Source organism: Cryptomeria japonica, chromosome 8 (assembly GCF_030272615.1).
Source record: "Cryptomeria japonica chromosome 8, Sugi_1.0, whole genome shotgun sequence".
Taxonomy (NCBI): Eukaryota; Viridiplantae; Streptophyta; class Pinopsida; order Cupressales; family Cupressaceae; genus Cryptomeria; species Cryptomeria japonica.
The window spans coordinates 106,422,546-106,475,675 of NC_081412.1; the positions used below are offsets into that span (position 1 = coordinate 106,422,546).

The window sequence follows — 53,130 nt, forward strand, 5'->3', positions numbered from 1 at the left end:
TGGGAAGGGGAAGGTCCTTCCCAAGGGCTCATGAAGATCATTTCATGGAATGTTAGGGGCTTAAATGCCCCTAACAAGCAGAGGTTAGTCAAACGTTGTCTATCCTCTTTTAACCCTGAATTAGTCATGCTTCAAGAGACTAAATTGGGAGATGTAGACTTAGCTTCCTTTGGAAATCGTTTAGGCTTTAGGCAGATTTCAGGAACCCTAGGCATTGGGGCCTTCGGAGGTCTAGCTATCATCCGGGATCCTCGAAGTATCCTGTTTTCTCCCCTGGTATCTAATCTTAACTAGATGAGTGGGAGAGTAACTTGTCTCAAGAACAATTTAGACTTTATCATTATAAATGTGTATGGGCCGATCCTTAATGATGACAAAAAAAGAGTCTGGGAGGAAATTGAGAATTTCACGAACTCCCTCAGTCAGGTATGTTTAATAGGAGGGGATTTAAATGCAATTTTGCATCATCATGAGAAGTAGGGAGGCTTAGGCATTAATGTTAAGGCCTCTCTATATTTCACTGATTGGATCCTAGGATTGGTATGTTAGAGATCAATATGGTCAAAGATGCCTTCACTTGGAATAACCATGGGCTAGGATTTAGCAACATTGCAGAGAAACTGGACAGGTTCTTTGTTTTGGGAAGTCTTATCAACTTTCCCTTCACCCTGGAAGTCTCAATTTTACCTTTTTTAGGATTATACCACATCCCCATTTCACTAGATTTTCAAGGGGAATATAGCCCTAAGAGATGTCCTTTTAAGTTCAAAAATATGTGGCTTAAAGATGATCATATCTCAGAGCTCCTAAAAGAATGGTGGAATGGGGCCATGATCTCTGGTTCTGGGATTTTTAAGGTTGTTAACAAACTTAAGATTATTAAGCAGAATCTCATTCAATGGAATGGGAAGTGCTTCGGCAATATCTTCGATAACAAAGCTCAGGTGGAAGCTGAGCTGGCTGAAGTTAATGAGCAAGTGATTAGATTTGGGATGGATGAGTCTTTGTTTCTCAAAGAGAAGAAACTTATGGCGGACCATGAATCTATTCTTGCCAAAGAAGAAGTCTTCTAGAAACAAAAATCTAGAGAGTCCTGGTTGGAGGCGAGCGATAGGAAAATCAATTTTTGCACAATAGTGTAAGGATGAGAAGAGTAAGAAACCATATCTCGAGAATTAAGGTTAGTAATGGCTTTGAGGTGGTTAATCCTATTACCATTGCGAAAGAGGCTGTTGATTTCTTTTCCCTTATCCTAACCTCGGATTAGAGCCTTCACAACTCAGACCAAGACATGTTTATCAAGAGTATCCCTAGGCTTTTGAACAAGGAACATTCTGATGTTCTTAATGCCAAATTTCTCTAGCAGAAGTTGAAGCTTCTCTTAGGCAAATGAACCTAGATAAATCCACTGGGCTGGATGGCTTTCCTACTAGCTTCTTCCAAGCATGTTGGCCCTTTCTCAGTGAGGAAGTTACAACAACTTTGGAAGGGATGAGAAACTCAGGCAACATCCTCAAGGAAATCAACAACACCTTTCTGGCCCTTATCCCTAAAAATGACAAACCGAAGTGTTTTGATGAATTCCGACCTATAGCCCTTTGCAATACTATTTATAAAATTTTCACCAAAACTTTAGCTAATAGGTTTTAGAAACTCCTCCCCTTGTTGATCAATGAGGAACAAACAGGCTTTGTCCCTGGGAGATCCATTTATGATGGGGTCATTATAGCTCAGGAAGCTATCCACTCAGTCCAAAAAAATGGGAACCTTAGTATGCTCCTAAAATTAGATATCAGAAAAGCTTATGATAAGGTGAACTGGAGATTTCTATGTAGATGCTTAGAAGCCTTTGGCTTTCCAACTTCATGGATCAATTTGATTTTTGAATGTATATCTACGCCTAAATTCTCTATTTTGGTCAATGGTACCCCGGAGGGTTTTTTTAGCTCTTCTAGGGGATTGAGGCAGGGTGATCCCCTCTCCCCTTTTCTCTTTATTATTATGGTTGAAGCATTGGGTAGATTGATCTCCAGAGCTAGGGAGGCTAGTTTGTTGTCGGGGATTAGAATTACTAGTAACCTAGATCCTATAACGCATCAGAAATTTGTTGATGATACTATGCTCTATGGATGTAGAAATCTTAGTGAGGCCCAGGCTTTCAAGCTTATCTTGGATTCTTACTCTAAGGCCTCTGGTTAGGAAATCAATCCGGCTAAGTCTGTAGTCTTCTTTTTTAATACTCAAGCTAGTGTTCAAACTAGCATATGTGGTATATTGAATTTTAATCTAGGCAACCTCCCTTGTAAATATCTTGGACTGTCCTTGGATAAGGGTTCAGGGTCTTCTAATTTATGGTCTGGGTTAGTAGACAAGATCAAAAGTAGGATAGGAACCTAGAAAGGAAGATGGCTATCCTCTGCGGGCAGAGCTACATTGGTTAAATCGGTTCTAGCAGCCATTCTGATTTATCAGTTATCATATTTTAGCATACCTCAGTCTATTAAGGAAGCGTTAAATAGACATCTTAGATCCTTCTTTTGGCAAGGGACGAAAGCTAAGAAACGTATCTCCATGTTGGCCTGGGACAAGATCTATAGGCCCAAGTGTGCAGGGGGTATGGGGCTTAAGGATATTAAAGTTCAAAGCGGGGCGTTAGGAGCTAAATTAGTATGGAAAATGTTTAAATCTACTCATCTAAAATGGGCCCAAATCCTCTTTCACAAGTATCTTCAAGGTAGAGACCATTTGAGCCTCTTTAGAGATCCCTCTCCGCTGAGAGGCTCCCGTATTTGGAACTTTATGATGGATTGTAGGAATATCATCTCGGACAAACTGACTTGGAATCTGGGTAAGGGTGATAAAGCCCTCTTTTGGTCAGACACTTGGGGGGGTTTTCTAATCCTTCAACATCAGGATAATTTGGAGTCTTCCATAGCAATGCTTATATCAACTTGGGGTAGGTATGTTAACAACTACATTTCACCCTTAGAGGGTGACTTAGCTATGGGCTGGTCTTGGAGATCCCTCAATTAGGTTAATATCCCGGCTAAGGAAAAAAATTTGTTCCACGATATTCTAGAGAAAAGGATGGTCACTTTCAATTTAGGGCTTGATTCTTTGATTTGGGATGGTTCAAAATCGGGGGAATACTCCTCCAAAGATGGTTATAATGCTCTCCTTAAGAAGCAGCTTTCTTCGACCACCTCGGTCCCTATAGCCTTGTGCTGGGACAAGATGTGTCTGCCCAAGGCTGGGGTCTTCTCTTGGCTGGCCCTCCAGGGCAAGATTCTCACAACATATAAGTTTAAAAAGATGGGCTACGAAGGTACAAGTAGATGCCCTTTGTGTGAAGGAGCGGATGAAGATACGAATCACATCCTCCTCAATTGCAACTATGCATCTAAATGTTGGCTATGGTTGTGCAATAAATTAGGATGGTCCTCTGCCCTACCTCACTCCATCTTAGGAATGTTTCAAACTTGGCCAATCCTTTTTAAGAACTCCCTTTATGGAGGGTCGTGGATCTTAGCTCCTTCGCTAGTTATCTAGGAACTTTGGAAGGAACACAATAGGAGGCTCTTTAAGGATAAGAAGATGAATTGGTCCCTCTTAGTAATCAAAATAGAAGCTTCAATAGTAGAGCTTTTAAATAGAAGAATCTCTAAATTCCCCAACACTCTCTCTGAGATGACCTATTGGGACGCAAAGATGAGAGGGAGATGGTTTGGCTTGAAGATCCCTCCCTTTGTTGGTATTGGTAGTTCCAAAAATCAAGAATTGAGGAATGCTTGTCAGTGGATAGCCCCTAAAAGGGGCCGGTTTAAGTTAAACTTTGATGGAGCATCTTGTGGTAATCCAGGAACTGCAGGTATTGGGTGTTGTTTGCATGACGAAGAAAGAAAGGAATTGACTAGAGCAACTAAACCCATAGGGCTTACATCTAACAATAGGGCTCAAATTTTAGCCCTCATTGAAGGTCTTCTTCTATGCCAAAACAAAGGCATCCACAAATTGGCTATTGAAGGAGAGTCAGCCATAATCATTAATGGCCTTAGAAAAGGCTCCCTTACTGATTGGAAGTTTAATGCTCTCTTGGCCAGAGCTCTTTGTCTCCTAAATGTTTTTGATAAATTATCTTTCAACCATATCTATCGAGAAGTTTATTCTAGAGGGGATGCACTGGCTAATGCAGGAGCCGATGGCCAGTCTATAAGTTAATTATGGAACCCTTTCTCCAATTATTGCCTCGTGCCTTATAAGATTTTATGACTGGTAGTATGCAATTGTATATAGGAATATGGATATGTATATAGACATGAATTCATATATATCATTACAACTGAAATATATATGCATGGATATATAGGTATTAATATTTATATAGACATTGTATATTAAAAGGAATAAAATATTATGAGTCCCTTTAGAGTCCACCTTATCTTCTTTTCTAGCCTTTTAGTCACATTATAGACTATTTTATCTTAAGCTTTAGCCCTATTTTAGTGGGAGTTGCTTTCCTTTTTTGGATGTCCTTTGTCAGCAACTCCCCCTCGATTAGTACCAATGTGACGGTACTCTAGTAATGATGATGTGACACTCCTTCTGTGATTGAAGGCATAATTATCTTTTGCTTGTATGCTTTAAGGCGACGGTAATTATTACTTAGATCATTGGGATCGCTCCATTTGCATCCTAACTGTCCGATACCGATCATCTACCTGTATTCTGCATTCCTCTACGACAAGATGAGTTGTTTTTCATGAAGCATTAAAGCTCCTGCTATATTTAGTTCATTTGGTTGGGGTCCCAACTTATCTTCCATTTAGCTCTGATGGATACCCCGCTAAGACTTCTAGGGCTCAAATGACAGATGGCCTTTGTAGGGGAAATCAAAGAGGAGAGATTGAAGGGCATTCTGGTTCATCTAAATCCCCTGGTTATCGGAGCTGTTATGAAAACCTTGGGGAGGGATTATATTTTAAATGAGGATTGGACTAGACCTAATCTAGACATCGCAATGATGTTCTTAGCAATAGCTATGTATCTTGAGAAAGACATAAATGTAGTGATGAAACTCTACAAAAAGGTCTTCAGGAAGGAAATGTTGGGTGAATTAGAGAGGGTGGTGGTCAACATTGATGAAATTTGAGAGCGAGACAAATCATCACAAGCAATTCAAAATACTAATCTAGCTCAATCACGAAAACTAAAATGCAATGATCTATCCTAAACACACTCAATAAAGACATGAAAATGAAACATTCAAAACTAAAGATTATGCAAACCAAATGTAGATCTGAATGCTTCCTTCATGCGGCTCCATTGTCCTTCTTTCTTCTCCAAATAGCTTTGTTGTGGGTCTCACCTACTAGTGCATGATCATGATATGAAAGCAAGTAGACAAGATGATTGCTCAAGAATACTCGAAGCGTGATTGATTCGACAAAGTAATTCAAAACAAGCGATTATTCTCATTAGCCAAGATTGAAGAAATTCATCCAATTTATAGACAAATTAGAGAGATGATCAATTTAGCATGATTCAATTCAAATGGAAATTGCAAATCAATTATGTCAACTATGACAAATTATGCACTTTGTTAATCCGAATCATGATTGAGTCAATTATCTTTCATCAAGACCTTTCATCAATGGAAGAAATGTTAGCAAACAGGCATCCAAAATTGCTATTCCTCCATCCAAACCTCTCAAATTTGTTCCTCCACCACCTTCTTCATCCATTTTGGGCCCTTATGTCCCAAAATCCATAGCTATTCCTCCATCCAAATCTCACAATCTGAGATCCATTTTTCCTCCATCGGTCCATCACCCCTCAAGGTGTGTGCCAATGTTGATCTTGCCTTCATTTCCATCCACTGAAGCCCAATTCTTCCAATACCCTACCTATTATCCAATGCATATTTTCCATCCTTCCATCCCTTTGATCCCATCCTTTGCATAAATCCTTGCCTTATTTTCATCTCATTTTCCATGTCCTTATCCTACCAACGTCTTTGAGCATCCTTTTAAAGGTCATGGTCCATTTTTTTCAAGGTTACTATCCAAACAAAAAGATGCTTGAGTCCTTCTTCCATCCTCTATCATGTGTCTATCTTCTATGGAAAATGTCAAAAAAAAAAAAAGTGAAAAAAAAGAGAAAAAAAGACAAAAGAAAAAAAAAGTAAAGAAAAATAATTCGTCCACTGGTGAAAACCTGGCAAACAGGCACCTTGGGCAAGTACCGTGATAAAAACCTGGCAAACAAGCGTCATGCGTAATTTATGAACTTCTTGCACACCACACTTGGGGGCAGGTTTTATCCTATCATATCCGTTTGTCCTTCATTGTTCCATTATCCTATCGAACCCCTGTCATTACCCTCCATTATCCTATTATCCCTCATGTCCATTTTCCCTTTCCATCTTTGATCTTTACAAGGCCGAGGATCTTCATGAGCATCATGCATCTTGTTTGTAGCTTTTAGTCTATCATAGCTTTTGGTCATTTATCCATTTGCTTATTACAACCTTTCATCCATATTCCCTAGCTTATTGCAACTTTCTGCCACTATCCCGTATCCTATCCCGACCTTCAATCCATGTCCCTTATCCATTCTTGGTCTTGCTCATCCTATCCATATCTTATCACTATCCATACACTCTTTTTCATTTCTTGATCTTGATCTGACATAAGGACACAAAATTTAAACATGGTTTCAAAAACCTCTTGACATGTCCCTCATGCCATGTCATTGCTTTACATTGTCATATCCAGTCTCTTGTCCCATCACGCCATAGCCCTTGAAAATTGCATCCATATTGTCTCCATAATAAAAGGCCTTTGTCTTCCCTCTATCCACCAACATTTTAGCAAGCCTATTTATTCACCTGTCATATTCCTTGCCTTTCTAGACACTGGGGCCAAAAACAAAAAAAAGTTGAAAAAGTCCTGAGCAAATCTCTAAAAAAAATTGAATAATGTCTTGAAAAAATCCAAAAAAATCCAACACTATCCTGGAATACTCAAAGCGTGATTGATTCGACAAAGTGACATAGGAGAAATGTTAATGCGATGCAAAAACCCTAAAATAAGGCAATGCGCAAATGTTAAAGTATGACTCCGCAAGCGTTGACCATTTTTAGGTGTCTACATTTTTCCCCTCTTTGAGACAATGCGATTTTAAGCTTTGTTTCAAAGAACAATGATGAAAATGCCCCAGACACTAATAATGACATATGCATGCCCCCTCGAGGAATTGGCCGGAAAAATGTGTTATGACTTATGTTATTTTCCATGTATGGATGACTTATGCACTATTTATGTACCATTGTGGAACATGTATGGATGTATTTTTTTTAATGTGTTTTCGATGCATTTATAATAGGAAATGGATAAAATACTTGATATGATGTTTTATTTAATGCAAATGTACTAACCAAATGGATGCAGGATGCAGCATATGTTTTTGGAGATCGAAGCACTAGACCGAACTGACTATCCGAACTGACAGAAGAAATGTTAGGAAGAAGAAATGAAACAGAGGACAGTTAGAGATGAAGAAAAACTTGCTTTCAGTAATGCACTTTGTAGGTGAGAACCTTTATTTTAATGTAGCAAAATGGATGCGTAGCATCATGGCATTGAAGGCCAGAGCTGAAATGCAACCCTTTTTGCAAAAGACAGACACATCACAGACAAACAACAATCACAACCAAAAAGAAAAGGACCATGATCCATCCCGATCACTCTAAATCACTTACTGACATCATCGAGCAACATAGGAACATGATCGAAGCCAAAGATAAATCAGTAAAAAGATAAGATGCACAAATTCCAACAAATCAAACAAACATCTTGATCTTCATTGTCAAAAGTTGAAAGTGTTGATAGGACGATCATGCTGTCTGGTTTCAGGACATGCGGTACCCCGTCTAAGATAGGACACGGTCTGGTTTCAAGTATACCACACCCTGTATAAGACCCATGATAGTAGAGACAAGGACAAATGATATTGATGGTAACGTTCGATTGATATGACAATTGTGATCAGTTTGAATGTCTGGTTTGATTGAAAAAGTTCATCTGTTTATGCATGATTTCATTAAAGCACAGTGTGTGATTCCGAGTCATTGGATGTATACTCGGTGATCTGTCTTATGCACAAAGGGGATATTGTTTGTTATGCTTGACTTTTTAGGGATTTTTTTAGGACATTATTTGATTTTTTTATGATTATTTCAGGACATTATTTGATTTTTTAGAGATTTTTTTCAAGACATTTTTCAATTTTTTTTGAATTATTTCAAGACATTTTTCAATTTTTTTGAATTATTTCAAGACATTTTTCAATTTTTTTGAATTATTTCAAGACATTTTTCAATTTTTTTGAATTATTTCAAGACATTTTTCAATTTTTTTCTGAATTATTTCAGGACATTTTTCAATTTTTTATGATTTTGCCCCCAGTGTCTAGCAAGGCAAGGAATATGACAGGTGAATAAATAGGCTTTCTGAAATGTTGGTGGATAGAGGGAAGACAAAGGCCTTTTATCATGGAGACAATACGGATGCAATTTCCAAGGGCTATTGCGTGATGGGACAAGAGACTGGATATGACAATGGAAAGCAGGAACATGGCATGAGGGACATGTCAAGAGGTTTTTGAAACTATGTTTAAATTTTGCGTCCTTATGTCAGATCAAGATCAAGGAATGAAACAGAGTGTATGGATAGTGATAAGAGATGGATAGGATAAGCAAGACCAAGAGTGGATAAGGGACATGGACTGAAGGTCGGGGTAGGCTAAGGGATAGTGGCAGAAAGTTGCAATAAGTTAGGGAATATGGATGAAAGGGTATAATAAGCAAATGGATAAATGACCAAAAGCTATGATGGACTAAAAGATGAAAACAAGATGCATGATGCTCATGAAGATCCTCAGCCTTGTCAAGATCAAAGGTGGAAAGGGAAAATGGACATGAGGGATAATAGGATAATGGAAGGTAATGACAGGGGTTCGATAGGATAATGGAACAATGAAGGACAAAAGGATATGATAGGATAAAACCTGCCCCCAAGTGTGGTGTGCAAGAAGTTCATAAATTACACATGACGCCTGTTTGCCAGGTTTTTATCACGGTACTTGCCCAAGGTGCCTGTTTGCCAGGTTTTCACTAGTGGACGAATTATTTTTCTTTACTTTTTTTTTCTTTTGTCTTTTTTTCTCTTTTTTTTCACTTTTTTTTTTTTTTGACATTTTCCATAGAAGATAGACACATGATAGAGGATGGAAGAAGGACTTAAGCATCTTTTTGTTTAGATAGTAACCTTGAAAAAAATGGACCATGACCTTTAAAAGGATGCTCAAAGACGTTGGTAGGATAAGGACATGGAAAATGAGATGAAACTAAGGCAAGGATTTATGCAAAGGATGGGATCAAAGGGATGGAAGGATGGAAAATATGCATTGGATAATAGGTAGGGTATTGGAAGAATTGGGCTTCAGTGGATGGAAATGAAGACAAGATCAACATTGGCACACACCTTGAGGGGTGATGGACCGATGGAGGAAAAATGGATCTCAGATTGTGAGATTTGGATGGAGGAATAGCTATGGATTTTGGGACATAAGGGCCCAAAATGGATGAAGAAGGTGGTGGAGGAACAAATTTGAGAGGTTTGGATGGAGGAATAGCAATTTTGGATGCCAAGTTGATTGTTTCTTTAGGCTTTTGTGCTTCAAGAAGCTGCTTAGGGATCCACATGGTTTTTGATTTTTCATGCTTTTGTGGTTCCTTGGAGTGAATTGCTTGCACAAGGGATTTAGGAACCCATATACATTTTGACTTTGCTTTATTTTGCTCAGTGGGCCTTTGTGGCCTTTTGGATATATTTTTTTCTTTATAGATCATATTGTTCTTTGTTTTGACATGTCGATTATATTGGACATGTTGATCCTTGAATACATGTGGACTTTTAGACTTATGAATTTTATACTTGGCATCCAAATTGCTTGGAGGGGGAAAGGAATGCATGATGGATATGAATGAAATGGAGTTCTTTTGGTTTGATGAAATTTGCTCAAGGATGTGTGCCTTTGCTGACCTTGCATAGAGGACAAAGGGATATAAGGACCTAAGATGGATGGAAGGTATGATGGGGAAGGGATATGTTTTGATTTTGATGGAGGGATACCAACGTCTTGAGAGTGAGTTGTGTAGACATGACCCTGAAGATCTTCTTTGATATGGAGGGATTCTTGCTTATGAAGGTCTACTCCTTTGCCTTTATGAATATCTTGACTTGTAGGATACTCTTTTCTTTGGGAAGAAGACACGAGTCCATTATGAGGTGGATATGATATGAGAGAAATAATGAGATCTTGAAGTGGATCAGATTGCACCAAAGTGGAAGAACCCATTATGCATGTCGAGGGTTCATGAACATCTTGCACTGACACGTTAGAATCATGAAGAGGATTAGGATCATGTGGGGGACTAGGATTGTGTAGTGGACATGGTTCAATGACAGGCTCTTCAAGATATGGAATGGGAGGAATAATGGGATCATCAAAAGAAATACGATCTTGGAGTGTATATGGAGCATTAAGACAAGGAGATGGAGGAACAAAAGGATCTTGTGGAGGATTTAAAGGAATAATTTGATCTTGACAAGGAGGAAGATCATTGGAATCCTCTTTAAAGGTGCTTTTCTCTTGACTTTCAATGGGATCATCATAAAGGATGGAAAGGATATCTTGATCTTTCTCAGGAAGTGGAATGTCAATGGGATTTGAAAGGACAATGTGTTCATGAAATGGAAGGGGATCGTTTGGGATTGGATGAACTGGGATATCTTGATCTTTCTCAGAGAATGGAGTGTCAATAGGACTTTGGATAGGATGGACAAGAATAGGGGAATCATCATGAGTGTCTGGGAAGATGAGATCTTGGTCAACAATTGGATGGGATGATAAGGTTTCAAGATCTTGATCTTGATCTTCTTTAGGACTCATTTCTTCATGCTCTAATTTATCCTCTTGACATGGGGTGGGACTTTGGATATGCATGGAGGATTCTGACAAGGAATCAATGTTTTGGCATGAAGGAAATGCACTTTGAACATTTGTGATGGATTCTGGCAAGGAATCAATGCTTGAACATGAGGAAGAGGGACTTTGAATGGGGTCCTCTAAAACAGGTAATGGCAATAAAGTGCATGGTTGCATTGGGTCTTGTATTTCTGAAACATGACAAGGATGTGCATCATGAATTGGATTATCTTGGCAATCAATTATGGATAGCCCTTGGCTAATTGCATCCTTGGGTGTATTATTTGATGAGGACAATATGGAAGGTTCTTGTGAAACTTCTAGAGGTGTAGGGATAGATGCCACTAGAGAGTCAATTTGCTTGTGGGGGGATGAGGCATTGCTAGACATAAGTGTATTATCTTGATCTTCTTCAAAGAACTCACTTGGTAGATTCCTTAAGAGCTTTGCAATAAAGCCACCTTTCTTTCTAGGTTTTGACATGATTGGATCTGGAATTTGAACTTGTTTTTGGTTTGATGTCATGTTTTGATATTGGACTTGGTTCAATTGTTCTGACATGTTTGAAACTTGGCTTGGTGTGTGCTGCAACCTTTGTTTTTGAATGTTTGGTTGTGGTTGTTGACATTGATATGTTGATTGAACTTGTTGATATTCCACCATTGGTTGAACTATTTGTGGACATTGTATAGTTGGTTGGACATATTATTGAAATTGGACCATTGGTTGTATTGGTTGTATATGTTGAACAATTGGTTGAACCATTGGTTGTATTGGTTGAAAATCTAATTGATAGTAAACACCTTCTTGTTCTTGTTGTGGAGGCACATAATGTTGAAATTGATGTTGTCTCCTTTCTTGAGATTGTTTCATCATCTCTATTTGGGAGAGGAGAGCTGGTATGTTTGATCGTTCAAGAAGAGATCTTACATCAATTGGCTCAATCTTTGGATTTCAACCTGGAAATTTTTGAAACATTTTGGACATTTGTGATCTATTCTTCTCAATGTTTTTCACTCTTTGTTCCAATAGCTCCTCTTCTTGAGCTAGTTTCTCCTCTAGTTTTTGTATTTGGAGACTTGTTTCATCATAAAAAGTTTGATCGATATTGCCTTGTTGTTGGGATGGATATAACTGTGTTTGCATTGTCGGTTGATATGTCAAACTTTGTTGCATCATTGGTGCTTGGAACCTTGTTTCAATAGACATGTCACTATGCAAATGCAATATTTTTGGAATTTTTTTAAGGATGATGTATGATATGCAACTAAATGCAAACTAAATAGATGAAAATGCAACCTATGGCAAGAATGCAATCTATGTTTTTTGTTGTTTTTTGAGATTTTGACCAACTTTTGAAATGCAAATCTAAAAAGAGACCCTTAGGAAATTGAAATGATGTCTAGACCTCAAAGGATAAAAGGACCAAGTGACAAAAGGACAAAATGACAATGTCTCCCCTATATGCTTGGATACTAAGCTAGGTTTGAACAAATGACATTGATGACAAAAAGAGAAAAGGTTTGATAAGGTCTAGACCTCCTAACAATGACTTAGGGTTTATCAAAGATTTGGATTACTCAAGTATGACAAAACCTAGTTTTGACACTATATGCTAAGGGACAATTACTATGCAAATGACCCTAATATGATATGATAATGACCTAAACTTAATGAAGAGACCCAGGGTATGCAAATATGAATGTATGACAATGGTATTACTCTAATGCAAGAGGACACATGCAAATGGATGACTCTTATTTATATGCAAAGGAGTATGACCTAGATGAAACTTAACCTTGATAGTCAACAATGACTTTGCAACATGCAAACCTAAGATGAACCTAAATCTGAGTGACATGAATGTTGAGACAAGATTTTGAACAATGTTTGACAACCATGTTTGAAGATGTGTTTTGAACCTTGTTGAATGAAATGTTCCTGTGTTTAACCTTGTTTTGAATCAATTTGTCTTGTTTTTGAAATGAGATGCAATTCAACTTTTGACAAGTAAAGAAGACAAGATATTTCAACTTAGACTCAAGACAATCATGCTCATTCACACAGTTCTTATGGTAGGCAAGGACATTAGGTACTTGAGAGGTAGACTCGTTATGGGATTCAAGGAGAATACATAGATGCTTGACCCCATGGGCTCCCCTCCATGGCACTCACTTCTCAGGGCAGCCAAGCATCAGTCCCCATGGAAATCTCCCCATGGCGAACTTAGTATCTCTTCCAAGTATCCGCACTTGTCCTTCTCAAGCAACTAGAAGGATTTTTGGCCTCTAAAAACAAGGTGTTTAGTCAGGATTTCTGTTAAGTGTTACTCCTTGATGTCACGCAAGCTTGATTGAGACATTAAGCCCACCAAGATACCAAACAAATGTAGTCGCGCAAGCACGATTTAGACCAAGAGGCCCTACTTAGATGTTGATATGAGAAAGAGTTCAAGGGTCATCACTTCCCAAGTAACTGCAATTCCCACGTAACCCTTCCTTCAAAGCTTTTGCTCATCAGGTATTTGTTTATAGTGAGTTAGAATGCCAAGGTATTCTAGTCGTACTCACTTTGGGTCGTTCCCTTCTCACGATTATCACTTGCTTGCAAAAGCAAATGGTCGGGAAGGCAGGCCCTCTAAAGGTGACACACAATCAAAGACATGAGCATGCTATCAAAGATCTGGATTTTTTATCACCCTAAGAAGGATGAGAGCATACTCTCCTACTCCAATGTCAAACTCAACAATCAAATCAAACATAGATTCATTCCATCCTATTTAAAAATCACTAGGTGCCTAAAAATTAATTGCAAACACAAAGTTTAGTTGTAGTCCAAGGCAACCTGCAAAACCCAAGTCAGAAGTTTGATATGCTTAGTCTTTGACTATCGAATCTGCATAACACATGTTAGTAGTTTCATTTTTTATCTTTTCCATGCGTATGCCAAGGTTCTACATAGAGAATCAGTACCAAAAACCAAAAAGCAGGAAACAAAATGCAAAATAAACAATTTTCAAGTAAAACACTGCTTTCTTTTTACCTCTGTTTCTGGACTTTACACAGGCGCAGAACTCATGACACAGGCACAAAATGTCTTTAACATAGGCGCAAGTTGCTTGACATAGGCGCAGGTTATCTCACACAGGCGCATAAGTCCCCAGAAAGCCCTGCATTACCCTATTTTTGGGTTTTTGGCCTGCAAATCAACTCAAAAAGCACTCAAGACATGATTAGAGGGTTAGTTCACGTCGGGTTCACCAATTAATGTAGCTAGGAAATTGAGGATCATCAAAGCATATCAATATTAGTAATAGCTCAATCACGAAAACTAAAATGCAATGATCTATCCTAAACACACTCAATAAAGACATGAAAATGAAACATTCAAAACTAAAGACTATGCAAACCAAATGTAGATCCAAATGCTTCCTTCATGCGGCTCCATTGTCCTTCTTTCTTCTCCAAATAGCTTTGTTGTGGGTCTCATCTACTAGTGCATGATCATGAAATGAAAGCAAGTAGACAAGATGATTGCTCAAGAATACTCGAAGCGTGATTGATTCGACAAAGTAATTCAAAACAAGCGATTATTCTCATTAGCCAAGATTGAAGAAATTCATCCAATTTATAGACAAATTGGAGAGATGATCAAATTAGCATGATTCAATTCAAATGGAAATTGCAAATCAATTATGTCAATTATGACAAATTATGCACTTTCTATGCAAAATTGATTGATTGATAATTTATGACAAATTATGACAAACTTCTATGTCAAAAATTGATTGATTGTCAATTATGACAAATTATGACAAATTGACATGTCATTCCCATGAAATTAGGAGAGAAATAGGAGGAAATTGAAATTAAGAATTTAGAAAATTAGAAAATTAGAAAAAGGGGAATTAAGAAATTAGGAATTAAGAAATTGATGAAAATTAGAAAATTAGGTAAATCAATTAATAATTTGTCATTTATTAATTAATTCACAAAAAGAGGAATAATTAGCCAATTAAATGAACATTTAATTGTGACAAGAAGACTTAGGATAAATAAGTAAATTATTTAACCTAGAGAGAGAAATGACAAACAAGGTTAAATGATTAAATCATGAAACCTTAGAAGATGAATTAGGTCTTGATGAAAGATAATTGACTCGATCATGATTCCGATTAACAAAGGACCAATGTGATAAATGATTTGATTGATAAATGCGCCAATTGACGAGGAACAATGACAAATTGATCTAAATTGACATAATTGAGACAGACAACGTTCGATGGCGAATTAATCGCAAAATGACAAAAATGACAAGAGGACAAGTATCGATGACAAAATAGATTGCAAGACGACAGGATTGAAAATGACCACGATCAATGACAAATTGATCGCAAAATGACAAGATCGAACATGACAACGATCGATGACAAATCGATCGCAAAACAACAAGATTGAAAATGATAAGGATTGATGACAAAACGACAAGATTGATAAGAGGACAAAACCCTAATTAGGATTGACGATGGCCAAAGTGATGACAAATGAGCACGCACATTGATGCGATAGGATAAGATCGATCAAAATCATGATTGGAGAGTGTTGTCGACAAGACCAAATTTGAGAGTGAGACAAATGAAGAATGTAGAAGAATGACTGGATGCTCGCAAATGATAAAAACCAAGTGCGTGACATAGGAGAAATGTTAATGCGACGCAAAAACCCTAAAATAAGGCAATGCGCAAATGTTAAAGTATGACTCCGCAAGCGTTGACCATTTTTAGGTGTCTACAGAGATTATAGCTCCAAAGCCTCGGGATTATGATATCCTTATTAGGATGAATAATTCGATGCCACGATACCCCATTCTGGCTATAGAGGATCTTCAGGCTTTTGAAGCTTATAGCCCAATCATGAGCAGGAATTTTGTCTTCCTTTTATGACTCTTGCAAGTTAAAAAGCCTCCATGCGACAAATGGTTTATTAATTATCTCGAAGCTGAGAATATTACAGTGATCTCGGACGAGGTGCCAATTCCTCCCTCTCCTACCTCCCCCTCTTTAGTAAATCCAGAGAGCTCAGGAACCATGGACCCTCAAGGGCGGGGAAGGAAAGGATGAGGCTTCTACCGCAGAGGGGCCTTTTTACATTTCTGGTTCCTTTTTGTCTACCAGAGTAGCAGGCAAGGATATGTTGGATTGAAAGTTGGGTGTTTGTCTCGGGTTTACCCTTTTGTCACCTTTTTGACTCTCAAGGGGTTTTAGTCTAACTTTCATCTTATTTCAGACTTATATTTTAAAGACTTATGGAAGGTTAGTCAATATATGCTCTAGCTTTAGTTATGATTTTCTCTCTTTAGCTTGTTGATTTCTTCTTCTGGGTTTAGCTGATTATGTTTGTCATCTCAGCCTCCTGAAGTTCTTTTTGATAAAGCACTACTCTCTTAATATATATATATATATATATATATATGTTATATATATATATATATATGTTATATATATATATATATATGTATAGGTATATATATATACACACATATATATACATATATATATATATGTATATATATATATACCTATATATATATATATATATATATATATATATGTATATATATATATGTATGTATGTATGTATATATATGTATATATATATATATATATATATATATATATATATATATATAGTTATCTTCTTGTATACGAACTTCTATTGGCAATATTTTATTCTTAAGCATAGATGCTATTTCTTCTAAATGGAAGGTTTACAGTATTGGGGAGGATGACCGCCTCTGGCTTCACTTAGAGTTCTGTGAAGTATGGAAGGTTTCTCTCTTCTCTGTCTTCTTTACTGCTTTTTACATTTCTAGTTCCTTTTTGTCTACCAGAGTAGCAGGGAAGGATATGTTGGATTGAAAGTTGGGTGTTTGTCTCGGGTTTACCCTTTTGTCACCTTTTTGACTCTCAAGGGGTTTTAGTCTAACTTTCGTCTTATTTTAGACTTATATTTTAAAGACTTATTCTTTTTGATAAAGTACTGCTCTCTTAATTGTATGCTCACATTTATTTTGCTCTCTTAATTTATGGTTAAATTGGCTCCAGTAGTGTATATATATATATATATATATATATATATATATATATATATATATATATATATATATATATATATATATATATATATATATATATATATATATATATATATAGTTATCTTCTTGTATACGAACTTCTATTGGCAATATTTTATTCTTAAGCATATATGCTATTTCTTCTAAATGGAAGGTTTACAATATTGGGGAGGATGACCGCCTCTGGTTTCACTTAGAGTTCTGTGAAGTATGGAAGGTTTCTCTCTTCTCTTTGTCTTCTTTCTTGCTTTTGGTGCTTGTCTCTGTTTTGTGGGAGGCCGTCATTTTGAAATCTCTCTTTAGCATTTTAAATTAGGTATCTCTGTAAGGAGTGAGGTGATTTTTAGATCCTTTTGACAAAAGAGTATTCTCATCATGAAGCTCTTTTAGCTCTTGGCTAGATATGATAAAGCTTTGTTCTAGATGCTTTTATTCTCTTAATTTTATGCTTATACACACACACACACATATATATTTATATACACACACACACACACACACACACACACACACACACACACACACACACACACATATATATATATGGTCATCTTCTTGTATTCACACTTCTATTGACAGGATTTTTTCATAAGCAAAGATGTTTTTGTCTTTTGAAAGGAAGGTTTTTCGAATTGAGAAGGATGACCACTCCTGGTTTCACTTTTTTGAATAAGATCTGTGAAGGTTGGAAGGATCCTCTCGGTTTATTCCTTTTAGTGTTTTAAATTGGTGGACTATCTAGAAATAATTGTCTGACCAGTATTCTTAAAAGGTTTTGTCTCTGATTTTCATATCCATCAGTATCTCTACTAGGAGTGAGGTGAATTTTTGATCCTCCTGGCGACAGATTATGATAAAAATGTAGGCAATATATTGGATTTGAAGTTAGTTCTTTCAATTCTAAAGCTATTGACCTTTGGCGATTGTTCTGGTATAGGCTGGGCATTATGGATGGGGGTTTATTTATTGGCTAACATTTTTTGTAGTGATCTGTTGTATGGCAGGGATGAGGGTTTCTTGCAGGCATTGTCTCAACAAGATTAAGGGTTCGATACCCTCTGAGGGAAGTTGACATTAAAATAATCAAATAAGAAGTTATGTTTCAAGTTGTTGTCAATTTTTTATAAAATGTAATAATTGTAAACATTCTAACGTCGATCTTGGCTATAAGGTGTGATAAGGTTCTTATGCAGAATAGTGGAATGGTTTGATCCAAATCTGGCAAGATAAGAATTCAGGTTAGAGTTGTGTTTGGTCATCATTATCGAGGACATCATTATCAGTGAAGGGCTGAATCGCAACGCAAAGGAAATTTTGGACAATCTTTAAGAATTCTTTCAAATAGATTAACCTAGATGTGAATGATCTAGGGATTCATGTATCTTGTTCTTTATTATTAGCTTTCTGTAGCATTAGTTTTCTGATCCATTAATGGATCTGGGTTAGCCCAAAGGTTTTCTTCCCTCCATTCTTTCCTATCGGTACCCACACTAAATGGAGTTGTAATTATCATTTCTAATTAATAAAATCTCTCTGGCTTCGGCCTTTTACTGATCAAAAAATAAATAAATAAAATTATATATAAAATTTAATGTTAGCAGTGAAAAATTAAGATTTGGAATCTATTAAAGCTTTTTTGATTGAGGTGGTGATTCAAGATACTTCTCACTTAAGTTAGAAATTATTTGTCATGTTTCTTAAGCTATTTAAGGTAAGTCACAAAATTTACATTTTTGCAAAATTTATGAACCATACATCTCTTATTAGAAGATAATTTTTCCAAATAAAGTTCTAAATAGATATGAAAATTTGAAATCTAAATTAACAAAATATTGAATATCATAAAAGCTAAATTTTTTTACATTCTTGCAAAATTTATGAACCATACATCTCTTATTAGAAGATAATTTTTCCAAATAAAGTTCTAAATAGATATGAAAATTCAAAATCTAAATTAACAAAATATTGAATATCATAAAAGCTAAAAAATTGTGTTTTAAGGAGCATGATGATGCCAAATATTCTCCTAATTTTTTTAAGACTATTTCACATAACTATTGAAAATCCAAAAAGAACTATAAAATTTAATATCCCCCTTAAAATATTAAAAAGGTCTTGTAATTAAAATGTAAAACACATAATGTTGTAGCTTCACACTATTTAAATTTTTTGCATCTTATTGTAAATTATTTGAATTTTCAATAGGTATTTAATTGGCACAATGTTATATGTGTTTATTTGTTTCCCATTTTTATTTACTTCACTACTTTTAGTAGCCTACAAACTTTTTCAATTTAGTGATTTCCTTTACTAGACTACAAAATATATTGTGGCTCTCATTCTTTCATATGTCTTATGAGGATTTTTATATTACAATTATAAACCACAAATTAATGAATCTAATTTATTCTTCTTTAGATAACTTCAATTGAGATGCATAAAAAATTGTGACCAACACATAGCATACACTGTAACAATTCTTAAATCTTAAATTAGTCTGTTACATATGAATCCACTTAGAAATTTCTAATGGTAGACCCAAATTTATTTTAGCACCTTCCATAATACCACTAGACCAAAATAAATACAAAATTTTCATGGGCACTTAGATGTGCCCCTATGGTTATTTATATCTGTGTAAGACAAACATTCATCATTATTACAATAATACTCACTTGGAGCACAATTGTACACCTTAAAGTTTAGGTGACCTTTCTTGCACCTCGCATTTATCACAACTTGTTAAACACCAATAATTTCACACATCAAGTTTTCACACTCCATGAAGTTACATCTTTCTCAAAATATCAGAAAGTTCTTCTTATCAACCTTGGGGATCACAGTCTCTAGTCCTATTCCATTTTTAGGAAGGGGAAATTTATATTTCACATTTTGCAAGCAATACTACATTGGTTGGTTTGAAAGAAAAGAAATAAAAGGAAAAAACTTACCATTTTCAATTAGGTCAAAAAGTTCACGCCCTTGTCTATGCTTACATATTTTGCACACATCTACCAAGGTAGTTGCAACTGCAACATTTGACGAATTTCCTACCCTTTATCCTTTAACAAATTGCATACCCTATCACAAAGTTCCCATTTTGGCACAAGTAGGGAAGCTACAGGGAAAGGTTGTGAAGTTTGGATTTACACCTACCCATTGCATTTGCTTGAAAGTTCTTGAAACCTTTTCAACAAATCCATTTTATGTATATGTTACAATCATTACATTTGATATGGTCAGATTTCTTTGAGGCATTTGGTGATATTTTCAAGTCTAGAAAGATTTAAAAACAAAAAACATCTTCATATTATTACTTTTCCAGACCAAAATGAATTGATTTAATGAAATATCATCTAGTTAAATTTGAAATATACATAATCACAAATAATTTTTTTAGATTGCTTATTTCCATATTATTTAATCCCAAAATATGAACTATCATTTGTTTTAGTCTAAGTTAATTTATGCAATTTACTTAACTTGCTAGAGGATAGGAATTTTCCATCCGAACTAATTGGCAGGCACAGGTGGACTGCTTGGCAAGGTTAAAGTGAATAAAAAGTGCTAGCCAAGGTTTATCTGCATTAACACCAAAAATCACAATAAAGAAAAACATTATGCTAGAATAACATTATACATAAAGGGAAAGGGTATTCCTCGACCATAATAATTGGTAGGCGCAAGTGGGGTGTGTTGCCATGCCGGCCCATTGCCATGTGATAGTCAGAAAGAAGCAAAAAAAATGCCTTTATCACTGATCTACATCAGAGCGGAGACAATATCTTGGCTCCCCACAACCAACATTACATTGAATTCTATCCGGACTATAGAAGCCTTTAGCCGGAAAATTTGGTGGTCCTGATTTTATGTAGGAGATGCCATTAAAATATTTTTAGGTCAGAGTTAGAATTCTCTTTGTACAATACAGGGCATTGTTTGTGTTGGAAAAATGGGCAATCTTGATTTTACCTCTGGGATGATTGGTTTTGCTATTCAAATGGCGGTCAACCAAATTATTGACATTGTTGGTCGTAGGAAGGAGTTGGATTTCTCAAACATCTGCTCCATCAAATTCATTCCATTAATACGGAAATGCAGAAACACAGAAAGGCTTTAAACGTTGGCAGAGTAGATGCTCCACCTAACCCTCTTTTGTTGTCTGCTATTTGCTGGTTAATCGAATTGGATGACCTTCTTCAGAAGGATCTGATTTGGTCCAACATTGCACTGTACCATCTTTATAGCACTTCTTTATCGCTACGCAATGAGCAGAAAGATTAGTCGATTCATTTCAAATTCGGAAAAACATGTAGCTTCCACTCCTTCCATTGCCTTCCTCCAGCTTCACGAAGATGTGGCAAATCGGGAAGCACTTGAGCAGATCAGACAGACAATCGATTCTTTGAAGTGAAGAACTTGTGCACATCTGGAAACCCCTTGCCATCCACTTCTTCACCAGACTTCTGATTCAGAGTTGCACAAAGTTGTCTCGTTTCAGACTGGGCTTAACGAGCAAATGTTATATTGAAGTGGAAATGTGCGGTAAAGGATTGGGCATGAGAGATTTAAAAGTGAATTCAAACTTAACCGTAACCGTAGCAGCGACATTCACCGCGGAGGGTCGTCAGAGAGTCAGAGGAACACAACGGAAAACAGAACGGGAACGGAAAGGTTTAGAGGGCCCACATCGACACTGTAAGCGTCAACGCTTCGAGTGTGTTGGTTAAGCCGAGCCTGTCTCTATCTCTTTCCCTATCCCTTTATATCTCTCTATATTGTCCTTTGTCTATATCTCTCCCTCTCTCCCTCCATCCCTCCCTCTCACCCCATATTCTATCTCCTTGAATCTATCTCTCTCCCTCTATTCTCCCTCTTCTTTCAGTCTGTTTACCTATGTATCTCCTTCCATTCTGTTAGCGCCCAAAATCATGGCGGGAAGCGTGGATAAGTTGACCGCGATTTGGACGATAGTTATGGCAGTCATAAACGGAGTAAATCGTGGCGCCTCAGATCACAAATACAGCAAGGGAGATCAGGTGCCATTATATGCCAACAAAGTCGGCCCCTTCAATAATCCCACGTAACCTCCCTTTCCTCAATTGAACAGTCATTCACTTGTGTATTGGCATTTGAATGAATTTATCTTGGATTGCATGTTTTTGTAATTGAAATTGCTGAGAATTTCAGCAGTTTTTTAAAATTGTAGAGTAGGGTTAGAAAAAAATTTAAATTCTAGTAATAAATTTGGGGATAAATTTGCCGTCTAACTGTATATTTTATCTTCTTCTTTTTAAGGATTTATTAGTTATATTTATCTTTACAATTTGAAAAGAGTATAATTTGATAATTGTAAGAGATTTCAAGAGATCATTTTGTAGACATCTATAATGTTTTAACTAAAAACGGTAGAAATAAGCATGTGAAGAATGATATCTCTCAACATTGTTCTTTAATCTTTAATATTTTTTAAACACATTTCATTCTTTGTTACCACTGTAATTGCGCCTCTTAATATAATTAAAATAAACAGATTAAATCTAAAATATTTGATGAATTTCTGCCCCAAATGATTATGTCGTGCGGTGTATTGAACCTTGCTGTAAGAGATTCAGTGATTTGTGTGTCTCAATGCCAAGAACAGAAGAAAGTGCCACACTGTGATTTGAAATTATAGATTTTGTTTCCTTTAATAGCATTCCCTGTGTCTAAAATACAACTTTTTTTATTTGGTCTGCAGTGAAGCATATCAATATTTTGATTTGCCATTCTGTGCTCCAGGTTTGGACCATTTCTGCACACTTCATCTTGCTTAGTGTTGTAGTTTGTTAACAGCTCTGTATATGACTTGGCGTGTCTATTTACAATTTGTATGTTATAGATAAAGTCAAGGAGAAGAGACAAGACCTTGGAGAGATGCTGAACGGTGATAAGATGGTGGAAGCTCTGTACAAGTTGGAATTTCGGGTAAACAAAGATTCTCAACTCCTTTGCAGGAAGAAACTCACAAAAGAGGATTCGGAAAGGTTTAGGGAACCTATCAAAAATGATTATTATTTTCAGATGTACTATGATGATCTGCCCATCTGGGGCTTTATTGGAAATTTTCAAAAAGGAAACGAGGCACGTCCAAATGGCACTACATATTTACTGTATACGCATACAGGCTTTGACATTTTCTACAACAATGACCGTGTTATAGAAATAAATGTTCGCACAGATCCAAGATTCACAGTTGACATTACTGAGGACATGGAAATTGAAGTTGATTTCAAGTACTCAGTTAATTGGATGGAGATTCATATTCCTTTTGAACGGCGAATGGATAAATATATAAAGTCATCATTTTTGCCCCAGCATATCGAAATCCACTCGTTCTCTATTACCACTTCTTGTGTAACAGTTCTTCTTCTGACTGGGATTCTTGCTTCTATTTACATATGTGTTCTCAAGAACGACTTTGTCAAGTAAGAAAGCATAATTTGATTAGGAATTTGATTGTGCAATGTGCAGATAATCTCATGCCACGATTCAATGAAATTGATTTGAGTGTAACATTCGCTTGGTTAGAAACTAATCCTAAAGTGAGTTTTTGAATTGTCTGTCAATCTATTCTTTTTCTGCTATGAAGGTATTCTCATGATGTGGAGTCTACTGACGACCAAAGCGAAACAGGATGGAAGTACATTCATGGAGATGTCTTCAGATATCCTCGACACAGGTCTCTGTTTTGTGCTGTTCTTGGAACTGGGACTCAGCTTTTTGCTCTGTGAGTATTCCAGGGCTTTTGCCGAAAATAATAAATTCACAGTCTTCTTGCGTTATATGATTTGTGTTTCTTAATGTGCTGATTGCAGTGTCATCTTCGTCTTCATGCTCGCACTAGTGGGTGCTTTTTATCCCTACAGCAGGGGAACTCTTCACACAGCCCTTTTGGTTATATATGCCCTTACATCTGGCATTGCAGGCTACACCTCTGCTTCTTTTTATACTCAACTTGGGGGATCAAACTGGGTATGTTTTTTCTTTTTTCTTCATTTTTTAAGTATAAGTTTGCACCAGCCCAATAAATTGGACATCATATAATAAAACTTGTTTTTTAAAATCTATTTCAGGTAAAAAATCAGTTGTTGACGGGCTGCCTATTTTGTGGGCCTCTGTTTTTAACCTTTTGCTTCCTAAATACTGTCGCAATGGCTTACAAAGCAAGTGTTGCACTACCCTTTGACACAATCATAATCCTCCTTCTCATCTGGACAATTGTTGCATTCCCCTTGTTTGTGTTGGGTGGTATTGTTGGAAAAAACAGCAAGACTGAGTTTGAAGCTCCTTGCCGCACCACAAAATGCCCTAGAAAGATTCCTCCTTTGCCATTTTACAGAGGGACTATCCCTCAAATGGCCATGGCAGGATTTTTGCCGTTTGGTGTAATCTACTTTGAGGTTTACTATATAATGGCAAGTGTATGGGGTCACAAAAGCTACACAATATACAGCGTCCTCTTCATTATTTTCATCATCCTTATCATCGTGACAGCCTTAGTTATCATTGCATTCACCTACTTACAGCTAGCAGTTGAGGATCATGAATGGTGGTGTAGGTATGTGGGTGCTTCTCTCTTCAGTTCAATTTGTTTTCCATTCTATAACTGGTTGCTTTGTGATGCGGTTGTCTTTTGATTGAGGTTTAGTTGTTCTAGAGCTGTTATATTTGCATCCCATAAATTAAAATGTAAAAGATCAAATACATACTACAAATTTACATCAGTCATACTCTAGGAAAACCTTCCGGAGAAAACAATCCAGCTTCCAGAAGCACCCAAACTCAATGTATTATTCAGTAATGAAACATTACAGTACACATACAAAGTCCCTATAAATACTTCTAAAATATTAAGCTCCTTTAATACACTCTTCATGTGTCCAATCATATAATCACACATTTCATGTCATGCTTCAAATATGCACTCAACAAGAGAGCTCAATACTATGATATCCAAGTCAAAAAATCAACTAGCCAACAAACCGAACAGCGCAACCACTAAACATGTGCATGCTTTGATATATTCAAGCTCACAAAAAACAATAGAGTGGTAAAGGTAAAACCATGAGTGCACAAAACTATCGACTCCAATATTTATCTTAAGGTAATAAGTTTTTCTAATATTAAATTTTTTTCCAATATGCCATTCACACATAAAATATCTAACCAATGTCGCCTACAACTTTACAAGTGGACCCAAATAAATATTTAATGTGGATAAATGCATCGCTTAAAAGTACACAAGCAAATATTTATTTTAAACAATTATCTTTCTTTTGCAAAGTTTACAACATTTTTCGAACAATTAGATGCACTAACTTTGGTAGAAAGATTGGAAATGATTTTCAAATATTCCTCCAAAGAATTATAAGCCTCACAAAGGTTATTCATCACATTTACCAATGTTTCAAAAGCTCAATGGTAGGTGGAATTTTCAATCCACTACTACTCAATAGTAGCATAGGTTTACCTTTTTGGAATGAAGCTTGTATAGTTTTCTTGGCGTCTCCTTTAATAGAGTCTCTTTATTAGATCTCATTTTGTCCAACAAGATATTTAATCCCTACAATTTTTTTGTAGACATCTAGAAACTCTTGAGAATCATTTTTTCTTTTACCCTTAAGTTCAAGATGTCTAGAACTAGATTCATGATTTCTTCAAGCCTTTTTGACCTAAGGTTTTTCCCTAACATGTGATTATTATAGGTTACTTGACTAAAATGTCAACTAAATTTACTCAAGTCTAGCTTGCTTGTAGAGTGGAGATTTTGTTTAGTATATGACAAAATAGAAATGTTGCTTGTTTTCAAAAACTTATGTAGATGATTATTTTTCTATATATTCTAAAGCCATGATATGTTCTAATGTTTACTTCAAATTTAGGTGCAAGCAAATAAAGTTGATATAGAGATTACCCACTTGCAAACTCTTATCAAGCATTAGGTAAATGCCTTGTATGTTGTTGCAAATGTGTCAACCTCTCCCAAGAGGTCCTCCTCCTAAGGGCACATACGTTGGTGTAGCCATAGTGTTTGTTCTAGGCACCACTCTCATTGCTCTCCTAAACATAAAGGAAGTGGTAGGTTTACTTAGATACATATCCAAACTATATTACTTTTCAACCTCATAGAAGCACTTCTAGGTGGCTAGACAGTGGAAAGTACTCTTGGTCGTCTTTAGTTATCCTTTTTGTATTGTTACTACTAATAAAAAATAGATAAACAAAGAGGATGATGGTATCATTACAAGTTGGGAGCTAAATCCTCGATGACACCGACCTCCCAAATGGTTGGAATAATCCTCTAATATAGACCCATCTCCTCCCACTCAAATTGCACTAGTTGCATAGTGATTTGATTACTTTATGTATTTTCTATAAGATTTCTCACATGGAATTTTTTAATGTGATTTGATTCCACCCATTTTTTTAAACTAATGCATTCATTATATTTTTATAAATTAATATAGATGTACACTATTCATTAAAAAATATTAAAGAGCTATAATAGTTTAATTTTCATTGAGTTACATATAATGCTACAACCAAATGGTTTATATAGATTAAGAAGATATACACATCATTTTCTTATGCCACAACACTTATTGGACATGAATTATGTAGGTCTTGCATATCCCAAAATATTGAAGAACTACAATAATTTTATTTTATTGGTTTTACAATTCAACATTTCACTCTATTCACCATAATATGAAGTTGAAGTGAGATTTTTGAGGCCTATGCCTAACACATACATCCTTAATGACAAGTTGTACCTACTTAATTAAATAGGGTTTTAAGTATATATTCCCTTAGGCTTCAACTTTCAACCTTATTATAGAGAATAAGAGTAAATTGGACTTTGCCACATTGTGTACACCCAAAAAGCTATGGTAAATGAATGATTATTCTAAATATAGTATAAAAGAGACATGTCTCCTTAATTTTGCGTTGCATTTCATCTCTTTGTTTTTACTAATTCAATCGTTACAATAAATATTAGTATATGTAAATTGTATTTATGTTAGTTGATTCTCTAACTTCGTTATTTTCTTCATACATGCAAAGGGTCAAGTATCACATGTTTACATTATAAGTAATTATTACATGATTCAAGTCATATAGTTACTTATTTCCACCAATACATAATTTAAATTAGAAGCTAATTGTTGGAAAGAAACTAGACCCTAGGAAGTTAGGATCTTGCATCTAAAGGGCTCTAGATTCAATCAAAAGTGTACTACTTTCATTCCATTAAGAGTCAATAAGCACTTTGAGGAAATGGGTTACTTGAAATCTATCAATGACAATTAGTGTTTGTGTTATGTTCCCAAATGAGATGAATTGTATCCACAACAATGTTGTAAACCCTAGGAAAACAAAACTCATACCTATCCAAAGGAACAAAATCAAGGTCTGAAAAGTTGAAAGAATAAAATCAAATTATGAAAGCAAAGAACATTGAATAATCGTTCAAAGAAACCATGTTCTATAAAATTATAGTCAATCTTATAATTAAAATCAAACACCTTATCCAAGTCCTAAAATCTAAAATTATTGAAACTGGTATGACTCCAATATCTAAAAACTGGAAAATCTAAGTTCAATTGTATATGTATTTTAATCTAGTAATCAAGAAAGACTATAGCCATAACACTACTAGAATTTGAATGTTCATAGTACAATTCAAATTATAGATCCTTTCCAAGAATGCATGGATACAAACTTCACCCAAATATCCAAGGCAGTGTTGAATGCTACCTTTGGCCAAAATAATTGTTGAATTTGGCCTTATCTTTCATCTAAACATTGAGGCCTAAAACCTATTTACAATTAGGCATCCCATAATGGGTTGTCCACTCCATGTGTAAGATAAATACTCTTAAGTTACATACTAGATTCTTACTAAGCATCTTAGATACATTGGATCTACACATGTAACAATCTACTACTTGAGCACCAAATTTGTATCACATATACCTTAAAGGTTGATGTGGAGGCTATGAATGCCTCAACACCCTTGCATAAGGAGGATGGAACCTAGTGAAATTTTTGGACACTTATTATTGAGCTATAGATTTATAAGGATGTGGAAGGAAGTCTCTTTTATTTAGTGTCAAGCATAAAAAAAATAAAGACTCATTTTTTACATTTATTTCTATACCATATGCTCTAAGGAAAATGATATCTAGTAATAAGGAAAAACAAAATATGAAATCCTTAATTTATAGTGTTGTAGATACTATATTTTTTAATAAATACAATAATAATTTGCTTATAAAGATATAACTAGCTTTTTTATAATTTTGTTCCGAAAAAGTTTATGGTGTTAAAACAACATATTTATTTTTACTTTATGAATTTGTATAATATTTAAGAGCATTTAATATCTTCTTTTATAATGGTGGAATTAGTATAGGTTGAAGATTGAAAATAAGTAGGAAAAAAATTGGGGGTCTAATATAATACAACCATTATATAATGAAAAATACATGTCATATAATCGCACACATTTCCTTTCCTTCTTGGTTTCATTTACCTCTAAATTTTACCTCCAATATTTTTCTTATTGATACAAATAAATAATAGATTATAGATTACTTTTTAAATTAAATGATTAAAATATAATTTAAACTAATTGAAATAAACGGAAAAAACAAATCATTAACTCTAAAAAACTTCAATTTTTTTTATTTTTATTTTTTGAAAAAGGTGGCAATCCCACTTAATATATTTTATTTTATAAAGCTGATTCAAAGAGCTCCCAGAGAAAAGAACTAGTAAGAAAAACTCCGATCTTTGCTCTACAATACATAGAAAGGTCGTGAGATTTAAATCTCAAATATACCAAAAAATACAATATCTTATAGTGTCCAGAATACCGAGTGCCATAAAACATCCCCCAGTATCGAATGCTTTCTAGAATATATTGAACAAGATGCAGTCTGAACCAAAACATCACGAGAGTTGTACACATTTCCATAGCAGTCCACAATTTGTCTCACTTATACATTTATCCAACTTACAATCTAGCATGCTTCTCAAATCGACATCCCTTCACAATATACAGATACAGCAAAACCATAGGACCCTGCACTTATAATACCACACATACCAATTTATATCATTATGAAAAAGACCACGACATAGCTATATGTAATATTATCATGTACCCATGTATCCTCCAAAATTTTCCTCTTAAGAATAAGATAAGAATCGAAATCACAATTCAAACCCATCATATTAAGTTCCTCCTTGGAACTTCCCATATTTGCCAAATGAACTGCAACCAGGTTCCCTTCTCTATATACATGTGAAATGGTGAAGTTTGTAAATGTATCAATTAGTGTCCATGCTTGTTCAAGTAAATATCTTATCTGCCAATTATCAATATTTCTCTTTATGCAAGTGTTGATAATAATAGTTGAATAGCGTTCAATGTGAATATAAGAGATGTTCAATTTTTTTACTAGCAGAATACCTTCAAGTAAAGCATATGCCTCTGCAAAGTTGTTAGTACCCGGTGGAATAAAAGCAGATTTCAAAGCAAAAACACATCCTGTGTGATCTCTTATGCATACTCCTATCCCTGCATCACCCGGGTTCCCTTTAGAGGAGCCATCAAAATTTAATTTGAAATGCATTAAATCCGAATGACACCATTTCACTTCATTTCTATCAATTTTACTAGTTCTCACTCTCGGAAGACAAGGTGATACAGGAATAGAGATGCCCTTCCAGCAATTAATAACTTGACCATCCCAAGAAGTAAATTCTCTATTTGAATTGAACTAATTTGAAACATAAGCATTAACCAGCTCTGATACCGATTTTTCAATATAATTGAAAACATTAGAAAGAGGAGATATTTGCCTTCTAAAAATATGCTTATTTTTTTCTCACCAAAGTGACCATACTACTATGGATGAGATCACTTTCCAAATACATGCAAAAAGAGAGGATGAGTATAAGACTGGCCATGACTGGAACAAATCTCATACATTATTTGGAAGAGGGGTGCTAAAGGAAAGCTTATCAAGCACAAACATCTAACAATAGTGAGCAAAATCACATTGAAGGAGGAGATGATCTAACATTTCACTGTGTTCACCACAAAGTACACAAGCAAATGGATGTGCAATATTCAATTTAACAAGTCTCTCACTGGTGAGTATTCTCTTATGTAGAGCAAGCCAATCAAACATCCTTGCTTTGGGAAGAACATTGTTGTTCCAATAGAAATTATAGGCTCTTTGTGAATAGGATTGAACATACATTTGATGAATTGCCTTATACCCTTCCTTTGTAAATGTTATTGCAATTTCCAATTTAATGAACAAGTTATATGCAAGATGGTGTATTTCAGATTTAGGTATTATGACTATGACAATAATATTGTTGTCTTTCTTTTGCTGCAGGTATGGAGGATGAACATGTATCAATTTCAATGTCATCCCCTTTCTTTTGAATGATGCATATATTGTAAGGTAGTCACAATCAAGTGGCACCTTGATCGGACATGTCTTTTAGACATGTCCGACCAAGATGTCACTTGGTCGTGACTCTTCCATATGGCAACCAATCCATTCGGTGTCTATGATAACTAATTTGTGCCATTGTAAACACACCTGATAATGAATCAGTATCAAAGCAAACAAGCCCGATAACTAATTTGGGTCAATTCTAATATAACCCGATTATATATCAATAATGTTTTGGACATGTATTAATTGCAATTCGATAATGAAGAGGTTCGATATATAAATCATTCATATGAAATATATATCTGCATTACCGTCTTTCTTCATTTGATATTGTGTATGGTGAAAATGGATAACAATAATAACAAAATTAAAAGGCTAAATGAATTCAACCACCAAACCCTAGCCTAACAACAACAAAAATCCACCATAACATATGAAGATTACCTAAGACAATGCAAATCAAATGAAATCACAAAGATTATACCATTACATGTCCAATAGAGTTTTGATCTCCATTCTTCCTATCTCCATTGATCTTGCTTGATATATTTGCTCTCAGATTTTATGTGCACAAGAGCTCAACAAAGAATGGAATGTGGTTGCAAGTAGGATTGTAGTATAGTCAAATGATAAAAAATAGTTCATTAACTCATTAGGGTTTGATAATGAAAGAAGCATCTCCTTAAATAGAAGACACTATATGAAATGGAGGGATAAGATTGAGAGGTGTAAAAAGAGGTTGGCTAGGATTAGAGGGTAGGTAGAAGAAATAATAAAATAATGAAAGAGGTAGGTAGTGTAGGAATTAAGAGATGAATGACATGTGTCATGTGTAGAAAAAGGCTAATGAATTAATTAAATAAATAAAGATTTATTTAATTAATAGAAGAAATGAGATCAATTAAATAAATAAGATATTTATTTAATTTAGGAAAATGATAATTTAAATAAATAAATGTATTTATTCAAATAAGAAATAAGGCTAGAAGAGGATAAATGAATTAATTAAATAAATAAATATTTATTTAATTAATAGAAGAATTAGGCTTAAATAATTAAATAAATAAAATATTTATTTAATTAGACATGACAATTTTGGGTGTCTACATTTTGCCCCTCTTTGAGACAATGTGGCTTATCGCGTTGTTTCAAAGAAGATAAGATGAACTGATACAGAGTTGCCCCAAGATGGGAATGATATGCCCCCTCGAGAGATTGGATGAAAATGTCTGAAAAGATCGTAGACAATCTCTCGATAAGAAAGACGGGATAGAATGGACTGACCGGATAAAGTGACAGAGTCACGAGATAAAGAAGACTGACTCGGGAAACGAGGGCTAAGGCGAGGGTAGGCTATAAGATAGACCACGGGCAAAAGACATCCTCATTGTCATCCACACATCCACGAGAGCAGAGTGCAGAGCGAAAATAGAGCAGTAGCAGTCAACAGCGATGGCCTTGGTTCATAGATTCGACCACGTTCGCCGATTCCAGAGGCTAGCAGAGGCAGGAGAGTCGGTAAGTACCACAAAACCTCCTTGTACTTCGATGCATTTATTGTTATCATTAATGCATGCCAAGTAGAGTAATAAATTCGCGTTTATGTCAGGAAAGCACGTTTATGTCATGAAAGCACGTTTGTGTCCAAAAATGTGAATTTGTGTCTTCTAGGTCAAATCAGCAGTTCTGTGATGAACATACACTATCGATTGGATAAGCTGCTGAGAGGATACACTCAAGTAGGTCCTCTAGGGAAGACTAGAATAGATCAAGGCACTTTATGATGAACAGTGAGTACCAAGATAGAGTACTTTGTGATGAACAGGGAGTACTAAAATATGAGCAGCACTCTGTGATGAACAATGAGTGCAAATGTGAGCAACACTTTGTGATGAACAGTGAGTGTCACACACATAGTACTTTGTGATGAACAGGGAGTACTACTAGGATAAATAGCAACACTTTGTGATGAACAGTGAGTGTCACGAGGATAGATAGCAACACTTTGTGATGAACAGTGAGTGTCACTAGGATAGATAGCCAGATGCACTTAGATAAAAAAGTAGCATTTTGTGATGAACATTGAATGCCACGATGACTGACATGATTGATTTGCTTGACTGCAAGAGTATTTGCCTATGCTGGAGTCACGGGAGAGATTCCCGTCGACTAAGAGGTTGCGACCTGAGTTGATAGCTGAGGACCGAGCTGTGATTGAGGCTATGGGATTGAGACATATTCTGTATGTGCCTGAGTTTCGGGCAAACATGGGACTGCTGACTGCACTGGTAGAGAGGTGGCACTCCGAGACATGTACTTTTGATTTGCCGATGGGGGAGATGACAGTCATCTTGGAGGATGTATACAGGATTCTGCGGATACCGATTGATGGGAAGTTGATTTCGTACGATCGAGATGGAGATAGGGATGCCCTTAGATGAATGTCCTAGGATCTAGGACTAGAGATGAGGGTGGGACATGTGGCATGGGACATCATGACATGGACAGGATTAGCACTACCAACAGTGTTGGCAGGAGTTATCAGTGGGTTCCTGTGTATCAGTTTTGTACCATTTTGTATGATGATGTAGACACCTTTGGGTGATTGTAGCCATATGATTTTGACATCATTGTACCATGACACATTATATATATATATGAGATGATTCATCTTTGCGGCAGCTATATGCATGCATACCTATGTGATGTATGTTTCTATGTGATGCTTATGATATGGATGCAAATATGTATATGATGCAATGCAATATATGTTTTTGTGCTTTTATGTTTTATATGTGTATGCATGATGCAAATGTGAATGTATGTAATGCAGATGAATATGATAATGCAAATGTAAATTGTGCTAACAGGTGTTGTGTGCAGGATGTGATGCAGTTGTGATATTTATATGTATGTATGAAATGCTTATATGTGGTAATGCAAGTGCAACTACATGAAATGCAAATGTTTTTGGTGTGTCATTATACTCAATCATGTGATAGCAGGCTACGCGAACTCAAGAAGGACGATGGAAGTCAATCAAGAAAGGGGGATGAAAGACAGAAGATATAAAAGTGAAAGAGCTTCTTGTGCGTTATCATCATTGAGCTTTATTATGGCAAGTAGGTTATGACAATCGAGGCATATGTTCGACCCAGAAAGTCATTGTACCTGTTTGCATGGAGATAAGACAGTCACAAACAAGTTCACACTAGACTCACAGTGTCCTCATATCCTTGGACAAGTCATAGCATTACTAAAAGACAATCCACAGACAGCAAATACAAATAGGTGACGATACCCCATCCTCGCCTTCCTAGTCAAAGACATCCTGGAGATAGAATCTCTAGTTAGAGACATCCAGAAAAAGCTAAAAGACATGTCACCTAAAGATAAAATCAAAAGAAAACCAAGACTCGACACCAACATCCACTGTAGTCCTCAAGTTTAGTGTCTCTTGTCACTTGTATAAGTCTTATTTGATTGTGGTCACAATGTTTACTTTCACAAAAATGATAGATAGCACCGAACCATATGTTGTTCGAGTCTGTTGAAAGATTTGATTTGTTGAAGCTCATTGTTGCTGCTGTCTCATCTGAAACTGACTGAATCCATGAAGCTGATACTTTATTGCGGAGAAGATGAAACTTTATTGCGGACTGGCGATGCAGATGTTGTTTTATTGCGGATTGTGCGCGGATAGACTGAAGGAAGTTGGAAGAAACTATACTCCTTGAAACATGTGATGTTCTTAGTTCCACACCCATCACTAGACATAGGATTTGCCATAGCCACAGATAGGATCTGATTTATTATGGATGGAAAGGGAGGTTTATTATGAATGGCTAACCAATCTTGGGTAGATCAATAACAAGCCATGATGGGAATGGGTAAGTTTATTATGAATGAATTGGTCGTGAGTGTGTGCAAAGTGAAAGGATGAAAGTGAATCCTGAAGGAGGGAGGAGCAATGTCTCTACGCATGGCGCTGGTGACCCAGTTTTCACCATGGTACTTGCCCAGGGCGCCACCGAAGTGGTTTTCACCGTTGGACGAAATTATTTCTCTTTACCTTTTTCAATTTTTCAATGTTTTTTGTGTCACAAGGCGCTTGTTTGCCAGGTTTTCACCAAGTAACGATTTTTTTTGTTTTATAATTTTTTTTGTATTTTTGAATTTTTTGATTTTTTTTTGTATTTTTGAAATTTTTGATTTTTTTGTATTTTTGAATTAAGATATTCCAAAGAGCTATGTGTAGAACCTGCGAAGGTGCATGCTGTTGATAGGATCCTCCAAAGGTTCACCTTCTGTAGTTGAGAGTTGATATGCCCCAGATCCATATACTGCTATAATGATGTAAGGATCAAGCCAATTTGGTTCAAACTTGCCCTTCTTCTCTCTGTCTTGCTGATTTTTAGGATTTTCCTTGAGAACGAAGTCCCCTACCTCAAATGTGTGAGGCTTGACTTTGTGATTGTACCTGCATTGTTCATTGACTGAATGATGTGTAGCTTGAGTGACTGTCTTCCTTGATGAAGGAACTGAGATAGAATTACTAGTGTGTGGACTACAAAGGCCCGTATGCGTGTCACCTAAAGAAGTTTGGGCATCCCTGATAACAAAGTCCTTCAAGGAAGTTCCATTAAAGGTCCATGATGTATCACCAGAAGGGAAAGGATGTGTGGAACAAGTGGATGAGTTATGAAGGCTTATGATTGTGAAAAGAAGTGAAAGTAGGATAGCATGATGGAGACTTAGGATCAACAAGTATGCTTTTTGACTTGAAAGTTTAGAACTTTTGCCCCCAGTTATTTTGATATTAGGGGAGATCAACTCTTTCTCTTTTTGCTTCATAGGATTTTTATCCTTGACTTTGATTTTTCCAAAGTCCAATAGCTTTTGATTTTGATTTGGACTAAAGGACTTTTCTTTATTTTTGACTTTTAGATTTTTCTTTTCAAAGCTTGATTTTTGATCCCCAATGAGTGAGGGCTTTTGTAATTCTTGTTGGTCCAAGTCTGGAAGTGGAGTGGAAATGGAATGAGTGGATGAAATAGTAAGGCTATGTGAGTTCTCAAGAGGGATGGCAATATGCTCAATAGATTCTTTGCTGGAACCACTCTTAGGACTATTGATATCAAGAGTTGCTTGCACCACTAAAGGAGATTTGCATTTAGACTTAGTAGCCACAACACTAGGTGGTTCACACCCAATTCCTTGACATTGCAAATTGTTTGTAGTTTGTTCTTGTCGACTAAATATCTTAGCAGATAGTGGGAGTTGATCAACATGAAAGATATACTCACCACATCCCAAGTCTTTAATCTTGAACTTTTCTTTCAGCTCTGATTGTTTGGATGTAGAAGCTTTCAAGGATTCTGGATCCACATATGTTGATGATGAAATTGCTTCTCTATTGACTGGGACTATTGTTTCTGACTGAGGTCGCAGATTGTTGCAATATATGAATGGATTTGGGTCAGCTTTGACAGTCACTTCAACTCCATTGTGTGGAAACTTAATACATCGATGATATGTTGATGGTATTGTGCACATCTCATGAATCCATGGACGTCCCAAAAGTATATTGTATGTGAGATCTAAATCAAGGACTTGACAAACCACATCCTTTGTAACTGGCCCAACTCTGACAGGTAAGGTGATTGTGCCCTTGGATGAACGTTCTTCATGATCATATGCTTTGATAGTAATTTTGTTTGTAGAATTCATAGCTTTATCAAAATATCCTAATTGTTTAATTGTTCTCAATGTACAAATGTTTAGACCAGCTCCTCCATCTATCAGGACTCGTTTTATTCGATGTTTGTGTATGAAGGCTTCAACATGTAGTGGTGCATTATGTGGCTGACTTACGGAGGCGTCATCGGCTTTTGTGAATGTAAGGGAGTGTGGAATGGAAAGGTAACCCACCATGGCTTGAAACTGGTCCACGTTTAGATCAGTAGGAACGACAGTTTCTCTCAAGATTTTGTCGAGAATGGATTTATGTGCGGGGGATATGCGTAGGAGCTCAAGAATGGAGATGAGCGTAGGTGTCTTCTCTAATTTTTCTACAAGGTCATACTCAGGTTTGGTTGATGAGGAAACGATGTTCTTGGCTGGAGCACCTTGCAAAGTGATTTTACCTCTACGGGTTGTAACATGACATTCAGAGGTAGGTTCGGAAGAAGATCCAACACCTTTTAGGACAATCTTGGGTCTCCGGGTAGAATTCTCATGTTTTTTGTCCTTGATGATAATAGTAGAGACATAATTATCCATCGAGATGTGATTGATGGTTGAATCATAGTTGTAAGGTGCTCTAGTATAGTTGGTTTGATCATCTGTGGCTTTAGCTTTTCCCTTGTCATGCTTTGGGAACAACTCCTTAAACATCTCATGTTCTTGATTGGATGAGTGTCCCTCAATCTCAATGTCACCTCTATCAATGAGATCTTGTACGATGTTCTTCAGTCAATGACAATTTCCTATCTTATGACCCTTGCTCTTATGAAATTCACAATACTCATCATCATTCCACCAATTTGGTTTAACCTTTGGTTCATATGGAGGAAAATCTGGAACTGTGATTACCTTGTTTGCCACTAACTTTTTGAAGACTGACTCAACTGGTTCTCCTAATGGGGTGTACTTCCTTCGTGATCTAGAAGTTGTTTGAGTATTCACTTGATTGTTTGTAGAACTTGATCCCGAAAAGATGAATTTGGGTCGCACTATATTGGCATCAACAACACCATCATTGACTGTGTTCTTGTTTTTATTCCAAAATCTTGGCTTGTCTTTTCCTTTAAAGTCATCTTTGTTTTCCTTGAATATCTTAATGACTCCTTGTTCAATTAGGACCTTCTCTGTTGCTAAGCCTTTTTCAATGACATCCTTGAAGGTGGACAAACAAGCTTTTTTTAGATCATAACCAATGTCTTTGTTAACGTTTTGTGTGAACATCTCTACCATTTTTTTTTGTGGAATTTCACAAGAGCATCTGCTGGCTAAATTTCTCCATCTTTGTAAAATTGATGCAAAAGACTCTCCCTCTTTTTGCTTGGTGTTGCATAAAGTAGTGACTGATATGTCTGTCTCTATATTGTAGGAGAAATGTTGAATAAATGCCTCTGCTAAGTCACCCCATGACTTAATACCAGGTGGGAGTTGGGAGAACCATTCCATAGCTTGATCACCTAAGCTTTGTGGGAATAATCTCATCAAATATGTCTCTTCTGAAGCTACTTCAATGCAAGCTATGAAAAACTGTCTTATGTGTGCCTTAGGATCCCCTTTTCCTCTATACTTATCAAATTTATGTCCTCCATTTTCTTTTGTAAGTCCCTGATTTGTTGCTCCAAATTGCTCTTAGGTGGAGATCGACTTCTTGGACCATACCCCATGCTTGAGGCACCAATTGGAGGAGAAGCATGTTGCATATATGGATGATATTGATCATACACATGTTCATATGGAGGAGGTGTATAGCGATGCTGCATATATGGACCACTTGGTATAGATTCATGTTGAGGAACGAAATATCTATTTTGTCCATGTATACCATACTCTACAGGCATGTCATGTTCTAATGTGTTGCCCACAAATTTGACACGGGGTTTCCTTGTGTCCAAATTTTGAGCATGCCTTTGAATATCCAATTGCTTTGGTGGTTGATCCTTAGCATTTGTATGTGATTGAGCATATCTTTCTGCATAAGACTTCCATAATGGTCTGCGAATGTGAGTATCATATGCTTGACCATGTGTATGTGGGACCTCTAGTTTTTAAAACAAAGACGATGATGATTCAGGTACCATATGTGGTCCTTTATTGCCTCCACTATTAGGCCTTCTTTGATCCATGTTGGAGTGAGGTTGTTGCAAAGGTCGATTTTCCATTATTTGAGACATGTCAAAATCATAAGGTATCTTGGCTCCACTTTGTGCCATCATTTGTAAGAAGTATTGTCTATCTCTCCTCATTATTTCCTCAATCAGTCGATTGAAGCGGGGGTCCATAATGGATTTTTCCACATTTGCTGAATGTACTGAAAAGTTGTCCATATTGTCATTGTGTGTATCATTGTTGTTTGTAGTGTCCATGTTCTCAACATTTGGAATGTTTCTATAGGCATCCATGTCAGGTAATGTGTTATGATCAGTATTGAAAAAGACATCATTGTCATACTCATAAGAACTCATGTTTGCGGACTCTTGAGCCTCTTTAGTTTCTCTCCTAGATTTTTGAAGACGAGTTTCAACCATGAACTAGGTATTGACCAAGATGTGTGAGACTAGATGAAAATGGAAAAAGTGTGGAAGACCAAGAGTTGGATGGAGTGTAAATGAATCTGAGGTGTACTTGCAATGTCCAAAGTGTAAGACCAAGTATGTATGTAGTAGAGTAGGTGTGACTTCCAAAGAGAGGATAGTTTCTCTTGATGAGGTAAGTTGACCTTGACTCTAAGTAAGACCAAATGAGACCCAAAGGTGATAGACCTTGATGAGGGACCACTTAGCAAAGTATTGTTGTATGTAGTGTGTTGACAAAGTATGATGAGGACAAGCAAGTGACCTTTTGACTGAAGTTTAGACAAGTGTGAATGTAAAGCAAGATGTGAAGCAATGATGGACTTTGTGAGACCCAAAGACAAGTTGAATGCTAGATGAAAACCTGGAGAAACAACCTAGGAAGCTCAAGAATTTCGAAACTGATTGCTCTTGTTTGCTGGACTGTAAAATTTTTCCAATTTGTGAAGTTGTTGGTTGTGACCAAATCTGAATGTTTGACTATTTTTCGTGACAAGAGGACACAATATTGATGAGGACTCAATATTTGCAAGTGTTTAGACTGACAATGACTCCAAAAAAAGTGTGTTGTTTGATGTAAAAATGTTTTGCATACACTTGAAGACACAATGTTTTGCTGTTTGGTCTTGAATGCTTGAATGTTTAAAATAAGTCAAGCACAATTCTTATGGCTGGCCAAGACAATAGTTGTTGATCCCACCTGGGGTTTTACCCCCGAGGCTACGCTATTCAGAGCGGATACTTAGATGCTTGACCTCATTGGCTCCACCCTCGGCACTCACTTCTTGGGTCAGCCAAGCATCAATCCCCACGAAAACTCCCCGTGGCGAACTTTGTATCTCTACTAAGAACCGTATGTGTGTGGGCTGCTACCAGAGGTCCGACCTCCTGCCCCAACAACTAGAAGGATTTGGGCTTCTAAAACAAAAAGGTGCTAGTAAGGGCATCCGCTCGTGTGGCCATACATGCGGCACTTTCAGCTCTGTAAATACAGAAGACTCCCAGTCGGTAGGGGTTACGCCCTACAACTGATCAAATAAATTTGATCAAACAGGTTTATTGGGAGACATAGTGTCGGTATGAACTAATCAGCACACGTTATTCATAGTTTTCACTATGAATACATTTGTTTATAGTGGTTCAGAAGAGGTGGGTTTTCTTCGCTACCACTTGGGTCGTTCTCTTCTCACTAGTAGTCCTAATGACCACACGGGAAGACAGACCCTCTAAAGATTAAACAAAAAGAGCCTATTGCTCAAGACACAAAAGACAATGATTCAATTTTAGTGCACCAATGGAAGTGTTTGCTAGTCTATGAAAACAAGGCACACAATAAAAATCCAAAAAAACCCTTGTCAAGGACCTGCAACAAAGAGTTGTTAGTAGTTTGAATTGTTTCAAATGATCACCCCTTCCTGCAAGCACACAAGTTAGGTAAATTTTAGATCCAAAAGACTTTGTGAAATAGGGGCCTTCAACAATGTGTTTTGTTGACCAATTCAAAGATCTGATTCATCATAAAAAAAGACCACCTGTAAAATTTCAAGAGATTTCCAAAAATGTAAGAAAATCCAAAAAGTTTGCTAATTTGCTCCAAAAATTAATTTTTTATAAAAAATCATAAAAAATTCATATAAAATGCAAAATCGATCCAAAAAATCTGAAATTTTTACTGGAGAGTCTTGATGGTCTTCCAAACTTGCATAAAAAAATTTCTGCAACAAATCCAAGCAGTTTGTGAGATATGAGTAAAATAATGCAAAACCCTAATTTTTAAAGATTTAATTTTTGAGGAATTTTTTTGCATCAAATTTAAAATCACAAAGACCAGATCCTATGTATAATTCTGAGAGATTTCCAAAAATGTAAGAAAATCCAAAAAAATTGCTAATTTGCTCTCAAATGTAATTTTTTATGAAAAATCATAAACAATTCATATAAATTGCAAAATCGATCCAAAAAATCTGAAATTTGTACTGGATCCTTCTGATACTTTTTCTGAACTGCACAAATAATTTGATGCCAAAATTCAAAGCCGTTTGTGAGATATGATCAAAATAAGGAAAAACCCTAATTTTTAAAGATCCGATTTTTAGGGAAATATTTTGCATCAAAATTAAAATCACAAAGAATAGATCCTGTGTATAATTATGAGAGATTTCCAAAAATGTAAGAAAATCTGAAAAATTCTCTCATTTGCTCTCAAAATTAATTTGTTTTGAAAAATCATAAAAAATTCATAGAAAATGAAAATGCGCTCCAAAAAATCTGAATTTTTTATTGAGAGCTCTTGATACTTTCTTCAACCTGCAAAAAAAATTTGGTGCAAAATTTCTTAGCCGTTTGTGAGATATGATCAAATCTCTCCAAGATCGTGATTTTTGGTTCAAAACCCTAGCTGCACAAGGTTATTCTCCAAATTGTTTTACAAAACAGCAATATAGGTTTAGAAAAATCTGCAAAAAACACAGATCTAACAAAAATCCATGTCCCACAGGGCGTGCCAAAATGTATATGGTGAAAATGGATAACAATAATAACAAAATTGAAAAGCTAAATGAATTCAACCACCAAACCCTAACCTAACAACAACAAAGATCCACCATAACATATGAAGATTACCTAAGACAATGCAAATCAAATGAAATCACAAAGATTATACCATTATATGTACAATAGAGTTTTGATCTCCATTCTTCCTATCTCCATTGATCTTGCTTGATATATTTGCTCCCAGATTTTATGTGCACAAGAGCTTAACAAAGAATGGAATGTGGTTGCAAGTAGGATCATAGTATAGTCAAATGATCAAAAATAGTTCATTAACTCATTAGGGTTTGATAATGAAAGAAGCATCTCCTTAAATAGAAGACACTATATGAAATGGAGGGATAAGATTGAGAGGTGTAAAAAGAGGTCGGCTAGGATTAGAGGGTAGGTAGAAGAAATAATAAAATAATGAAAGAGGTAGGTAGTGTAAGAATTAAGAGATGAATGACATGTGTCATGTAGAAAAAGGCTAATGAATTAATTAAATAAATAAAGATTTATTTAATTAATAGAAGAAATGAGATCAATTAAATAAATAAGATATTTATTTAATTTAGGAAAATGATAATTTAAATAAATAAATGTATTTATTCAAATGAGAAATAAGGCTAGAAGAGGATAAATGAATTAATTAAATAAATAAAGATTTATTTAATTAATAGAAGAATTAGGCTTAGATAATTAAATAAATAAAATATTTATTTAATTAGACATGACAATTTTGGGTGTCTGCAGATATAAATAGATAGGTATATGGTTTTCTCTGATCGATGCTACTTGGATCAACACTCCCTCTTAGCTAGGGAAGATAAAGTTACCATATCTATCATCTCATTTCTTATGATGGTCAGGATTCCTTATGAGGTTTCATAATCTTACTCTACATAGGATTATACCATTCAATTATGAAGTATCACCTAAACATGTGATACAAGGGGTTAGTCAATTTGTAATGACATGATATCACCTAAGCACGTGATGTCAGTATTACCTACACATGCAATACTAAGGATAATCATATGAAAATAATTCAATTTTCAACATATCCAAGTTGTGATAAGTGCACTAGCATTCTATTTCAAATGTAATATCACAACACAATCATGACACATCCATGACATACCAGAGATCCTATCACGATAACTGGTTTGAACATCATAAGATCATCACCTTATGATGTTCCCATACAAGTGTACAATATTTGAGAAGTCGTCACTTCTTGAATATGAACACAGGGGGTTACACCCATAGAAGTCCTAACACGACAAAGAAGTTTACACATTAAACATCTTACTGATATGCAAGTATAGGTTACAAAACAGATTACCTTTCTATCATACCCAAACCTTTTCTGAAGTGATCAACCTTCACTCTGGAAAGGGGTTTGGTCAGAATATCTGCAGTCTAGTCTCTTGTATTCACATACTCCAATTGGATCACATTTTTGTCTACCATATCTCGCACGTAATGGTATGGAATCTCAATATGCTTGGATCTATCATGGAACACTGGATTCACTGAAAGTTTTATGCAGCTTTGATTGTCGCAATGGATAATAGTAGGCTTGATAGGATCACCAAACAATCCCACAAGTAATTTTCTAAGCCACACTGCTTCTTGAGTAGCCATGGAGGCCGCAATGTATTTAGCCTCGGTAGAACTTTGCGCTACAGAAGACTGCTTTCTGTTGATCCAAGATATCATGGCTGATCCCAAACTGAAGCAACACATAGAGGTGCTTTTCCCGTCAGTCACACTTCCAGCCCAATCTGAATCTGTGAATCCGTGTGGATTAAGATCAACTTTCTCATACTTGAGACCAAGATTCAAGGTGCCTTGTAAATATCTCATAATGTGTTTTATTGCAACCAGGTGTATCTCCTTTGGCTCACACATAAATTGACTCAAAGCATTCACTGCATAGCAGATATCTGGTCTTGTATTTACTAGAGGTACATAAGAGACCCAATCATCTGCCTGTATAGAGTGGGGTCAGTAGAAGGTGATTCTGCTACTGCTTCTTTAAGTTTATGAAGATTGGTTTCCATTGGAGCGGTCATGGGTCTACAGTTTAGCATTCCAAATCGCTTCAGAATGTCCAAGGTATACTTGCCTTGGTTTAGAATAATGTTATCAGAATTCTGCCATACTTCCAACCCTAGGAAATAATGAAGGAATCCCAAATCCTTCATATCAAATTCTTTCAATAGATCTTTCTTGCATTGATCTATAGGGTGATCTTCTCTTGTGATTAATAAGTCATCAACATATAAAATCAATATTAGCATATCACCTTTGTTATGTTTGTAGTAGAGATTAGGATCCGCATCATTTTTAGAGAAACTTAGTTTTGATAGATATGTGTCAATTCTTTCATACCAGGCCCTGGGAGCCTGTTTAAGCCCATATAGAGCTTTCTTGAGTCTACACACATGAGACTCTGCATGATGAATCTCAAACCCTTCAGGTTGCTCTAGGTATACTTCTTCAGAGATCTCTCCATTAAGAAAAGTTGTCTTTATATCCATTTGGTGTACCTTCCATCCTTTTGTTGCTGCAATGGCTAGCACAGTCCTTATTTATATCTGGCTACGGGAGCAAATGTCTCTTCATAGTCTATTCCTTCCTTTTGAGAGAACTCTCTGGCTACAAATCTTGCCTTATGTTTTTCAATACTGCCATCTGTTGCATGTTTGATCTTAAAAAGCCATTTAGAAGAAACAACAGATTTCTTAGTTGGCCTAGGAATAATCTCCCATACATCATTTTTCATTATGGATTGATACTCTTCAGACATAGCATCCTTCCATACTTGATGTTTAAGGGCATCAGTTACATATTCAGGTTCATTTTTAGATAGATCATTCATAAGAGCAACATAGCTAGTAAATTTATTAGGCTTTTTGCTTTCTTTGAAGGTTCCTGAAGGAGCAGCAAACCTTTGAGCTTCTTCTACTATTTTGGTGGCCCATAGTGGTCTTTTCTTGAGATTTCTAGGTGAGTGTTCATTTTCATTTTCAGTTTCATCTAGATTCTCCCTCTGAAACTCAGGAGCAGGATCTTCATCTAAGTTAGAAATAGGGACATAGATTTCAGGTTCTATGGAGCTTTGAGCTCTTTTGAAGGCTAAGTCTTCCTCAAAGATTACATCCCTACTTAGTTCAATATTTCTTTGACCAAGTACATAGATTCTATAGGCTTTGGAGGTTTCACTATATCCTACAATCATTCCTCTTTTTCCAGAAGGGTCTAGTTTTAGTCTTTTTTCTTTAGGTACATGGATATAGACAGGACACCCAAATATCCTAAGGTGGCTGATATCTAGCTTAATTTTAGTGAATACTTCCTCAAGAATTTTATCTTCAAGATGGGAGTGTGGGCATCTGTTCTGTATATATACAACAGTGATGGATGCTTTTGCTCAGAGATTTGTGTTAAGGTTTTGATCTAGAATCATGGCCTTGGTAGCTTTGACTATAGTCCTATTTTTTCTTTCAGCTACCCCATTTTGTTGGGGGCTATAAGGTATAGTAAGCTCCCTCTTAATCCCATTATCTCTACAAAATTCTCTAAACGAATCTGATGTGTATTCTCCCCCATTGTCAGTTCTTAGGGTTTTAACTTTGTTTCCAAAGTAGTTTTTAGTTAGTGATTTAAATTCTTTAAACCTAGAGAGGATCTCTTCTGATTCTTTACATTTCAGAAAGTAGATCCAAGTCTTCCTAGAGTAGTCATCAACAAATATTACATAATACAAGAATCCCCCTAGAGATGGTACGGATATAGGTCCACATACATCAGAATGAATTAACTCTAGAACTTTACTAGTTTTCCTAGTACTATTTTGGAATGTACCCTTGGTATTTTTACATAGGGCACATCCTTTGCATGCCCCTGAATGATCTTGTTTTAACTTAGGTAGACCTGTGACAAGGTTTTCCATTATAATGCCCTAAAATTCAAATGGCCTAATCTTCTATGCCAAACTTCATTTGCATTAGTGGCTTCATCGATTAGGGCTAGGTTGGGTTCTATGCACAGCTCATACAAATAGCCTTGTCTCTGTGCAATGGTCTTTGCCTTCTTGATGGAAGAGTTCTTTGGCCAAGCCAATACTCTATTGTCCATGAATGTCACTCTGTATCCATTATCTTCGAGTGCTGATATAGAGACTAGATTCCTTTTGATGTCGGGGACATATAGTACTCCTTCGAGTCGTAAGGATATGCCTGTCTTCAATTTGATGGTGCAGGTTCCCATTCCTCTGACTAGATGTAAGGAGTCATCTCCGATGGTTATTTCCTCATTACTCTCCTCTGTCATGGAGTCAAGTACTTCTCTAAACCCTGTGATGTGCCTAGATGAACCACTGTCAATCACCCATGAGTTGATCTTGTTAGAAGCTTGGCTTGTGAGTGTTGAGTAGAATACATACTTTCTGGAGTCATCTTCCCCTTTAGTCTTTCCTGCTTTGGCAAATGTAGCATGTTGCTTGGTTCTTTCCGGGCACTTTGCAACATAGTGTTCAAACTAATCACATCTGTAACATTGGATGTGAGATAAGTCCTTTTTTGAAGTGTTCTTGCCTTGATGACCTTTTCTCTTCCTAAACTGCCTTTTCTTATTTTGCTTGGTGGAGTTAGTGTTTAGGACTTGTAGGTCTTCATCTATATTCTTATGTTTTATTCCTTTCTTATTCAGTCTAGATTCCTCTTGGAGACAATCATCTCTTAGTCTTTCAAACTCAGGATATTTGTCCCTTGCACTGATGCCCTGGACAAATGTTTCCCATGTACTAGGTAACCCATCTAGAGCAATGAGTGTTAACTCTTTTATCTGAATCTCATATCTTAGAGTAGCTAGTTCATCTCTTAGAGTTGAGATCCTCATGAAGTAGGTGTTTACTGTCTCTCCTTTGTTCATGGTTATATGATTGATTTCTCACTTCAAGGCTAGAGTTCGACTTGCATTTGATATCTCAAATGTGTTCACAAGTGCTTTGAACATTTCAAAAGCCGTTTCATGTTTCTTTATAATGGGCATTATGTTATTTCTCACCCCATCAACAATAAATTTGATTGCTTTTTCATTTCCTTCTAACCATGATGTTTTGTCAGGTTCAGTCTTTGGTTCTGTAGATTCAGTCTTGATAAAAGTTTTGACTTTGCTCTCCCTTAGAATCATCTTGATTCTAAACTTCCGTGTGGAGAAATCATCACCCACACCAAGTCTATCTTCGAATCTCATAGCATTGGTCATTAGAGAAATAGAATCCTTGATATAAACTAGTTCTTAAATTTTCCACAAAATTGAATAGCCTCAGGTTCTATAACTTGGCTCTGATACCATGTAATTGTTATTGTAGTTTCCAATTTAATGAACAAGTTATATGCAAGATGGTATATTTCAGATTTAGGTATTATGATTATGACAATAATATTGTTGTCTTTCTTTTGTTGTAGGTATGGAGGATGAACATGTATCGTTTTCAATGTCATCCCCTTTCTTTCGAATGATGCATATATAGTAAGGTAGTCACGATCAAGTGGCACCTTGATCAGATATGTCTTTTAGACATGTCCGACCAAGATGTCACTTGGTCGTGACTCTTCCATATGGCAACCAATCCATTTGGTGTCTACGATAACTAATCTGTGCCATTGTAAACACACCCGATAATGAATCGGTATCAAAGCAAACAAGCCCAATAACTAATTCGGGTCAATTCTAATATAACCCGATTATATATCAATAATGTTTTGGACATGTATTAATTGCAATTCGATAATGAAGAGGTTCGATATATAAATCATTCATATGAAATATATATCTGCATTACCATCTTTCTTCATTTGATATAAACAGATAGGTATATGGTTTTATCTGATCGATGCTACTTGAATCAACATCCTTGATAGAGTACTTTCCATTCTTCGCAGGGCACCATATCAATTTGTCCAAAACATTAGAGATAAAGATAATGTGGTTCTTGAGAATCAGAGAAAATTTTACCTTTTGACCTAGGGAGATTGGGAGTAGAGTTGGCTTCTTCCAAATGAAATGATTTGAAGGCTTCTCAAGATCATCTATGTAATCATAAAGGTGAGAACCCCAATGAGCAGTAAATATAGGGATCACATCTACTAGGGACTCCTCAAGATTGAGAGGGGGGAGACCACTCCATGAATCATGCCAAAAGTTGACTTCTTTGCCACTATGTACTTGCCACGATAAGTATCTAGTAATCACATTCCTAGAGTCCATCATGAAGTTCCAAACTGCAGACCCTGATGGAGGATCAAGGATAGTAAATATACCTGAAGGGGTAGGAGTATCTAAATACTTTGCTTGCATAATTTGACACCACAAAGCATGTGGTTTTCATACATATTCCAAACTAGCTTTCCCCCAAAGGCCTTATTCCTTTTTGAAAGATCGTGTATACCCACCCCACCCGTAGATTTGCTTGGAGTCATTTTGTTGAGAGACACAAGTGGGATTTTTTTATCTTCTGAAAGATTACCTTTCCAAATAAAATTCTGAATAATTTTCTTGATATGAGAGACAATAGATTTTGGGGCTTGAAGGACTGAAATGTAGTAGTTTGGAATTGTAGGCAGAACAATTTTGACAAGAAGGATTCTGCCTGACAGAGATAACCATCTAGCTTTCCACACATAAATTTTTCTTTTTAATCTGTCAATCACATAATTCCAAAAAGAAGGTTTCCCTACTCCCATAAAGAAAGGGATACCCAAGTATGATGATGGAAGAGAATCCACTAGAAAGCCCCAATGTTTGGATAATGTTGTTAGACACCATTTCAGAAGTATTGAATATGAGTAGTTTAGATTTTTGCGCATTGATTTTCTGTCCAGATCCGGAAGTATATATGTCCAATATTTTCTTAATATGCCTTGCTTCTTGTATATTGGAACAACCAAATAAAAGTGTATCATCTGCAAATAAAGTGTGGGTGATAGAAATTGAGGTATTAGGGATGCATACCCCCTTCCAAAAACCCAAACTCAACTTCTTATTGACCAATCTGCTAAAAGCTTCTGCCATGATAATGAAAAGAAAAGGTGATAGTGGGTCACCTTGTCGAACCCCGTGGGTGGCTTGAAAAAACCCAGAAGGATTACCATTAACAATAATTGAAAAATGTGCCCAGAGAGGCAATTTTTGATCCATTTGCACCACTTATCTGAGAAGCCAAACATTTTAAGCACTCTCAAAAGAAAGGACCAACATACTTTATCATATGCTTTCAACATGTCTAATTTAGCTATAAAAGTAGGGGGCCGTGAAGAGTTAATTGTGTGCAAAACTTCATGGGCCACAAGCGCACCTTCTGATGTTTCCCTGCCAGGAACAAAACCTCCTTGTTGAAGAGATATTACTTTAGGTATCAAAGATTTTAACTGGAGATATATAGCTTTTGTGAAAATCTTGTACACTGAATTACACAAGGAGATGGGCCTTAAATCTACAAAAGATTGAGGGTTATTGGATTTGGGGATAAGAGCAAGATGGGTTAAATTGAAGTTCTTGAGAATAAAAGCTTTTTGTCTTGACTCCTCCAAAGCCATTAAAAGATCAAAGCCTAAAACGTCCCAACACTTTTGAAAGAATAGTATGGTGAAACCATCAAGGTCTGGAGACTTGTCAGGAGCCATCGAAACTACCACCTCTTGTAATTCAGCAAGAGAGAAAGGTTGCATCAGATAATCATTATCACGTTGTGAAATCAGACAAGGAATGGAGTCTAACAATATGTCGACACTGGACTCCTCAGGAACAAAAGGAGGGAGGGAGAAAGAAGATTTTTATAGAAGAGTTCACCCTCTTCCCTAATTTCTTGTTCATTAGTTAATTTTTCCCCAAAGAAGAGGCATTTATAGAAAAGATAGTAGATGTAGCTTTCTTAATCTTTGCAGATGCCTGGAAGAATTTAGTATTTTTATCTCCTTTTAGCCACAATTCCCTTGATTTTTGTCTCCAATATTCCTCCTCTCTAGAGCACAATTCTTCCCAATAGCTTTGTAAATGTTTCTGCTTTGAGAAAATTTCTGGATTAATCCCAGTAGAAAAGATAAGTTCATTGACGTCCTTTAATTCCTTCTCTACCTTTGTTTTTTCTGTAAAGATATTTTTGAATACTTCCCTATTCTAGACTTTGATATATGCTTTTACAAATTGCATTTTCATATAAAGTTGAAACATTTTGTTCCCCCTACGGAAGGGGGCACTCACCCACCATTGACGAAGCAGAGCATGAAAATGTGGGTGCCGAAATCACATTCTTTCAAACTTAAAAGAAGATCTATGATGATAAACTTCATGTTTATCTAGGCATAATTCGATAGGAAAATGGTCAGACCCGAAGAACGATAGAATTTTAGAGCTGAAAGTATATTTCTAAAGGATCCATTCATATGAAGTGAAAAACCCGTCCAATCTACTTGCAATGTGAAGGGAAGTTCTCCGGTTTGTCCATGTAAATTAACCATTAGAAGGTGAAATGTCAGAAAGGGCATTATCAGACACAAAAGATCTAAAGTCTTCAATCACCTTAGACGCTGTAGGATTGCCTCCCTGTTTCTCATCCTGAGACAAGATTGCATTAAAAACTTCAAAAGTTATGTGAAACTAAGTCTATATAAAACCTCCAAAAAATTAAATTATCAACAAAACGTGTAAAACTATGCCCCTACCAAATGGTAATGATAATGCAAAAGTTTGTGATATTAAAACTACAATAATAGAGAGTGAAACACAAAAAGGATAAGAATGTTTTTTCTACCTAGTTGAACCCTATAAAACATCACATAACAATGTATTTCAAATGAATATTTACAAATCCTAATAAAATGTTTTCAAGTTAGTGTTTCCAAGTTGACATGCACAATATTGTTGTGCATCTATCCATAATGACTTGGATGATAAATTTAAGGCATTTTCTACTAGATTTGTTAAATTAAACTTGTTGTAAATTGAGAGTTTGTGTATTTGAAAGGAATACTCAATTTGTTAAATAGTTATGTCAATTGTATTTTTCAATTTGACATTGATTGAGACTATTTATCTATTTCTTTTACCAATGATTCTAAATTAATTGAAATTAATTGATATATTTTATATGATATTTTTTTTGCAGATCTATGTTATGTGGAGGATCAACTGGTGTTTATATCTTCGGTTCTTGCTTATATTATTACTTTACAAGATCAAATATGACAGGATTCATGCAAACATCTTTTTTCTTTTGTTATAATGCTTGCATATGCTATGGGATTTTCTTAATGCTTGGAACAATGGGATTCCATGCCTCCTTATTTTTTGTTCGTCACATATATCGTTCAATTAAGTGTGATTAATTTTCTCCCTCAAAGGATATAATGACTACCATTGCCTTAGATTTTCTTCTCAACCTTTGTTTAAATCGTGTTGGGTTATCTTCTCTGTATAAAACTCATTGTAGATGTAATATTGAAATTTGGTGGGTAGGTACTCATTACATAATTTATCAAACCATCACACACCATGCTAGTGATGGCCATGGTAACATTTGAATTCTTGAATTCTTATAAATCAATAAAGATCACTTTCAAAAACTTATGTGATGGATTCAACAACTATTGCACCTTGTTGTTATAAAGAGGCCATTATTAGTGTGGCATTGAAACTTTTTTCATAGATCTTGATAACATTTACTTATATAAATTGGAGCCTATTTCATCCTTTCTTGAGTACTATTATTCAATCATTAACTCCATGTTTTGTATCTAGATTTCATATTGCATTTAGTTTTTTATTTTGCAACTTAAGCCTTCGTTGCTTTCCTACTATTGTTTAAATTATTGCCGTCATTCTTTCTTATTTTATTGTAAAATATCCAATTATCTTACATGATTTGTAAAATTACATTCAAAATAAATAAAAGTAAATGCATCTCAAGTAACTATTCAAAATGTTCTACTTGTTGCATGCAAATCGTTATACCTAAATAAAAGAGATTGTGATCTAAAAAAGACCATCATCCTAATTATACATTCAAATTTAACAAATGTAACGTCGTAAATTGCACTTCATGCAATTTCACATCGCATAGGCATTCACTTTAGCTGAAATTAAAGACAATGATCGAACTCCCATCTCATCAACTTCCTTTTCCATCTGTTATACTTGTTTTCTTGACCATATGGTTCAAATTATACATGGTTGTGTACCATAGAGACATCTACGAGTTGTGCATTCATTCTACAAAAAATCATGACTGAAGGTGGCCATTGGGATATTACACTTCCTAATTCTGGCAGTGTAACACCTCTTTGGTCTTGCATTGATGTTGGGATCATTTCCAGTCCCTTCATATTGCCTTTTTATATCTCATTTTGATTCTATATGGCTCACACTAGCTGTCTGATTAATAAAAATTACTCTCTTTGGCACTCATGAAGCTTTCTACACCATTTTCACAACACACCAACTCACTATCTTTGGTTATTGTTAAAGCTTTGCTAATTTGGAGATTGTTGCCCTCTTTATCCTTGTAAGCCTTGTTGCTTCTAGTGTTGAAAAGAGGATAACTCTTTTCGGGTTACTTACTTGTTCATTGTCTTTATTTTAGCATATCATCCATCATATTGTTCTTGTTCCATTTCTACTATCATTTTTTATCACAATTTTGTCTTTAGGCTATCTATGGTGGTGGAAACACCAAAATGGGTCTTTGACCATGGCAAACCTCTAAACACAACCACCCCAAACATTTTGTCCTTGGTCTTATGTGTGTAGGTTTTATCAAGGGCGTCATTTCTTTGGCTAGAGGTTTCATATGGATGAGTATTCCTTCGTCTACCTTATTTTTCTGTCAATTTATTTTTCTTTGTTAGCTCTCTATCATTTCATTTTATTGTATTTAGCAATTAGAACCTAGATACTAGTTCTTTGGCACCCTTTGGTACAAAATTTTGTACCTCATCTAGATAGGATGTTTGTGTCCCACATTGTCATCCTCGACCCATGCGTGCATCCTAGAGCATATGGAGTTGTCCAAGTGGTCTTCATTGTTGAATTTTGCAACAGAAGCATCTGCAAGATCAAACAACAAACAAAGAACACCTTTCACAAATGAGAGCAACACAAAAGATATAATATATTACTCAAAAGTAAAGATTACAAAATGAAGATTATTATAATGCATAATGACTTGCTTTATAGAAAGTAGGAGATGCCCTAGTCTATGATTAGGAGAACTAAAGAAAAAGCATGAGGAGCTAAATTAAGCTCAACTAAAACAAAAAGATTAAGGGGACAATCTAAAAAAGCATGAATCTAGATGAAAAAGAATAATTTTAGATAAAATGCTCTAACACCCCCCTTAAGTGAAACTTAGGGAGAAGTAAAAAAATCTAACTACATGAAATGCAAGAATGGATCTCAACAACTAAGGCCTAATGCAATACCCATGTACAAAAAAAAAGTCTCAAAACAAAGAAACGAAGAAAATCCACATGAGAAAAAACCCTTATTCAAAATTGAGAGATGCAATGCATGAA

At 35.8% G+C, this 53,130-nt stretch overlaps 1 protein-coding gene across 4 annotated transcripts; it reads left to right on the plus strand.

Moving 5' to 3' along the window:
- Positions 1-21,960: 21,960 nt before the first annotated feature.
- LOC131062453 (transmembrane 9 superfamily member 2-like) lies at positions 21,961-51,187 on the plus strand. Of its 4 annotated transcripts, none has more exons than XM_059209691.1 (7): positions 21,961-22,264; positions 22,922-22,962; positions 23,063-23,648; positions 23,813-23,902; positions 24,039-24,195; positions 24,297-24,781; positions 50,727-51,187. In XM_059209691.1, exons 1-7 carry the CDS (start codon positions 22,113-22,115, stop codon positions 50,944-50,946), a joined length of 1,731 nt encoding a protein of 576 aa, XP_059065674.1. In that variant the 5' UTR covers positions 21,961-22,112; the 3' UTR covers positions 50,947-51,187. The 4 variants fall into 4 exon arrangements, with proteins under 4 accessions (XP_059065674.1, XP_059065673.1, XP_059065676.1 ...); XM_059209690.1 differs by having other exon boundaries at positions 21,963-22,264; positions 23,813-23,950; XM_059209693.1 differs by lacking the exon at positions 50,727-51,187 and adding an exon at positions 30,639-30,893 and having other exon boundaries at positions 21,963-22,264; positions 23,813-23,950.
- Positions 51,188-53,130: the final 1,943 nt, after the last annotated feature.

What these genes read in the sequence shown, in the direction of transcription:
- LOC131062453 (XM_059209690.1), top strand. Translation starts at nt 22,113, where the DNA reads ATGGCGGGAAGCGTGGATAAGTTGACCGCGATTTGGACGATAGTTATG. An exon ending in GGCCCCTTCAATAATCCCAC is followed by an intron (nt 22,265 to 22,921) that starts GTAACCTCCCTT and finishes TTTGGTCTGCAG; the next exon opens with TGAAGCATATCAATATTTTG. An exon ending in TTTGCCATTCTGTGCTCCAG is followed by an intron (nt 22,963 to 23,062) that starts GTTTGGACCATT and finishes TGTATGTTATAG; the next exon opens with ATAAAGTCAAGGAGAAGAGA.